The sequence below is a fragment of the Bos indicus x Bos taurus genome, chromosome 16, assembly GCF_003369695.1.
Source record: "Bos indicus x Bos taurus breed Angus x Brahman F1 hybrid chromosome 16, Bos_hybrid_MaternalHap_v2.0, whole genome shotgun sequence".
NCBI classification, from domain to species: domain Eukaryota; kingdom Metazoa; phylum Chordata; class Mammalia; order Artiodactyla; family Bovidae; genus Bos; species Bos indicus x Bos taurus.
In genome coordinates this window covers 50,599,472-50,666,912 of record NC_040091.1, presented here as the reverse complement: position 1 = coordinate 50,666,912, position 67,441 = coordinate 50,599,472, and the positions used below count along the sequence as shown (strand labels likewise).

At 57.7% G+C, this 67,441-nt stretch overlaps 5 protein-coding genes across 8 annotated transcripts; 2 read left to right on the top strand and 3 right to left on the bottom strand.

The window, feature by feature from the left end:
- Positions 1–14,285: 14,285 nt before the first annotated feature.
- On the top strand, positions 14,286–35,486 carry TTLL10 (tubulin tyrosine ligase like 10). 2 transcript variants are annotated; one of them, XM_027565264.1, is made up of 12 exons: positions 14,286–19,083; positions 19,608–19,688; positions 19,768–19,900; positions 20,006–20,124; positions 20,204–20,333; positions 21,463–21,548; positions 21,890–22,061; positions 23,034–23,205; positions 23,746–23,886; positions 32,056–32,172; positions 32,533–32,626; positions 32,890–35,486. In XM_027565264.1, exons 1-12 carry the CDS (start codon positions 18,510–18,512, stop codon positions 33,336–33,338), a joined length of 2,268 nt encoding a protein of 755 aa, XP_027421065.1. In that variant the 5' UTR covers positions 14,286–18,509; the 3' UTR covers positions 33,339–35,486. The 2 variants fall into 2 exon arrangements, with proteins under 2 accessions (XP_027421065.1, XP_027421064.1); XM_027565263.1 differs by having other exon boundaries at positions 32,533–33,306.
- Positions 35,487–38,091: 2,605 nt separating this feature from the next.
- TNFRSF18 (TNF receptor superfamily member 18) lies at positions 38,092–41,525 on the bottom strand. 2 transcript variants are annotated; one of them, XM_027565266.1, is made up of 5 exons: positions 40,959–41,523; positions 39,986–40,108; positions 38,997–39,084; positions 38,622–38,824; positions 38,092–38,555 (listed from the first exon to the last, which is right to left on the bottom strand). In XM_027565266.1, the coding sequence occupies exons 1-5, from the start codon at positions 41,110–41,112 to the stop codon at positions 38,431–38,433; spliced, it is 693 nt and encodes a 230-aa protein (XP_027421067.1). In that variant the 5' UTR covers positions 41,113–41,523; the 3' UTR covers positions 38,092–38,430. The 2 variants fall into 2 exon arrangements, with proteins under 2 accessions (XP_027421067.1, XP_027421066.1); XM_027565265.1 differs by having other exon boundaries at positions 38,092–38,824; positions 40,959–41,525.
- Positions 41,526–45,866: 4,341 nt separating this feature from the next.
- TNFRSF4 (TNF receptor superfamily member 4) lies at positions 45,867–51,469 on the bottom strand. Its single transcript, XM_027565262.1, has 7 exons — positions 48,532–51,469; positions 48,154–48,276; positions 47,628–47,735; positions 47,307–47,373; positions 46,553–46,749; positions 46,255–46,383; positions 45,867–46,162 (listed from the first exon to the last, which is right to left on the bottom strand). Exons 1-7 carry the CDS (start codon positions 48,671–48,673, stop codon positions 46,092–46,094), a joined length of 837 nt encoding a protein of 278 aa, XP_027421063.1. The 5' UTR covers positions 48,674–51,469; the 3' UTR covers positions 45,867–46,091.
- A 95-nt stretch (positions 51,470–51,564) lies between these two features.
- On the bottom strand, positions 51,565–64,287 carry SDF4 (stromal cell derived factor 4). Of its 2 annotated transcripts, none has more exons than XM_027565257.1 (7): positions 64,175–64,287; positions 61,015–61,367; positions 58,955–59,091; positions 58,552–58,665; positions 53,204–53,362; positions 52,828–53,003; positions 51,565–52,104 (listed from the first exon to the last, which is right to left on the bottom strand). In XM_027565257.1, the coding sequence occupies exons 2-7, from the start codon at positions 61,317–61,319 to the stop codon at positions 51,928–51,930; spliced, it is 1,068 nt and encodes a 355-aa protein (XP_027421058.1). In that variant the 5' UTR covers positions 61,320–61,367; positions 64,175–64,287; the 3' UTR covers positions 51,565–51,927. The 2 variants fall into 2 exon arrangements, with proteins under 2 accessions (XP_027421058.1, XP_027421059.1); XM_027565258.1 differs by lacking the exon at positions 64,175–64,287 and adding an exon at positions 63,332–63,459.
- An 87-nt stretch (positions 64,288–64,374) lies between these two features.
- On the top strand, positions 64,375–66,882 carry B3GALT6 (beta-1,3-galactosyltransferase 6). Its single transcript, XM_027565261.1, has one exon. It carries the CDS (start codon positions 64,470–64,472, stop codon positions 65,457–65,459), a length of 990 nt encoding a protein of 329 aa, XP_027421062.1. The 5' UTR covers positions 64,375–64,469; the 3' UTR covers positions 65,460–66,882.
- The last annotated feature ends 559 nt before the right edge of the window (positions 66,883–67,441 follow it).

Sequence of the window (67,441 nt, the reverse complement as noted above, 5' to 3'; positions counted from 1 at the left end):
GTGTGGTGCCCTTGTAACAAGAGGAATACAGAGGGATCACCTCCCTGTTCACACACCAAGGCGAGGCCACCCGCAGACCAGGAAGAGCCTCACCAGACCCAGACCTGCCTGGATCTTGGGCCTCCCAGACCCAGTTCTGTGGGAACAGCGTCTTATCTATGCTGCCCTCGGCTGTAGTGATTTGTTACAGCCGCCCCAGCTGACAGATTCATATTGTCCCTGCCACTCTCCTCTAAGTTTGGATTTATTTCAAAAGAAAAAGGGTGAAAATGCCATGGAGGAAAGGCTCTGAACAAAACAAGGCCCCAAAGAGTGCCGGGCCCTCCCCAGGCTCAGCAGTGCCCGGGGCAGCAGGCAGTAGGGGTGCAGGGACTCCAAGGTCACTCTTGCTCAGAGAAGGCAGCAGGGCCCCTGGCACGAAGCAGGGAGTGGAGAGGCGGCACTGACACCATCTGAGAACTGAGACTGGTGGCCTTGCAGAACGTGATGCTGAGTCTGGGCTACAGGTTCCAGGGCTAGAGATCCAGGGTGGGCGTGACCCAAGGAGGCCCCCAGAAGCCCAAGGGATTGCAGTGGGGGTGGGGGGAGGCCAGGCAGGAGAGGGCCTTGGGGGCTAGATTACCCTGGGCCAGATTACCCTGGACAGGGGCAGTCAGGCTGGCGGTGGCCAGGGGTCTGAGATGCCATATAAAAGAGTAAGGATGTTGATTTGGGGACACAGAGGCCCCATGACTGTGACAAGGCATCTGGCACTCTCCTTTTCTGAGTGCAGATAAGTCCTGGGGCCTGGTCTGAGACCACGAAGGGGACCAGTGAGTGTTGGATGGCTGGCAATAAAGCTGGGGCTGTGGGAGCCTCCCCCGCTCCCCAACCCCCTACTGCACCAGCATCCTGCTCCAGGCCCCACTGAATGGTGGCGAAATGGGGGTTCAGTGGATCTGCCCTGAGTGGGGGAACTGTGGCCCTGTTTCAGAGGATTCCTTCAGGGCTGGCTGGGGAACAAGAGTGGAGGCCTGGGGCTCCCCAGCCAGGCTGGCCTGTGGATCTGAGGTCCCTGTTGCACCCCACAGATGGTTTTTATTTCAGTTAGACCCTGGGGAGGGGCTGAGAGGCAAGGGCTACCCTCCTTTCTTGAGTGCTGGGTTTGGGGCTGATGCTCCTGGAAACAGGCTCTTAGGGAGATGAAGACTTGGAAATCTCTGACTTTGGCCAAAGGTGGAACCAGAGGGGTGGTAGGGCTGAACGTCTGGTCTCCCGGCACAAGGATATGGCCCCAAGCTGGCACCCCACCCGATAGGTCGCCAGTGCAGATCCCCAGATCGCTCCAGCCTCAGCACCAAGGCCCCTGCTGCCCCCAGGATCTTTGTGTCTTCCTGAGGGGCTGCCGAGTTACTGGACCTGCCCCGCCCTGTGAGTGCTGGACCTCAGGACAGGACAGGACAAGTGTGGGCCTTACATGGCAGGGGAGGGTAGGGTGTGACCAGCCAGGTTCCTGGTGTCGGCCTGAACTCTGGCCTGGGGACTCCTGGGGTCCCAAACTGTGGGGCTGTGAGTGAAGGGGTAGATGCCCCTCACCATGTCCTCCAGGGGCTTCAGATGAGGCCCCAGCTCTATGGACAGCTCTCCCAGGACAAAGGGGCCACTGGGACCTGAGGCACTCAGACCCTGAGCCAGTCTTTGCTCAGAGCCTCTGGGCAGGGGGTGCAGGGGAGCCCAGAGGCAGCTGGCCCCATCAGGCCTCAAGTGTCCAGAGTTCCACCAGGAACATTCAGACCAGACCAGACAAGAGGCCTCAGGGACCCCCCGAGTTCTAGGTGCCCCGCCAAGCCCAAGCACAGGACGGGGTGGGGGTGGAGGCCAGAGGGACCTGGGACACAGCCCCCCTCGTGGCCTCAGATGGGAGCCAGAGCCAGAGGCCCCCGCCTCAGCTCCATCAATGCCTCTGTCCTCAGCTTCCCCTGGCGTCTCTGCCCACAACCACCTGCTCTGTCCCCTGATGCCCCCGGGACGTCTGCCAGAGTTATGGTGGGACTCTTGCAGATATACTTAAATGAGCTTTTTCTACTGATAGTTTCAGGCTGCAGAGCCATCGCGAGTTCCTGAGGGCCCACAGCCAGTTTCCCCTGCTTTCGGGCCAGTGATGCCACTACAGCACGTTTCCGTGGGCTCCCATCCCACCTCACCTGGCTTCTTCATTTCCCACCCGGGACCCCACATGACATCCACTGTCATGTATGCCTGGGCTCCTCTGTCTGTGACAGGCCCCAGACCCCCCTTGTTTCTGTGACCTTGGCCTGTGCAGGAGGTCTGGCCAGGTATGTGCCCATTATTTCCATCATGTGCCCCTCTGCTGGGCTTTGTCTAATGTTTTCCTCACACTTAGACTGGGGCAGGGGCTTGGGAGGAGCCACAGGGCTGCTGCCCTGCTCATCACATTGCATTGGGGCACCTGTTCTTACATCACCAGTGGGACCTTTTTAATTTCAAATATTTTGAACTCCACAGTTCTGGGTCCTCCCCAGCTACAGACCCCGACAGGGTTGACCCCTGCCCCTCCATCCCCACAACACCAGAACCCAACCCACAGGCTCTCAGAGACGGGCAGGGCCAGGGTACCTTGGTCTCTGGTAGCCCGGTTGGGCAGAGGCTCTGCAAGCAGAGTGACCAGCTGCCGACATGCTGAGCCCAGGAGCCCAGAGGGCTGACCTTTGGCCCTGGATTTGGTGCCCTACAGGCCACTGGGGGCCTCAATTTGCCTAAGAATGATGGACACAGGGTTTCAGACTTCTGGCCCAGTGTTTTCTGGACACCGTGACCGGGTGTGGCCCTCAGGGAGACAGGCTTGAGACAACATAGGTGCCTCTGGATCTCAGGCACGGGGTCAAGGTCAAGGCTGAGTCAGGCTGCAGGAACACATTGCAGCACTGGCACGGCCTGCGGTGTTGCCACCAGGCCCTGCCTGAACAATGGGGTCTGAGAGCGTGGCCCAGGGCAGGCAGGCAGGGACGAAGCGGTCAGGACTCATCCAGGAGGGCCAGAGAGAAGTCCCAGCACTGGAGTAACCCCAGCCTGCACATGGGCACCAGCAGGCCTTCAGGGCAGCGTGTGGGGCCGTGAGGAACCTGGAGTGATAGTTGCTGAGCTTTCTGGCTTGAACCCTTTGGCCCTGAGCTGGGGACAGCCAACAGGACCTAGGTCCTTGGGCCAGGTGGGAGTACCTGAGGCCAAAAGGAGTGGAAATGTAGATCAAAAGATGGAAGAAAGAGGGTCCCCTCTCAGCACAGCAGTTGATTACGGCAGGGCCCAGCCTCCTGCACTCATCTGTCAGCACGGTGGGAGGAAGCGGCCTCTGCGGGGAACACCTGGCCCCACAGATCAGGGACAGGAAGCCTACGGAGAGCAGATCCAGGGGTGCAGGCACTGCAGCCCCACCTCTACCCTGGAGCACAACGCCCCAGCCTGGCCTTCCTGGGACGGGGTCTCCATGCTTCAGATAGCTCTGGGTGGGAAGAGGTGGCCAAGCCATGCCCCACGGGGAGTCCTGTTCCTGGGCAGAACCTCCAAGTCCAGACCCCAGACACTAGCACCTGCCCTACTGGACCAGCAACTAGACCTTTCTCCCAGTTCCTGGAGCCAAGCTGCCTGTCTTCCAAGGCAGTACCGGTTGCAGTGGCTGAAAGCAAAGTTAGCCACAGCCCCTCCCTAATCCAGGTCAACACCACTGACTTGGTGGAGGGCCAGGGAAGAGTGAGTGACAGAGCTTGCCCCCTCTGTGGGGGTGCTGACCCCAGGGACAGCTGCCCAAGTGGGCCCACACAGGGCTGCTTGGCAGCCCCCAGCATCTACCCACACCTGCCCCAGGTATTTGCTCTGCTGAGGTGAGGAGGTGAGTCAGAGGAGCTTGCAGAGGAGAAATGGCCCGTCCCAGCCGGAAGTGCAGGGACTGGTAAGGCTACTCAGTAAGGTGTCCCCTGGGGAGCCCAGAGCTGGCTAAAAGCTGAGAGAGGTCCTGTTCCCAAGTCCAAGGCTCAGGAGCTCCAGGGCCCTGCCCTTGCCCCAGCACAGTCACAGTGGGAAGGCCATCCCTCGGCACCCAAGGTGGGACCCTCTTGGGCCTGGCTTCCAGGCTGAGGCTGAGCCCTGGTGGGGCACAGGGAGCCTGCAGCCGTCTGTGGCTGGCTGCCATGCAGGAAGTAGCCGCAGCCACAGCACAATGGCCCTTTGTCCTGCCTGCCCCGCCCCATGAGGCCTCAGTCCCACAGAGAGGGCTGAGGGGCTGGGGGCCAGCTCACCACCAGCTCTACCACCAGCCCGATTGTGTCCCCAAGCTCGGGGGGGAGCTTTTGTCACCCCTCCCAGGTCAGGCTTCCCTGTCCCTGAAGAGCCTCTCTTGCTGGCCCCGCCCCCTCCTGCTGCCATGGCAACATCTGCACCCAGCAGGTAGGCTGGGCCAGAACCTTTGTCCGGTGGCCACTGGTTTCTCCAGGGATCCCAGCACCCAGTATAGCTGCTGCCAGCGGGCTGAGACAACATGAGCCTGGTGTGCTATGGGGCGGCACCCTGCTGACCCTTCAGGGCCTGGGCACCTGGCTCTCGCTCTCCCCTTGGAGGATGCCAGAGGCTCTGGGGCCGCCCAGGACCCGCCCACCCTTACTCCCTGGAAACTATCCTGGCCGGCGGGGAAGTGCTGCCCTAGAGGGACAGGGCCTCTGCACAGGGAGGAGCCAACTGCTGCTCCACTAGGAGTGACGACCCCAGCTCAGGCCTCGAGGTGGCCATCAGCAGAGCTCAGAGGTGCCAGAGTGTCCTGGGACCCCCACCTGGGCTGGCTAGGGTTGCCTGCAAACACTGTAGGGGCAGCGGGAACATCTAAACTGAACTTTTGTTGAAAACTGAGGGATGAAATACGTGCAAACCTCCCAAGACCTCCTCGGTCATCTTGCCAGCACAGGGCCCAGTCTCACTCGGGTCATTTTTCCTTCTCAAGACTTAGGCAGAACAGGCAAGGAGAGCAATGAGCAGTCACTGCAAGGTCAAGGGTGGGCAGTCAGCCAGACCAGAATAGCCCTCTTCAAAGTGATGCACTAGGGGATGTTCCAAGTGGCTTTCACCGTGGCAGGGGCGGGCCTGGCTCCTGGGCCACAGGAATAGCTGAGCTGCTTTCTGACCCTGGACTAAAAGCAGGCCTCAGCAGCACCACTGTGGCCAGCTAGGGTAGCCTCCATGGTAGGGGGTTCTCTTGGCCCAGGGCAGCTGCCCAGTAGAGCAGCTTCAGGAAGCCATGTGAGTGTGCCCTGGTGTGTCTCTGAGTCTGCAGGAGCCTCTGAGTTGGCAGGAAAGGGTCCCCACCTGGTGATGACAGGATCAGAGCCTCCAGGCAGGCCAGAAACTAAGAGAAGGTTTACTTCTGCCTCTTCTCAGGCCAAGCAACCAGTCGACCCTCAGATGCTCCCTTCCAGGGGCAGGGACTCCTCCCATGACTGTCCCAAACGCAGACACCTGAGTGGGCATCAGGGTGGGTGGGCATCCTGACAATCCCAAGGAGGGGCTGGAGCCCAAGGCTCGAGGATTAGAGGTCACCGCTGCTCCCAGGACTGCCTTTCAGACTCCCCACACCAGGCCCAGGGGGCCAGACCAGCTCCAGGCTGCTCCCCCTCCAGAGTCAGGGAGTGGGGCGGCCTGGGATGTCCAGGTGGCAGTGAACTCAGAACCACACTCGAGGGGCCCATGGCAGATTTCTGGATCCCCCACCGTGACCCCACGATTGATTCTGGGGGCCGTACCCTCCCCTGCATCCCCCAGGTGTGGGCACAGCACCTCTTGGAGTTATGCAGCTGCCAGGGAGCCCTCTGGGGGTAACCCAGCGCTCTGGCCTCATCCATCCCTGGAGGACAACCTCTGGGCCACAGAGCCCCTCCCGGGGTGGAGTAAGGCCAGGGCCAGCAGCCCAGGGACAGCCCTGTCACATGAGTTTCCAGCACGGCTGCTGGGTTCATTATGGAGAGTAGCTGTGCCTTTGGGATCTCTCTACTGTTGCGCTAATTACTGGAATCACTGTCCTTTCATTACAGGCCTTTCCCTGGGGGCACACAGCAAGCATGAAGTCCAGCTGGACTGGGGCCCTGTCTCTCCTACCCTGTGAACCCCAACACAAAACCTTGCACCCCAGTCTAGGGGTCTAAAATGTAGGCCCCCGGGGCCTGCCAAGGCCTTGGTCCCCAGGCAGACCCCCCACCCTTCTCAGCAGCCTGGCTCCCCTAGCATGTGGGCCAGTATGACACGCGGCCTGATCCAGGCCACCTGACCATAGAGGTGGGCTAGGGGCAAACAGGAGAAGGGTTTTGAGAGACCCACACAAAGCAGACCCTCCACTTCTGCCACAACTGGGGGTGGGGGCCTGGAACAAAGAGGTCAGGTCCAGTCTCTGCCCTTGGTCAGTGGGAGGCCACCACCCCAAGGGTCAGAGGCATCACCGGAGCCACCTGGGGAAAAGCAGGGGTGCGGAGCATGACCCCCCTCCGCTCCCTCCCTGGTTTGGCAAGGAGGCCCCTGCGCCTGGACAGGAGCTGCTGCCCAGCCGTCCTGGCCACCGGATCACACGCTCCAGTGCAGTCCCTGCCGAAGAGCCTTGCCCTGGTTTTTGTTCAACCTGGCCGGCGGGTGAGTTGGGCGAGGCGGGGGCAGGAATGTGTGCAGGCCCCGAGCCCGCCCGGCCGCTGCGTCACTAGCTGCCTCCCTCCCGGCCTATGGGAGCCCGGGGGACACACCTGTCGGCCGCCGGGAGTGGAGATTGGTCGGCCTGGAGCAGGCACCTGCGTGGGGAGGGGGGGGAGGCCCTACATGTAAGGCGAGCCGGGGCCTCGCCGCCTCTTCCCAGCCCTACCCAGCGCCGCCTCCATTGTTCCCAGTCGCTCTCAGAACTTCCCCCAAGGCCCAGCAAGCCATCCACTGCACACGCGTGGACCTCGGGTTCCTTTGTGCGGAGCCTCCACCGAGGGCGGTGGGCCTCAGGTCTGCCCAGGCGGCAGGCAGCTCTCTCGGTCGGGCCGAAGCCAGACCTGGGTGCCGGGGCCACGGACCAGGGGCTGACAGGTACTCGGGGAGACTGGCGCCAAGGCGTCCCTGGCGTCCACGCAGAGGCCTGGTGGGTCCCAGATACCGGGGCCCAGCGAGCCTCAGGCTGTGGGCAGAGGCGGGAGGGGCTCCTACCCTACTCCTCCAGGCCCAGAACCTGTTGGGGCAGGTTGGTACGGGAGGTGGAGAAGCTAGAGGCAGCCACCCTGGGCCGAGAGCCTCCCTCGGGGCCCTCACCAGTGACCTGGGGAGGACAGTGTGATGGTGGCGACAGCCAGTCGGCCACAGAGTCCAGTGGGGCCAGAACTCAGGGAAGGGTGGCCCTTCCTCTCTGAGGAGAAGGTGGGCCTCGGGGGTCGGGAGAGCAGGGTGGGGGGCCTGGAGCTACCCCGCGGCCCAGGGCGGTCAGCGTACACAGGCCACGTCCAGGGCACCAGTACCGGGTGGTGGGGGTCTTCCCTACCAACCAGAGGGCCACGAGACCTTCTGGAAAGCCCTTTGCTGAGTCGGCCACTGAAGTGCCGGTTCTGAGCTGTCTTTTCACCCAGAGCCGGTGCCAAAAAGGCCTGAGACGCCGGCAGCTCTAAGCCGTTTCTGGGTTTCTGGGCTTTGCTCCTGGGCAGGGCTCAGTTTTGCCAGTGGCCACACTGGGCTGGAGCTGGTCTGGCCCGGATTCGCTGCTGTTTCCTACCCGCCCCTGTCTGAGGTGCCAGTAGAGCCGGAACCACCTCAGAGGAGGTGCAGGCCGGCTTGCCAGCGACGCGCTATGGGGTCAGGTCCAAAGTCTGTCCTAAAGATTCTCTACCTAAACTCAAAGTAGCACCCTCGGCTGCACCCCCACAAACACCCTGTCCAGCAGTGAGGCCGTGGTGCCTTGGCCCCACACACTGGCCCTGAGAAAGCTGGCCTGAAAGCCTCCTTCACAGCCCAGGCATTGGCCTTCGTGGGAAGTTTTGAAGTTTAGGAAATGAAACGTTGACGTGACAGAGGTTAACCATCTCCGAGGCATAGTATAGAGTTCGCTGTTCTGACGAATGAAACTTCTAGGGCAGAAGCACAGGCTGTTTAATCCAACGGGAGAACTTTAGGCCCTTTTAGGCTGAGCATCTGTAAAAATAGGTCGGGTTGGTTTCGTTTTCTTTTTTTCCTAGGAACTCAGATGAAATGCTTCAAAGTTAGAGCCATTGGCAGCAGTTTGAATTAGGCAAAGTAAGTTTTGCGTTCATGAGAATGGATGCAGTCTGCTATGCATTTTCAGGCATATTGGTCATCTGCAAATACCTTACTTGCAAAATCTGGTGGATTTAGGTGTAGATAAAATAGCCCACAGAGCTGCTGGCCTCCTCAGGAGCCTGGTCTGTCCTCTGGTGTGGGGAGGGCACCCTAAAGGGCTCAGGGGGGCTGGCAGTCAGGCCTCAGATGCACAGCTCCGGCCATATCTGTGTGCAGATGGGCCAGCTTCGGGCCACCCCCGCCCCAGCCTCCCTGCCCAGCTGGCTGATCCGGCCGCGCAGAGGGGTTGGGTTTCTGTGCTTTGTTCTCTGCGCGGCCTCACCATTGATTAAGGCCCGTCGGGCAGGTTAACCAGCCTGCTGGTTTTTCACGCTGGGATCGTGTTCCCCACCCCACCCTGTCCTGTGCAGGTGGGACCCGCCAGACTGGGCAGGCTGGGTGCCCTCCAGGTGGGCTATTTGCTCTGCAAACAGGAGATGCTCTGGTTCCTAGATGTCCTCAGCTGAGCTGCGTCGGAATGGTGATGGTTAACCAGACCCTGCACCCAGAGACTGCACACTGGCTTCATTCCTACCAACAACTGGCCAAGAAAGCATCACTGGGGGCACTTGGAAGCAGGGAACATTTATTTTCACTTTTCATGTCAGCCAGGAAGACTCACCGGCCTGCACCAAGCCAGGTGTGCAGCAATCCAGGCCCTCGGCCCATATGAGAGCCACACTGAGGCCCAGGCCAGGGCGTCAGTCTTTCCTTGTGGAATTCAGGTTCTAAGTTTAGGAGGAGAGTGAGATTCTGTCCTGGGGCTCAGAAGGGAGCACTCTGCTGCCCACCAGCCCCCGGTCTCTGCCCCCTAGTGAAAATGTAACAGCCAATGTGCTGGTAGGGAGCGGACAACGGGAGTAGCTCATCCATCCTCTCGTAGGTGGGCTGGCCAGGGCCTGTGGGGTCTCCCAGGCCCTCATTGGTCCCCTAGCAGGGTTGGCCATGAGCAGCCGAGGGCACTGGAGGTCAAGCTGGAGAGGCACCTGGAACAAGTGATGGCTGCAAGGAGGGATGCTCGGCCCAGTCCCAGCCCCCATGGCCTGACCACTGGGAGTGGAGCCGAAATTTAACTCAGCTCAGAAGGTGAAGTCTAAACGGCTTCACTTAGCTCAGAAAAAATGGAGCTGACTTTACAGGTCTGAGGGATGGACAATGAAAGGCAAGGTTGGGGCTAGAAGGTTGAAGGCCTAGATCCCGGCCAAGGGCACCACTCTCTGAGCCTGGATACGGTCACCTGGAGGGTCCAGGCACCTGTGAAGCCCCCTCCCTGTGTGTGTCCCCCAAAGCAAAAGAAAGGCAACGTGTTAGTCGCTCAGTTGTGTCCAGCTCTTTGTGACCCCATGGACTGTATCCCACCAGTCTCCTCTGTCCATGGGATTCTCCAGGCAAGAATACTGGAGTGAATAGTCATTCCTTTCTCCAGGGGATCTTCCTGACCCAGGGATCAAACTGGGTCTCCTGCATTGCAGGCGGATTCTTCACTGTCTGAGCCACCAGGAAAGCCCCATGTCCCTCAAGGCCAGGCCTAAGTCTGGTCAGGCCCTCTGAGAAATGCAGCCCTTCTGGAGCATGAAGCCAGAGAACCAGGTGAACCCAGCTGAGGCCGGGGACTAGGTGGACGCAGTCTTTGTTGTGGTCAGCCCAGGGTGGGGGGATCAGCACAGAGCTCACTCCCTCTCCCTGCAAACTCTATAGGTAGAAGGTGCCAGAAAACTTCAGAAGCTGTTCTAGTCAGCTCTCCAGGCCAGTGTGCCGCCTGTGTGGTGACAGGAGAGAGGACAGGACCCTTCAGAGCCTCAGAGCAGTGTGCCAGGGTCTCTCAGCTCCCTGCAGGGGTCCCACGTGCGGACCCTGAGCAGGGTGGGGCCCCAGAGCTGCCCACTTCCTCAACCCCCACCCTGAACAGACATCCTGGGGTGCCTTCAAGATTGGCTCAGTCCCCGCAGGTACCTGGGGGTTGTTGTCCTGTATTCTGTGTTTGTGGGCTACTGTTCCACATGCTCTGGGCACACAGCTACAGTGACTGCCAGGCAATTGGACAGGCTGCCCCTCCTGCACCCCTCCTGCAAGCCTGGCACCACCTCACCCTGGATCTCAGAGCCAGCAGTGGCCAGAACCCCAGGGCCATGCCACATTAGGGCGCTGATGACAGGCTGCTCAGTGAGTAGAGGGACCCCAGGCCCCAGGAACATCTGCTCTGCTCGGTGATGGGGACTGAGGAGGGCCAGGTCTTGGGAGCCACCCTCCATCCTGGCCCCAACCTTCGTCTGCGCTCTTGACAAAGGCAGGGGGAGGGGCAGGGAGATTGTGTTTGGGAGCCTCCGACACACGCTCACCCAGGACCCCCAGGGGCTGGGCCTTTCCCTGGGACCACCCGGAAGGAGGGTCCTGCCCTGCTCCTGCCCCCTGAACTCCCACTGCCTGTGGGCAGGACACCCTGACCCCCTGAGTTGCCCACCCCATGGCCAGAGCTGGTGGTCCCACCTGGCCAGCCAGGGCTGACTGGGCAGGGAGATCGCCCTGTGGTCCTGGGTTCTGGGCACTTCCAGGCACTACAGGCCTGCCTCCACTGGTGGGGCTCCCACAGATGGGACTACCTGGCGCTCTGGCCCCAGGGTATACACTTGCTCCAGCCCTGGCCATCCTGGCCCCTCCCCACCTCAGTGCATTAAGAAACCCTGGTTGTACCTCAGGCTGCTGGGTGCCCTTTCGTCGAGTCTCCTCTTGATCCCAGCTGGGCGGCCCCAAGACCCAATCCGGGGTGGCCATCGCCATCTTACTGGGCAGCATTGGATGGTGTCTGGTCTCTAATACTGCCTGGTAATGATGACGCTGGGGCCCTGCTCGCAGCGACGGGGCCGCCCTCCCACAGCTTGGCCCGCCCTACCCTCTCTGCCCAAGGCCCCACACCGCCACAGCCCCTGACACCCACAGTCAGCTGGCCCATGCAGTCCTGCCCCAGTGGCTTCCAGATGCAGCTCCAAGGCAGAAAGTTGACCTGGGGCAGGCCCCTCTCCCAGGTCCAGACGTGTCTGTGCCCCTTCTGGGTCCCCAGAATCAAAGGCTTCCTGCAGCTGCACCGGGCCCGCCCCCAGTGATTAGCAGTGGGACAGGCGGGTGTCCAGGCCCTGCCCATGGCGCCCAAGCAGCTGCTGCTGCCACCACACCTGGCAGGTGTGGGTGGGACAGAGCACAACAAAGGCTTTGGGGGGTGAAGGCCCAGCTGAGCCCAGCTGAGTGGGCCACCTTGCAGACCAGCAACACCTCCAGCCTTGGCCCCGGGTCCTCACCTCCACACCCAGCTCTGGGAAAGTGAGGGGCAGCAGGCAGGCCTCCCTGCCTCCACTGGGTCCTGCCTGCAGGGGGTTGCGGCACCCCCATCCGTCCCACGTCCTTGGGCCGAGGCGCACCGGGGCCTCTGTGGACATCTTACCGGACAGTGCTGGATTTCTCGGCTCGACTCTAACACTGTCTGGTAACGATGTTCAAAGGTGACCCACCACCCGCCGGGAAGTGGCCCGAGGACACGTGGTCCTGAGCTCCTGGACCCCAGAGCTAGGCCGAGGCCTGGTCAACTGGGGGCAGGCAAACAGCCTGTCTCAACTCTGCAGGCCGGCCCAACCAGGGAGACTGCTGCCAAGTCCAGGTGCAGGGCTGTTCTGCCACACTGGGGCCCTCGGGGCTCCCCAGTAAACCCAGGACACTTGGACCTGGGAAGGGCCACCAACTGCAGGGGGCCCTGGGCAGTCCTGGCCTCTCGCATGCACATAGGCTGTGGCTGAGCCTAGGTTTTTCTCACAGAGCGGCCAGCAGGCACGTCAACGGCCACACAAGGAAATGGCCTTCTGGCTGGTACAGAGCTGGCAGCCCTCGCCTTCCCGTCCTGACCTGGCCCATCTACCACACAGAATCAGATGTCCACTACGGGTGTCCAGGGCCCCCAACACATGGCCACTATCCAGGCCCTGCCCTCAGAGTCCCAGGCAGCTGGGGCTGTGGGCGGTGGCCTCTTGCTCCACAAAGGAGGCCACCCTCCCTCAGGCCACTGGGGCCGCAGGGAGCACAGGTGCACCCGGGCGCTCAGTGCCCTGGACATTCTGTGCTGCTCTCCCCCCCAACCCCCGCAGCCTCGTAGGCGAGACTGGGAACATTGTCCCAAATCGCTGAGGCCAGGATGGCCCTTTATTTTATTGTTCTGATCTGAAGCCAGGACACCCGCCCCAGACCCACTCAGCACAGGTACCGTGGTGGCACTTCTGCCCTGGACCCCAGTGGCTCTCGCAGGGGAGGAGGGTCTGCCCGGCCCTGCTGTTACTCATTAACTGGCTGACAGCCATTCAGGAAGCCGCAGGGTGCCACAGCCACCTTGACCTGGGATCCAGAGCAGGGAAGCCAGACTGCTCCCCAGCTGTGCTCTCAAACATGTGTGCCTGCAGGGCCGCTCTGAAGACAGGTCTTCAGGAAAACTCTCCTCGGGGTGATCCTGGGCTGGGCCACTGGGCCTCCTGGAGCCGCTCCACAGACTAGGAGGCTCCACGGGTCCTGCCATCCAGCTGAACCCTCCTGCTTTCTCAAGGTGCCGCAGGGCCGGTGGTGGGCGAAGCCCAGCCCCTCCCAGAAGGGCCACCGGACGAGACTGCCTGCACCAAAGCCTGCCGATGGGCGTCTTACCAGACACGGTTAGATCTGGTCCTTCTGTCTAATACTGTCTGGTAATGCCGTCCATCCCCGGCCTCATCACCGCCACAGGAGGGCCCTCACCGATGCTGGGTGGAGGGGGCGCCGGGGGCCGTGGGTCCCAGCAGTGCTACCCTCCCGCCCAGGCCAGGCCACACCTGACACCCCAGCCCTGGGACCCCCAGAGGGCTTTCTGTCGCAGACACAATGGACTGTTGGTGTAATGAAGCATAGGGGCTCCTGTTCAGCTCAGGTGCACCGCGATAGGCTTGTGCTGTTGGCACTGCCGCTGGGCCATGAGAGACCTGGGCTGCAGCAGCTACACCCCTGGAGCCCCCCAGGAGCCTCTCCAGGGAGGCACCCTAATTGCTATGCCAGGCAGTGGTGGGGGATGAGGAGTACAGGATAGAAGCAACCCCAACTCCCTGTGCCCCCAGAGACACCCCAGGCTGCCCTCTCCCCCACCCAAGGTGGCACCAGGATCCTGAGGGTGCTGGCCTTCCTCCCCTGGGTCCCCATAGGCCTGACTTGGCTCTTGGGTGGTCGAGGGCCTCTCCAGGTGCCAGGCCATCACGCCCCACACCCAGGTACCGCTGGAAGCCCTGGTGGTCCTGCCTCCTCCCCTCTGCTCCACATCCAGACATCGTCTGTCTACAGTGGATGCCAGTCCCACTCACAGCCTCATGGCTGTGCCCCCAGAGCCTCTTCCTTTCCTGAGAATTCTAAGCAGGCCCTAGGGTCCCAGTCCATGGCTAATGACTCTGACCCAGGTTCTGCGGCCAGAGTCAGGGTAGAAGGGCCCCTCTCTCGGTCCCTCCCTCCCTCCTCAGTGCCTACTCTTTCCTGAGTGCCCTCGGAAAGCCAGTGCAGCTCCAGACACGCTGGGGATGGGGGGAGGAGTGTCCCTGAGAAGGAGCCACAAACAGCGAGAAGGCTCTGGGTAGGACATGTGGTCTGCAGGGCTGCTGGTGCTGCAGCAGCCGGAGCAGTAGAGGGGCTGCAGGGGTGGGCGTGGGGGAGGCGGAAGTGGGGGTACAGCAGGGGCAGGGGGGCAGGGTGGAGGGGCTGCAGGGGTGGGGTGGAGGGACTGCAGGGGTAGGGGTGGGGGAGGCAGAAATGGGGGTATGGCAGGGGCAGGGGGCAAGGTGGAGGGGCTGCAGGGGTGGGGGTGGAGGGGCTGCAGGGGTGGTGGTGGGGGAGGCAGAAGTGGGGGTACAACAGGGGCAGGGTGGAGGGGATGCAGGGGTGGGGTGGGGGTACAGCAGGGCCTCTCTGAGCAGAGGGATCCAGAGGCCAGAGGCTGCATGGGGGCCACTAAGGAGCACTTCCAGCCCTGGCAAAGGTGCCAGTTCCCCGTGGGAGGCCGGGAAGACCCTCAACTACCGCTGCAGGAGGGGCACTGGGCCTTTTCCCAGAGAGGGGCTGACTGTCCCCTACTGCCCTCAGGGTACTCGGCCCAAGCACAGCCAGGCCTGAGGAGAGGGGAGAGGCGTCTGCCCTGCAACGCTAGCTAGTTCACGCTGGGCTGCCTTGCTCCAGGTTGTAGATGTGGCCAATGGCCCAGCTGTGGGCTGTTGTGGGAAAGGCTGCCGCCAGGCTGGCTCCTTCACCAGTTTCAAGTTACAGGCAGTTTTTGAGTCTGAGCTCTTGGTGTCACCACATGGGCAGGGGGCTGCCTCCCGAGAACCCATGAGGAGCCACAAGAGGAGTGGGGAAGTGGGCTGGCCCAGTTCCTAGAGTCTGGGTCTCTAGAAGTGAAGGGAAAGTGAAAGGATGGGGGCATGGGCTCCTGGGGAGGACAGACTTCCAAAAGTCTTTGCTCAGGCCAGTGGGAAGACTGAGCGGACTGCAGGTGACCAGGGGCCCCCCTGCTCACCCAGGGGTGCTTGTCCCCTGAAGGCCCAGGCAGGGGCCCACCGCCCTGAGGTCAGGATGCCCCTCAGACAATAGCTCGGCTGGGGGAGCTCTCCTAACTAACCCTCGGGCAAAGGGATTTCAGACCACAGTCCAGCAGAACTAAGCCCTGAGGCCACCAGCGCCTGGCACAGGCAGCACACAGCTGAGGGCGCATCAGCCTCTGAGAGGAGTCAGGAGGAGGGGCTTAGGGGGCACATCAATTTCCTGGGGTGGCCACAGCAAACTACACAAACTTGGTAGCTTAAAACAACGAAAGTGACTTCTCTCATGGTCCTAGAGGCTGGAAGTCAGAAGTCCAGGTATGAGCAGGGTCCCTCCTGCCTCTTCTGGCCTCTGGGGCTCCAGGTGTCCCCAGGCTTGTGGCCACAGGGCCTGTGGCCCTCTGGCCACTGCCCACCTTCTGCTGGCTTCTCCCCTCTGTGTCTCCTGCTTTCTGCCTCCCTCTCATGAGGACGCTGGTCGCTGGATTTAGGGCCCATCAGATAATCACATCTGCCAAGACCATTTCTCCAAGTGAGGTCACATCCCTAGGTTCTGGGCCTTAGGACGTGGACACATACTGCAGGGGGCCACCGTCCACCCTACAGGAAGCAAGTGAAGGCACTCTAAGGGGAGACGCCCTGGTGACCCATGCAAGGCTCTGCAGGGTGGAGGAAGGGGCCGTGCAGGGCAGCCAGAGGCCCTCCCACTGCCCCTGGACTCCCAGACCTGGCTGTCAGCCCCATCTACCACTGGGGAGGCATGGGTCTGCAGAGCCCCACTTTCCATTTTGTTAAGTGAGGGCTCCACATGCTGAGGCTGTGGTGAGGGGAAGTGAAGGGTAGCAGCTGAAGCACAGTGGGTCAGGCTTGTGGTCTGGGCATGGACCTGGGGGTCTTGAGAAGGCTCAGGAATGACCCTGGAGGATGGAGGACCCGGATTGGGGCTGTGCATGTAATGCCCCTCTTCCAACCTCAGTCATTCCCTGCCCCGCCCCCGGGCCGGCCTCCAGCCCCTCCCCATCCACCTGCTCACCTCTGGGCCACTGGGTTGTGGTTGCTGGGAGACAGTTGCCTGGTCACCACTGTTGTTTCCCGGGCAGAGGGCTCACACCACCTTATGGGGCAGGTAAGAGGGACAGGCAGGCCACAGCGGGGTCCTGGCTGGGCATGAAGGCTGGAGCCAGCTGTGCTGTGGCCCCTACCTGGCCCTGCAGCCCACAAGTGCCCTGTGGGTCCTCTAAGACTCTGTCCAAGAGTATAATGGAGGGGAGAGAGAATAGGGGAGGAGGGGAGAGCTGGGCAGAGCCCCCTATGAAGAGGGCCCAAGCACCCAGGGCCATAGGGTGAGGAGCAGAGATGCCCAGGCCGGGCTGAGCAGGGCAGGCCTCCCAGGGGTGGCAGCCCCTTAGGACCAGCTGCTTTGGTCAAGACCAGATCTGTCTCCCTGGACCAAACTCCAAAAGGATGGCCTCCTAAAATCCACAGGGACCCACATCCCCCCAAACAGCTTAGTCCTGGCCAGAAAGCACCAGCTGGATGAGCAAAGTCAGCACTCCCAAGTGCCCGCGTGGCCAAGCGTATATCTGGGGATGGGCCCAGTAGGACATGGTGGCCTCTCGTTTCTTGGACGTTTCCTTCAGCTTCACCAAGGTCTTCCACTGGTCACACCAGGGTGCCGTTACCTGGCAGTCTTTTTACCTGACCAGGTAAACGGCTTCTTTAAAAGTTCATTATAAAGTTGGGTTTTCACTGACGGTCCCTGCTCTGCTGCAGCCCTCTTGGGAGCCCTGATGCCATCCTGCCTGTGGGACCGTGGCTGCCCAAGCTGCATTGCCAGTGATAACATTCCCTGAACATCTTCCAGCAAAAGCTTTCTATTTAGAATGAGTCCGTCAGAGAGACTCTGAGAAAGGTGATTGTGGGGACATCCCCCAGTGGTCCAGTGGTTATGGTTTCACCTACCAATGCAAGAGTTGTGGGTTTGATCCCTGGTCCGGGAACTAAGATCTCACATGCTGTGCAATAAGGCCAAAACAAACAACAAAAAAAGATCAATTGCTCAACAAAGGCTCTGGGAGCTGTAGCTGTGACCCCCCTGACCCCGCCCACAACCCCACCAGCCATGTCCTGCAGCCCAGGGACACCACAGTCACCACAAGTGTGTATGTCCAGGGGAGGAGTTCTTCTTAATCTTTGTTCATTTGAATGACAAGAAACTGTAATTCACGGCCTGTTTAATTCTTTGCGGAAGTAATAAAATATAGAGTGAAGACAGGCCAGAGGCCCAGGCTTACAAGGCTTGTTCTGAAACCCACGCCCTCACGCCCAATTCCGGGCTCCTGTTTCTGGCAGCGCCCACTGCTGCGTCCAGATGACACCCAGAAGTTAGCCGGTGCTGGGCTGTGGGGCTGGGGGCTCCCTCCACACCCCCATGCTCACACGATAACCCCCAGCAATGCTCCCTGAGGGTGGCCACTGCTGGCAGCAGCCTGGCGTTGCCGTCCTCACTGTCGTCAGGCAGGCCCTCCTGGAACACGTGTGACGAGGCAGGTATCTGCACGTGTCACTTGTAGGAACTGTCTTCACAGCAACCCTCTCAACTCTCTCTCAGGTGGGGAAACCAAGGCACAGAGCAACAGCCCAGAGAGTCCCAGCATCCTGTCCCCAGACCTCCTGCCACACTGGGCTGGCTGCAGAGCCTTACCTCCTGATTTGAGACTTTTCAAGGCTCTTTCCTTGTATTCTTCTTTCCAACCCACGCCCCTGCCTTGAACTTCCCACAAGGTTGTACCGCGTTTTTAATTCCTTCAAGCTGGTCCACCTTGTCTGTCCCCTTGTGCTAACCGCCCAGCCCTCTTCTCGGGTGAGGATGGCAGTCCTACCCTGGCATGTCTCTAGGGCCACGTCCCTGTGCCTTCTGCCTGCCCTCGCCACCCAGCCACCCTCTCCTCTCCTCTGAGCCTGACTGTGCAGCTGCTGTCTCTATGTGTCTATGTGTGACACCTGGGGGGCCTCTGCAAGGTGTCCGTTGACCCAGTAGCTGCTCAGGTGGGAGTGCTGGGGGGTAGTATTACCCGTCATCCTCTCGGGGGCCTCCATCCCCAGAAGGTTTGGGTCTCAGGCAACGTGGAGACACATACACACCACACGCACCCTCCCTGTTCTCAGCAGGCACCACTCCCCACCCGTCATGCTGGGCGGGGTCAGCCCCACTAAGGAGGGTGGGGCAGGGCTGGGAAGGGGGCTCAAGGTCGTCCACACAGCTTGCCCCACTCTTGGCAGAAGGCTGAGACCCTCCCTGCACCCAGCCACCGCCCAGCCCCCGTCACTGGGTTGACAGCTATTCCCAGTTTACCCTCTTCTGTCCTAAATGGGGACAAAGGTCTTGGTCAGCATCTCTAGGGTGACCAGTTGGTTTGTTTGCAAAGCGACTGTCCTCTTTGGAGGAGCCTCTGTGTGCCTGCCCACGCTCCAGGCTGCTGGCCTTTCCACTGCTTGTGGCTCTTCAGTTTCGGCAAACCCTAGCCTCCCGAGCCGCCCCCAAACTGGGAAGGACGTGTCAAGGAATAGCTAAAATTCCCTAAAATGTTCCCAACTCAGCCAGTCAAGAAAGGTGCCCCAGGGAGGCATCGTTCTAGGGGCAGGGCCCACAGCCCCACTGACCCTGGGAGGGGCCCGCTGAAGGCTGTTCCCCCCGAGCCCCACAGGCCTGACAGCAGCCCTCCTTACAGCCGGCCCCGTGGCCGAGTACAGAGACGTCAACCACGGACGAACCGTCCCTGCAGGGAAGGACTCGCCCCGGACAGACAGGATGCAGAGATGGCCCTGCCCCCAAGGGGCACCCGACCCCACAGTCACCACAGAGACCGGAACCAGACCGGAGTCCAGCACTCCAGGCAGCACCCCTCCCCACACAGGGTGGGCCCGACCAGGTGCCCAGTTCCAAGGCTAGGACAACAGGTTGCCCGCAGGGCCCGCAGAGGGGTGGGGGCCATCTCTTCCCAGAGGTACCCCTGCCCAGGAACCCCAGCATCTGTGGCCCGCAGCAGCACCCACTTTCTCCACCGCCGAGGACCACGCCCTCGGACCCAAGTCAGCACAAAGAGAGGCAAGCGGTCAAGGATGGCAGGGATCCGGCGGGGCTGTGCCCGGGCACCAGGTGAATGCAGCCAGGACCTTCCTGGGGACAGGCACCCCATCCCCAAAAAGGCCTTCTCACAGGGGACAACACAGCTCTGTCCTGGGAGAGGGGCTGGGAGGAAGTCAAGGGGCTGGGAGGAAGTCAAGTGTGGGGTATGCAATCCAGGCTGGCCAAGTAGGGCAGAGGCCAGCAGAGTCAGGGTCTGAACAGGCATAAAGAGGGGTCTACCCTGACTGACATGGGTCACCCATGACATCATGATGGACATTGTGACCCCCACCCTCCTGGGCATGTCCCTGCATCACGTGTGCCCCCAGCTCCAGCCTCAACCTCAGCCTCTGCCCCCTGCCCTGTTGGTAAGGAGGGACACTGCCCACACCAGAGCTGGCCCTTGATGATGGTGACTCTCCCCCCTTTCCTGGGAGGCCCTCTGGGCCTGAGATGGGCAGAGATGGGCCGAGATGGCTGGGGGACTGCCTAGGGGCTCCGGCCAGATTCTGAGTGAATGCCCTCCCCTCCATTTGAACCTACCTTGTTCACAGGCTGGGCCCATGAGAGACCCATGGGGAGCCACGGAGAGGAGGGGCTCCTGCATCAGCTAAGCCAGCTGGACCAAGATGCAGGTGGGCTTGGCCAAGGCCCATCAGGGGGCAGGAAAGCTTCCGGGTGGGCCAGAGGCTCTGACTTCCCACCTGCCCACAGAGCTGGACGACTCTGAAGCCATCAGGCCCCAGGCCGCCCTCCTGGAGAAGCACTTTCTGGAGAGGGAGAAGCAGCCACCCAGTACCGGGCAGGGCCCCTTCTTCTACATCGGAGGGACCAACGGGGCCTCCATGTGAGTGGGCCCTCAATCCGGGCCCTGCCCCACTGCCCCCAGGCCCTACCCAGCCGTGCTCCCCAGCTCCACGGCCCCCAGGTAAGCACCGCCCCTCCCCTACAGAATCAGCTCCTACTGCAAGAGCAAGGGCTGGCGGCGTATCCAAGATAGCCGGCGGGAAGACTACAAGCTCAAGTGGTGTGAGGTCAAGTGCAGAGACACCTACTGCAACTTCCGGGAAGGTAGGGGTGGGGCTGGGCTCAGCGGGCAGCCCTCAAACACGGGGTGCCACCGTGTGCTGCCCGGGCTCTGTTCTGCCAGGCAAGCAGCTGCTGTACCAGCTCCCCAACAACAAGCTCCTCACCACCAAGATTGGGCTGCTCAGCGCCCTGAGGGAGCACTCGAGAGTCCTGAGCAAGACCAGCAAGCCAGCCCCCTGCGCACAGACCAAGTGAGCCACCCTGCCCCCCACCCCTGGCACCCACTCACCCAGCTGCAAACCCCCACCCGATGGGTCAGTCGCTGGTCCTGACCACCCTCCACTTAGTCTGTCCGCCCACCTGCTTTCCCACTGACCCAGCTAATCTGTCTCCCCCCAACACCTGCCAGCATCCCACCCACCCACCCCATGGCCTCAGCGGTCCTCACATGCCCGCCACAGAGCCGCCCGCTGGCATCCTGTACTGTCTCCACTGCCCGCCACACCCTGGCTGTCCACCCCACAGCCATTCCTGCCCCTTGGCCTACCCACGCCATGTGCCCACATCGTCACTCATCTGTCCACTCCACACCCACTCACTGCCCAGCCACTAACAAGTCTGCCCACTCATCCAAACAACCAGCCACCATCTGGTCGCCGAGGCCATCTTCACATCCCCATGTCCAGCTGTCCGCCTCCACCATTTCTGTCAGCAGCCCTGGACCATCGCCCTGTAGGCATCTGTCTGTCCACCACACCACACACCACCAGGCTACCCCCACGACATCCCCACCCATTCTCCACACACGGAGCAGCCACTCAGGCCAGGTCCTGTGTCCCCCTGGGGTGCAGATCTGGAAAGGACATGATACCCGCCCTGGAACAGCTCCTGTGGACCAGCTCAGGACATCTGGGGCCATAGAGGTAGACGCACTCAGCCACTCTGCCCTAAACTGAAGGTCGGCCTGGAGGTCCATGTAAGGGCTGAAGGGCATCCCAGGCCGGGGATCTGTGCCGACCACTCACTGCAAGCTGGTCACTGTCCTGGCCTGGAGACCCAGCTCTGAACTGACCACTCCCGAAGGCCTAAGAGCTGGGAGGTGGGAAGGGTCGGAGGCAGGTGAGGCAGACTGCAGAGAAGCCAGGTGTGCCCAAGTTGGCTAGGGAACAGAAGGTGAAAAGATTCTGCAGAGGGAAGAGCTGGGGTGGCAGATACGTGTTAGACGACGCCAGAGGCTGCAGGGGTCCCTGGAGCCCAGCCCCACTGGAAACTCTCCCTCCAACCACCCCCCGACCCCCAGATCAGGCCCCTGGAATGGTCAGCCAAGCTCGGGGGAGGGGACAACCCTCCCAGTGACTTCCCCACCCCCTGCTTCCCCAGAGTCCTGAAAATGGAAGACTTTTTCCCAGAGACCTACCGTCTGGACATCAGGGATGAGAGAGAGGCTTTCTTCACCCTCTTTGATGGTGAGAAGTCACTGGACGCCAGGCCCACTCTGGGGAGACCGGTGCAGGGCTAGACCAAGGCGGGAGTGTGATTAGGGCAGGGCCAAGGTCCTGGCGAGATTGAGGTGGGGGCATGGTCAGGAAGGGGAAGGGTGGAGCCAACCTGGGTGAGGACAGGGCTAGTACTAAGGTGATGCCAAGGAGGTGTCATGGTGGACCTTAGTGGAGGTTAAGGCTTGGCAGGCTCCAAGGCCATGGCTAGAAGGAGTGTAGGCAGGGCTGTGACTGGGAGAGCAGTCAGGGCTGGGAGGGGTGGGGCAGGGCAGGATCTGGCCCGCAGGCTCAGATGGCTCTCTCTGCAGAAACCCAAATGTGGATCTGCAAGCCCACAGCCTCCAACCAGGGCAAAGGCATCTTTCTGCTCCGGAACCAGGAGGAAGTCACCACCCTCCAGGCCAAGACCCAGAGTATCGAGGATGACCCCATCTACCGCAAGATGCCATTCCGGGCGCCCCAGGCGCGGGTCGTGCAGAGGTTTTGCTCATGGGCCCCACGAGGGGCGTTGATTGGGTGGAGCTGACCCCGGGTGGGGCTGACCCGGGCTGACTCGCTGGTGCCTGTGAGGGTCCGTGGGGGTCGCGGGGCCCACAGAGGAGTTCTTCGAAGTGGAAGGTTCAATGCCCCATGCTGGGCCTCTGTGTAGCTAGGAACAGTGGGGTTTCTCCTGCTGTCAGGGCTGGAAGGAAATGTCCTGCACACACCACCCCCCACAACACACACCACAGGCTCCTGTTCAGTGAGGAGCAGGGGGCGCTCGGTCAGCTGTGCCCTGACCTGGGTCCTGCACACTGACCTGCAGTAAGCCCAGCCTCTCCCCCAGCCTCTCCCCCAGCCTCTCCCCCATTTCCCCTCAGCCAGCTGCAGCCTTCAGGCCCTCGGGCAGAGCTGACCCCCCTCCCGGGCTCCCTCTGCCTCTGGATGAGGTCCAGACCCTCAGCCTCACACCAGGGGCACAGTCCAGCCTCAGAAAATTCCCTTTGGACTTCCCTCTCCACCAGCGGGACCTCATTTCTGCCACAACTGCTGTCAGTCACCATAAGCAGCGCTTCCAGCCTCTGGGTCTCCAGACCTCAGTGCGCTCCGCTGGGATATCCCTCCTTGTCGCTCCAAAAGCACCTGCCCTTTAAGGCCCAAGGTCATCGCTGCCTCCTCCTCCAGACAGTCTTCTCTGACCATGGGGGCCAACAAGCTTCTGTCTCCCCAACTCCTAACAAGAGCTGTGCCCTGAGGTACCCCAGTCATACACCGGCAGACTGAGCTCTAGGAGCCAGGCCCTCCTCCTCAGTTCCCTGACCTGTTCAGGCTCAGAAATGTCCCCTGACGAGGGGACATTACACTCAACTGGAATAGGGGACCCAGAGCTCACAGCTGAGGCAGGTGGCAGGGGTGCTGGGGAACTAAGAGGTCCAGGTGGGGGCCTGGGCCAGGCTGACCACACCTCCCCAGGTACATCAAGAACCCGCTGCTGCTGGACGGGAAGAAGTTTGATGTGCGCTCCTACCTGCTCATCGCCTGCGCCATGCCCTACATGGTCTTCTTCGGCCACGGCTATGCTCGCCTCACCCTCGGCCTTTATGATCCCCATTCCAGCGACCTCAGTGGCCATTTAACCAACCAGGTAAATGTGCTGCACAGATGCAGCCTTGGACAAAATCGCTGTTCAAGAATGTAGACAAGAACCCAGCTGTAGACACAGCCCAGGCTTGGAGGTGGCCCTACCTGCAGTCAGCAATGCCTCTCACCTTCAGCCACAGCGGGCACCCTGTGAAAGAACTGAGAGCCGTGCACCAACCCCCACCCCCCACCCCAGCTTGTCTCCCTCTGGGTATGGATCAGGCATCTCTGGGTGTGGATCAGGCACCCTAGGGGTGGGAGCAGAGGATGGGGGTCTTGGTGAGGACCTCAGTGCAGAGATGCTAAGGGCAGCAGTCTCCTAGGAAGGATATCAATGGGATGTGTACGGGCAGCGGCCCCCCAGGGGGATCTGGGGGGGCTTCTCAAGGGTAGGAGTTGCTGGGGGAGGGTCTCAGGTGGCAGGGCCAGCCCAGGGAGTCTAGGAGAAGCAGGCCCCCTGTGGGGGTATGGCAGCATCAGGGTGATGCTCTCCGTCGGGGCCTCCATGGGGGACAGGCCTCCAGGTGCTGCCCTTCCCCCCCAGTTTATGCAGAAGAAGAGTCCCCTGTATGTGCTGCTCAAGGAGGACACGGTGTGGAGCATGGAGCACCTCAACCGTTACATCAATGACAAGTTCCACAAGACCAGGGGCCTCCCCCGAGACTGGGTCTTCACCACCTTCACGGTTTGTGTGTGCCCCGCCCACTCGGCGACGGGAGGGGGATGCGGGTCAGGACTGACTGGGTGGGGGAGTGCTGGGCCACAGGCAGGTCCCTGGGTGGGGCTGTCTCTGGGTGTGCCCACAGCAGTTGGCTCTAGGAGTCCTCTCCTCTCGCTTTCTCAAACGGATCATTCACGCAAAACAAAGGTCACCCTGTGAAACTGCACAGTTCAGTGGTTTCTAGTGTATTCATAGAGTTGAACGATGATCACCACCCTCTGGTTCCAGAACACTGTCATCTCCCACTGCCCTCCCCAGCCCCTGGCAACCACTAGTCCACTCTCTGTCCTCACGCATCTCCCTGTTCTGGACATGTCACATCAATGGGATCACGCAACATGTGGGTTTTCCTGGCTTCTTTCACTGAGCATAACATCTTCAAGATTCATTTCGTTCCTTTTTATGACTGAATAATATTTCATTGTGTAAATGGACCATGATTTGTTTGGATAAACGTTCATCAGTTGACAGACATTTGGGTTGTTTTTACTTTTTGTCAATCATAAGTAATGCTGCTATGAGTATTCACATACATGAACAGGTATTTCAGTGCTCTTGGATACAGGTCTAGGAAGGGAACTGCATGGTCGTTGAGGAACTGCCAACATTTTCCACAGTGGCTGCAATTGCTCCCACCCCCACCAGCAATGTCTGATGGTTCCAGTTTCTCTGTATCCTTGCCCATACTTACTATCTTTTTTTAATAGTTGTCCGGTGGGTATAAAGGAGTATTATCTCATTAAGGGGTTGATTTGCATTTTTCTAATGATAATGATATTGAGCATCTTTTCATGTACTTAGCCATTTCTGTATCTTCTTTAGAAAACTTTCTCTTACCTCCGTTGTCCACTCTTTCTTTGTTAGGCTGTGCACGCATGCTTGCCTAGTCACTTCAGTCGTATCTGACTTTTTGCAACCCTGTGGACTGTAGCCCACCAGGGTCCTCTGTCCATGGGATTCTCCAGGCAAGAATACTGGAGTGGGTTGCTGTGCCCTCCTCCAAGGGATCTTCCTGACTGAGGGATCAAACCCATATCTTTTGCATCTTCTGCATTGGCAGGCAGATTCTTTACCACTAGCACCACCTGGGGAGTCCCTGTTAGGCTGTAGAGCTCTTTATATATTGATTGCTAGACCCTTATCAGGTTGTGATTTGAAAATATTTTCTCCTGTGAGTTCTCTTTTCACTTTCTTGATAATGTCCTTTTTCATTTGTTTCACAACTTGCAGGATCTTAGTTCCCAAACCAAGGGTTGAACCCATGCCCTCTGCAACGGAAGTACAGAATCCCAACCACCAGACCACCAGGGGATTCCTGATAAGGTCCTTTTTTGCACTAAAGTTTTAAATTTTTGTGAAGTGCAATTTATCTATTTTTCTTTGGTTATTCATGCTTTGGTGTCATATTTAAGAATCCACTGCCAAATCCAAGTTGTAAAGATACATCTGTGGCTTCTTCTAAAAGTCCTATGTTTTAACTCTGAGTTAATTATTGTGTATGGTGTGAGGTAAGTGTCCAGCTTCAGTCTCTTGTGTGTAGCTACTCCATTGTCCCAGGACCATCTGTCAGACTGTTCTTGGCAAATTTTTGAAAATCAATTGACCAGATATATATGTGTTTATTTCCAGACTCTTAATTCTATTTTATTGATGTGTATGTCTGTCTTTAAGCCAGCACCATACTGTTTGAGTTGCTGTAGCTTCATTCTCTTTCTCTTTTTTTGAAGGGGGTGGGGTGCTATGCTATGAGGCACAGGGGAATCCTACTTCCCCGACAAAGGATCAAACCCATGCCCCCAGCATTGGAAACTTGGGAGTCTTAACCACTGGACTTCCAGAGAAGTCCCTCATGTGATGACTGAATCATTCTTGCATTTCTGGCATAGATCTCACTCAGACATAGCATACTGTGCTTTACATATGCTCCTGAATTGGGTTTCCGAGTACTTCGTTTAGTATTTGTGTGTACCCTCATAAGCAATATTGGTCCACAGCATTATTGTCGATTTGGTTTTGAACATGTTCCCTTCTATTCTATATTTGTAGTTTATGAAGCCAGCTGTGTTAGTTACTGAGTTGTGTCTGACTCTTTGCAATCCCATGGACTGTAGCCCATCAAGATCCTCTGCCCGTGGAATTCTCCAGGCAAGAATACTGGAGTTAGTAGCCATCCTCTTCTCCAGGAGATATTCCTAACCCAAGGATCAAACCCAGGTCTCTTGCTTTACCGGCAGATTCTTTACCATCTGAGCCACCAGGGAGCCCTTAAATATTTGGAAGAATTCACCAGTGAGGCCACCTTATTGTGGACTTTTTTGTGGGAAGGATTATTTTTATTATTATTACTAACTCAACTTTTATTTGTTAGCGGTAACTAAGATTATCTATTTCTTCTCCGGTCAAGTTTATCAGTTTGTCTTTCTAGGAATTTTTCCATTTCTTCTAAGTTACCTAATTTGTTTGGAATATAGGTCGCTCGTGGTATTTTATGAACAATTATAATCCTTTTCATAATCATTTTCATCTTTATGTAAAGTCTTTCTTTAAAAAAATTTTTTTTCTTTTACTCTTTTGGCCACACCACATGGCATACCGTACCATAGTTCCCTGACATTGAAAGTGAAAGTGTTAGTCACTTACTCATGTCCAGCTCTTCCCAACCCCAAGGACTGTAGCCCACCAGGCTCCTCTGTCCATGGAATTTTCCAGGCAAGAATACTGGAGTAGGTTGCCATTTCTTTCTCCAGGGGATCTTTCCGAGCCAGGGATGAAACCTGGGTCTCCTGCATTGTGGGCAGACTACTGTCTGAGCCACCAGGGCCAGGTATCAAACCCATGCCCCCTGCACTGGCAGCACAGAGTCTTAACCACTGGACCACCAGGAAAGCCCCAAGGTCTTTCTTTCTGGATTTTAGTAATTTAAGTCTTCTTTCCTCTTTTTCTTGGTCAGTTTAGCTAAGGGTTTGTCAGTTTTGTTGATTTTTTCAAAGAGCCAGCTTTTGGTTTCATTGATTTTCTCTATTGCTTTCTATTCTGTAATTCCACTTATATCCACTCTAATTTTTATTATTTTCTTCCTTCTACTTGCTTGGGTTTAGTTTTCTTTTTTTTTCTTAGGGTTGAAGATTGGGTTATTGATTTGATTTGAGATCTTTCTTCCTGTTTAATGTAGGCATTCACAGTCATAAATTTCCCTCTGAGCACTGCTTTTATTGCATCCCAAAAGATTTTGTGCATTCTGCTTTCATTTGTTGCTTAAGAGTGTTATCTTCCACACATTTGTGAATTTTCTAATTTTCTTTCTCTTATTGATTTCTAATTTCATTCCATTGTGGTCAGAAAACATATTTTGCATGATTTCAACCCTTTAAAAAGTATTGAAACTTGTTTCATGTTTTTTGTTTTGGCTGCACTGAGTCTTTGTTGCTGAGTGGGGACTTTCTCTACTTGCAGCGAGTGGGGGCTGCTCTTTGTTGTGATGCACAAGCTTCTCATTGGGGCGGCTTCTCTTGTTGCAGAGTACAGGCTCTAGAGCACAGACTCAGTAGCTGTGGTGTATAGATTTAGTTGCCCCTTGGCATGTGGGATCTTCCTGGTCCGGAGATCAAATCCAAGTCCTCTGCTTTGGCAGATGGATTCTTAACCACTGGACCACCAGTGAAGCCCCTACTTTATGTTTCAACATACTGTCTATCCTAAAAAATATTGCATGCACACTGGAGAAGAACGTGTAGTCTGCTGTTTAGTGGAGTGTTCTATAGATATACTTCAAGGTAGGTGATTTATAGTGTTGCTCAAGTCTTGTATTTACTTATTGATCTTCTGTATAGCTGTTCTATCATTGAAAATGGCATAATGAAGTCTCCAACTATTATTATTGAATTGTCTATTTCTTTCAGTTCTGACAGTTTTTGCTTCATCTATTTTTAGGCTCTGTTGTTAGGTGCATGTATAATTATTACATATTCTTGATTTATCATTAGAAAATATTCTCTTTTTTTTAATGTCTTCAATTTTCATCTTAAACTCTATTTTCTCTGATATTTGTACAGATGTTCCAGCTCTCTTTTGGTTACTTTTTGCCTGATATATCTTTTTTTATTCTTTGACTTTCAACCTATCTTTGTCTTTGAATCTAAAGTGAGTCTCATAGAAAGCATATGGGAGGTGGGGGGGGATGCATTCTGCCAATCTTTGTCTTTTACTGGAGAGCTTAATCCATTTACATTTAATTTAATTACTGATAAGTTAGGATTTGTATCTGCTCTTTTGCTATTTTCTATATATCTTATATCTTTTTGTTGGTTTCTCCATTATTGCCTACTTTTGTGTTAAATATTTTCTAGTGTACCCTTTCTAGTATTTCTTTTACTATACATTTTTGAGTTATTTTCTTATTGCTGCCCTTGGAATTACCATTAACATCTTAATTTAAAACTATCTAGTTTGGATTCAAACCAAGTTAATTTCAATAGTGGTTTTTAAGAAAATTTTTCCTGTATAGCTCTATCTCTTCATTTATGCTGTTACTGTCACAAATTACAACTCCTTAAATTGTGTGTCCATCAGCATAGATTCATAGTTATTGCTTTATGCAATTGTCTTTTAAATAAAACATAAGGAAAAAGGCAATTACCAAAAAATGAATGTATAGTGTCTTTTATATTTAACTATGTAGTTACTTATAAAACAATGGAAACAGTGACAGACTTTATTTTCTCGCGCTCCAAAATCACTGCAGATGGTGACTGCAGCCATGAAATTAAAAGACACTTGCTCCTTGGAAGAAAAGCTATGACCAAACTAGACAGTATGTTAAAGAGGAGAGACATTACTTTGCTGACAAAGGTCCATCTAGTCAAAGCTATGGTTTTGCCAGTAGTGTATGGATGTGAGAGTTGGACCATAAAGAAAGCTGAGCACCACAGAATTGATGCTTTTGAACTGTGGTGTTGGAGAAGACTCTTCAGAGTCCCTTGGACTGCAAGGAGATCCAACTAGTCAATCCTAAAGGAAATCAGTCCTGAATATTCATTGGAAGGACTGAGGCTGAAGCTGCACCTCCAACACTTTGGCCACCTGATGCGAAGAACGGACTCATTGGAAAAGACACTGATGCTGGGAAAGATTGAAGGCAGGAGGAGAAGGGGACAACGGAGGATAAGATGGTTGGATGGCATCACTGACTTGATGGACATGAGTTTGAGCAAGCTCCAGTAGTTGGTGATGGACAGGGAAGCCTGGCACGCTGCGTGCAGTCCATGGAGTTGCAGAGTGGGACACAACTGAGCAACTGAACTGAACTGATGTAATTATTTCATGGATGCTCTTAATTTCTTAACATGAATTCAAATTATTGTCTAGTGTCCTCTCATTTCAGTCTGAAGGACTGTAGAAATGTTCTACTACTGATAATCTGTTCTTTAAATTTGAGAATGTCTTAATTTCTTTTTTATTTCTGAAGGATAATTTTGCTGTATATACAATTCTTGGTTGACAGTTTAATTTTTCTTTCAGTATTTTGAATATGTCAACCCACTGCCTTCTGGACTCCATGGTTTTTAATGGGAAATTGGTTGTTGGTCTTATTGAGAAGCCCTTATGATACGTCACTTCTCTTTGCTGATTTCAACATTCTCTGTTTGTCTTTGTCTTTTAAAAGTTTGGTTACAATATGATTTTTGAGCTTATCCTACCTGGAGCTCATTGGCCTCAAATGTGTAAATTCTTTTTCATCAAATTTGAGAAGTCCTACTACCATTATTTCTTTAAATATTCTTCCTGCCTCTTCCTTTACTCTCTTTCTAGATCTCCTTCCATAGATCTCTGTGACTTCATTTTTCTTCATTCCTTTGACTTTCTGTTCCTTAGACTGGATAATCTCAACTGATCTATCTTTAAACAACTCAAATGTCTTGTTCAATTATTATGCTTTTCAACTCCAGAATTTCTGTTCAGCTCTCATTTATAATTTGTCTCTTCACCGATATTCTCTATTTGGTAAGACATTGTTCCTGTATTTTCCTTTAGTTCAAGTGAGGTCTTCCTAGGAAACATCAGACATCACAACAAATGACTACACTTCTCTGCCAAACAGATTAATCCTGCTATCTCCAGTACCAAGAATGTAGGCTTTTTTCAAGGCATTGAGCTGGGATGCAGGGAATAATACTAGAGCAGGTTAAAATACTACAAATCTTGCTGTTCCTACCAAGATTCAAGATTCTATTTGAATAAACACTCTTCAGGTTGCTGAACGCTTTTGGTTAATTTCCAGCATTCTAAGAAGGTTAATTTTGACAAATTTGGCCCATTTTGGTTGTTTTTATGGAATGGCTTATCTCTGGACCCCTTCTTCTGTCCATTTTGTGATGCTCTCATCTCTCTTGATCCTGCTCAGCAAGGCTTCTCCCTGTTGTCTCACTGAAACGCTCACCAGAGTGACCTCCATGTTGTCAAACTCAGGGGTCAGCCCTGGTCCTCTTCTCCTTGACCTGTCAGCCAACTTCAGACATAGCCCCTCACTCCCCACAGCTTCCAGGACCTTGCTCACTTCCTCTTAGCCCCCATGCGGGTCCCTGGGCTGCCACCACGGCTCTCTGGAGCCCAGCGTCCAGCCTGGCTCTACTCTTTACCTGCTCTTATCTACGCTTTGTCTTTATCAGATACCACCTGACTTTTTTTTTTTTTAACTTCTTATTTTGTATTGGGATAAAGCCAATTAACAAACAATGGTGTGGTAGTTTCCGGTGAATAACAAAGGAATTCAGCTGTATCTCTATATTTATCCATTCTCCCCCAAACTCACCTCCCATCCATGCTGCCACATAATATTGGGCAGAGTTCTTTGTGCTATACAATAGGTCCTTGTTGGTTTTCCATTTTAAATATAACAGAATGTACATGACCATCCCAAACTCCCTAACTATCCCTTCCCCCATCCATTCCACCAGCAACCATAAGTTTGTTCTCTAAGTCTGTGGGTCTCTTTCTGTTTTGTAAGTTCATCTGTATCATTGCTTATATAAGGGATATCATATGACATTTCTCCTTCTCAGACATCCCCTGACTTTAAATTCCATCTATATGCTTAAGATTCTACGTTAAACATGGACCCTGACCACTCCCCTGATCTTGAACCAAAGCCTATCAGCACCCCGTCTGCAAGCTCACAGAGGTCTCAGCCTCCAGGGCCTACTCTCCTTCTCGATTGATGAGGGCTCCATCCTCCCAGAGTCTCAGACCAAACGTCTAGGGACAGCCCTTATTCTTGTTTAACAGCTCACATCCTTTCATCAGTTGCATTGGCTTTACCCCAATATAGACCCAGCATCTATCCCACCACCTCAGCTTCTACAAGCCAGCATATTTCTCACCTAGATCCTTGCAACAGGCCCCTTCAGTCTCTCTCAGCATAGCAGCCAGAGGACCCTGTGAGGGCACAGGTCAGATACGCCCTCCTGTGCACCACCCTCCACAGCTCTGATCTCAGGGTGAAAGACAAGGTCTTCCCATGCCCTGAGAAGTGACTGGTGCCGCTCTGGTCTCATCCTGCTGCTCTCTAGCTTGCTCCAGCCACAGCAGCATCACCCTGGTCCTCTGACACCTTGGGCATGCTCGAACTTACAGCTGTTGCTCCCGCCAGGTGTCCCATCCCCATCCCACAGCTCCCCCCTTTCACCTTCACCTGTTACTCACTCTCTTCTCAATGAGGCCCACCTGGATCATACCCCTTTCCACACCACCCCGAACCCCCCACCTCTCACCCTGCTTTAGCTTCTCCTGTTTAGCATGTGTGGCTTTGTCCACCATACAAAGCGCATAATGATTTACACATCAAGTTTTTTGTGTCTCTCCTATGAGTGAACTGCTCAAGGGCAGAGACTCCTCGGAAGCTCTCTCCACTCTCCTGCCACACCAGTACCTGTCACACAATAGGAGGGCCATACGTTTGTTAGATGAATAAAATGAGAGTGAGGGAGTTTCTGGCTGTGAGCCTGTGACCCTGAAAATGTGACAGTATGGGCACGGTGGGAGCACAGGTGAGGGATGGGCAGTGGCTGCTCAGGCCTGGAGGGTGTAATCAAGGCCCACAGGTGACGTCCTATCCCCCCTACCCCGCCCCACCCACAGAAGCGGATGCAGCAGATCATGGCCCACTGCTTCCTGGCTGTCAAAGCCAAGCTGGAATGCAAGCTGGGCTACTTTGACCTCATCGGCTGTGACTTCTTGATCGATGAAAATTTCAAGGTGCTGCTGAGGCTTTCCGGGACGGGGGGGAGGGGGGGGCTGGCAGGCAGGTGCAGGAGGCAGTGGCCTTCTGTGCACACCTGACCACTCAGGCAGGCCCCTGGGGTGGGCAGTCAGGCACCCTCCCTAGCCCTGGAGGTGATGTGTCCATAATTATGGTTTCACTCCTCCTACAGCTAGGGTGACTCCTAAGGCCAGACTCTCAGACCCTCAAGAGTCTCAGCACCTTGGGCAATTGGGGGAGTGAGGTCATGGAAAAGAAGTGACCTCATGGTCACGTGGCTTAATGGGGACCAGGGTCTCAGCCTTCTCCTGGCCAAGTGGTAGGTGGGGCGGGATGCTGAGCAGTGTTGGGCCCAGGTGTGGCTGCTGGAAATGAACTCCAACCCCGCCCTGCACACCAACTGTGAAGTCCTGAAAGAAGTGATTCCTGGCGTGGTCATGGAGACCCTGGGTGAGCCACCCCCCAGGACCCTCAAACTGCCCCCCTCTGCCTGTACATGCTCTTTGCAAGTTCAGACGCCCACAAACCCAGTTCTCCAGCACCCCGAGGGCTGCGTGGCAACCCCAGCCTCTGCTCATGCCCCCATCTCCCTGCCAGCGTGGTGCCATCCCACCCCTCACCACCCTGTCACCTCCAGACGGGGTGGGAGGTCCCCCTTCCCCCGCACCGCCCTTCCCGGCTCCGCGTCCAGCTCACCCCCGACTCCTCCCCAGACCTGGCGCTGGAGACCTTCCAGAAGAGCCTACGCAGCGAGAAGATGCTACCGCTGCTGTCCCAGCGCCGCTTCGTGCTCCTGCATAACGGGGAGACGGACCTGTGGCCGTGCCTGGGGGGCTCCCGCAACGTCCCCCGCCCGCCGCTGCCCCCACTTCGGCCCACCTGCGACGCCGCGCCCCTCGAGCCACCTCTGCTCCGCGCCACCGACCGGCCGGGCGCGCGCAGGCCCGCGCCACACCGGGGCCTCCGCGGCGCGCCAGTGCGGCCTTCCTCCGCGCAGCGGCGCCCCCGGCCTCCCGTCCCCGCCCCCGACGGCGCCCTGAGTGGAGACCCCGAGGCCCAGGGCGGTGGGCAGCCGCGAGTGGACGACGCGGACCAGGTACGCGAGCTTTCCCCGGGGCCGGCAGAAGAGGAGCGCAAGAACGCGGGCCATCGCGGCTCCTAGCGGGCGGGCTACCGGCGCTCTCCCAGGGACCTATAAAAGCTACTTTGTTACAAGCGCGGCCTCTGCCCCGCACACCCGGCCCCAAGACCCCCGCTGGCAGCCTCCCTGAACCCTTCGAGCCGCTACTTCACTGCTGGGACCCGTTCCTGGGGGAACATGGTGGTGGAGGGATGAGCCGCTGAATCCGAACCCCTGACTTTGCCCATCATGGGCTGCTTCCATCCGGTGACGCTCTCCAGTTTCTGGGCCCCCATGCATCACCTATAGCCTGCCTCCATCAAGACCCTGGGTCCCTGCAGCCTCACGTGTCACCTACCCCTGCTGCCTAGTCTGCGGTCCCTGGGAAAGGCAGCCAGTGTCTCCCAGGCAAGGGTCTGGGTCCCCACAGCCCCCTCCAGATCCCCACAGGAGCGGTTCTTCACACCAGGCCCCACCCTGCCCAGGCTCAGCTCCTTTCTGAGGCTTCAGAGCACCAGGGCCCTGAGCTCCCCAATGGTGCCACGGTGGGAGCTATACAGCAGGCAGAGAGCATTGCGAGGCCCCAAGGACCCAGACTGTGGGCAGCGGGTGCGTGGTCATGCAGGACGGAGCCCTGAGGGGTGTGCCGAGCCATCATGTCCCCATGTTCCTTGTGGCCCCAACCCCGAGGCTACTGGGAGAAACCCGCTACCACCAAGCATCCTGGACCAGCCATAATCCCCTCTCCACACCCACCATCCCACACCGACCCCAGTCCAGACCCACCCCTAGGCCCACTGCAGCTGGCACCCCTCCTCCTGCGCTGCCTTTCACATACCCCACCCTCACCTCTCCCATCAGTCACGTGCCCTCCTCCTGTCCTGCCAACTCTCACTCATGACCCCAGTGGGCTCCACCACAGGTGGAAGGGGCTGCTGGGACCATTGTTCTGATCTGCATTGGAGTGCGGGTGGGACCTAAGGGGCAATGGGGCTTGTCTTCCCCTCCCCCATTGCCCCTCCCCCTCCTTTCCCAGGCGTGCAAGGGCCAGAGCACGCTAGAGGGCAGCGTGGGCCATGGAGCCACCGGCCAGTCCACGGAGATGTGCAGTCAGTCAGGGAGTCAGGGAGAGAAGAGCCAAATGAAACCTGGGGCTCAGAGAGGTAGAGACAGTCCTCCCGGGTCACAGAGCCAGTGGGGGCCCAGGCCAGGACCGACCTGCCCTGTCACTTACAGCTCACCCACGCATCCCCAACACTGCACTCCCTCCTCGTCCTGCTGCTGTGGCCAGGAGTGTAGGGTCACCAGGGCAGAAGCACACTTGTCACCATATGACAAGGATCCAGGAGCCCTGAGTGCACCTCCCCCCCCCACCAGTGTGTCTGGTGGGCTCTCCATGAAGCATCAAGCTCAGCACTGCCACTTCTGCAGCCTGATGGCCAGCTCTGCACCCCGAGGCTGGGGAGAGTGAAAACCAGTCTCCATCAGGGAGAGGTGGCCCCCTGGGTGGGCAGAGCGCACCCACATCAGTGTCTTCAGGGTCTGTACCAGTCTTTCCTTACTGGGGTGAAGGTCACTGCACAGCCATGTCACCTCAGGCTCAGCCCCTGGTCGCCCCTGAGGGGCCTCTACACTCCATGTCTCAGCCTCCAGGCCTCTCCTGCCCCTTCCTCACATCCTGCCCACAGAGCCTTCGCCCACGCTGTCCTGGGGCTCATGACTTGGCCCATGGTAGAACAGTGCTGCCCCTCGATGCTCCAGCTCTCCTCCAGCAAGACTGATCCCCAGCCAGTCAAGGCAGTATCTGCAGAGGTGACCCGACGCTCGAGGGGAAGCTGGTCTGAGGCCTCCATTGTCCCTGGGCCCTGAGTAGGTGCAGTGGCCCCCAGGGACCATGGTGGGGTGAGACATGCACATCCTGACTGGGCCCACATCCCTGGGCAACCCCAAACCCTGGACTGTCCGCAGCTCTTGGGCCCCTGGTACCCGGAGAACCTGGGTAACAATAAATGAGGTAGTCCTGCTGCTCATTCATCCCCAGAGGTGATGGCCGCACGCTTGCCCCCCATCTGGATCCTGCAGTCCCTGGCAGTCAGGAGTCTGTTTCCATTAAAGAGCCCACAGGACTCAGAGGAGCCCCCCTCAAACCCTCTTCCCTGCCACGTGTCTCCAAATAGAGGGGTCAGAACAGCCATGGCCCAAATCAGTGTCTCTGGAAAGACCTCTCCACAGGGCATGGCCACTTCTTATTGGGAAGTGGGGGTTTGGGGCCCTGAAAACCACTGCAGAGCCAGAGCTCAGCCCAGTTGCAGAGAAGTGGCCATGGTGCTGAAACCATGGTGGGGATTGGGGGGAATGATGGCCTGGATTCCTGGTCAGGGCCCTTGAATGGCCAGACTTAGCACCATGGACCTATCTGATTGGTGAGGGGGCAGGCAGGGGCCACCTGCCTTTGGACAGCCCCCTGAGGACTGGGGCCAGGGGAGGGCAGACATCCGGAGCTGTCTAGGAAGAGTTCCCTTCCTATGCCCACTATGGGCGTGTCTGTCCGCTTGGGAGGGTGTCCCACACTGGCTGAGTCCAGATCTCAGTGAAGCCGGGGTCAGGGGCCTTTTCAAGCAAGGCGAGGGTGGGACGCTGCTGTGGCCGGAAGCACTTCTGGGAACAGAGGATGGCCTCTGGGCCCTTATCAGACTGAACACACACCGTGGAGCCTGACGGGGAGGAGGAGGGGGAGGAGCTAAGCAGCTGGAGAGCCTCTCTGGTTGGGGTTGATTTCCCCGGGGGAGCAGCAAGGGGCTGGAGCTGGCCTGGGCAGAATCTCATCTTCGGGTCATTCTTGGGCTTCGTGACCTATACCTGTGCCCATCCCAGCACACTGGGCTGAGCGGGAGAGGGTGGGAACCCCTCAACACACCAGCCCCCTCCATTCCCCACATATCAGCACTCTTGAGTCTCCTGTGCCTCCCACTGCCCTGAGCTCTGCATCCCAGGCCCACCCAGGGCCTCCCTCCTCCCAACTTGGACTTGCTCAGGCTTCCCTTGAGAAAGTGACTGGGCTCTGATTGGTGGGAGCCCGTGCACACCCGGCCCTAGACAACCCACCTGAGCCTCCTGCCTCCTCTCAACCTAGCCCCTCCATGCCCCTTCCTGCTCTGTGGGATTTCAGCTGGGGCGCCTCAGTTCAGCTCAGGTCTAGCTTGCTATCAGCTCCCAGGAGGCTGCCAGGGAGGAACATGAGTCCAGGAGTGGGGAGAACAGGGAGTGAGCAGAGGGAGCTGGGGTGACCAGTAGTGGGCAGGCCTGGTGGGGCAGAGGTGCTCTGCAGGGAGGAGAGGAGCATGGAGGGAGGGCCCGGTCCGGTGGCAGGGGGTCCCTGAGTCGTCCTCACTGCCCACCCCCCCAAAAGCTGGGCCGGGCAAGTCCCCCTGTCCCCTGCCCGCTGCGGAGCAGGAATCCCCCGCTTGCTCCACGTCACCTTACCTGGCGTCACCCCACCGCCCACGGGCTGACTTTCCGGGCACTCCTCCCACACCAGCCGCCTGCGAGGACTTTCCGCACTGAGTCAGCGGAACACGCTCCCCGCCCGCGAGGCTGTCTAGGACCTGACTCCTGGCCTCAGCAGGGGGCTGAGCCAGGGTGGGGACCCCTTCCCCACAGGTTGGGGAGGGGCAGTCAAGGGACCCAGGTGACGGCGATGAGGAGGGCCCTCCTGGAGGCAGGTGGGCGAGGGTTGGCGAGGGACAGGAGATCTGGCTTGGGGGCAGAGGAGGAGCCTAAGGGTGTGGCAGCTGGTTGGCTCCCTGGGCCCCCAGAGCTAGGACCCGAGGGGCAGGCAGAGAGAAGCGGCTGAGGGGGCTGTTCTCCCTGTGTGAATAGTCACGAGCAGGCCACGCCCCTCCTTCCAGGCAGAAGCGGGCTGTGCCCCACAAGGGATGGAATGCAGGGTGCAGAGCCCCTCTCCCCTCCACTTCCTGCTCTGAGCTGGGCCCACCTGCCCCGCTGGAACTAGGTGGGGTTGGGGACCAGTGAATCAAGGGGCTCTCATGGGCAGCATGCAGGTGGGTGGGGAGGGCACAGTGAGCAGGGGAGAGGGGGATGGTGCTAGAACACTTGGGGCCACAGACAGCAGGGGGGCCAGGTGTACTGACAGCTGGAGAGAGCTGCTGCCAAGACCTGTCTCCACTGGCCCGCCAGCCACGCCCTGGGTGCCAAGGAGACCTTATCAGACTCCCCAGGGGTTGTGCTGTCAAGAGGCTGAAAAACACTGCTCTTCTCTATTGGGCAAAACCCCAGGACAGTGCCCCAGGAGCGAGGGCCCTGTGAGGTGGTAGAGGCCAACAGGAGGGCTTGGACAGAGGGCTAGAACCAGGCTACTCTGAGGCTGCCCACATCCACCAGGAAGTGTGGGCGGAAACTTACCTTGCCCCAGATTGGGGCCCAATGACCCAAGGGCAGGTACCCCACAGGGACCAGCAGGACATACAGCCAGCCCAGAACCAGAGTCTGGAGCACTCACGGCACAGAGACCAGACACACACCAAGGACCCGGCTGCCTGAGCAACTGCCTGGCCAACCACCGGAGAATGGGTTTGGACAGGGCAGCCAAGAGGCACAGAGGGCAGGGGTCCAGCAGAACATGCCTCCCCTGTGGTCCCAGCTGAGGGCTTGTGCTGAGGACTGTAATGGTCCCACTTCAGCCCCACCCCCACTCCCACCTCGGCTAGGAAGGGACTATGAGCATTGGTCGGGGGAGAATCCAGAACCGGTCCCTTCTCCCCCAGCACACATCCACTTAGGTCACTGGACAAGCGTTTATTGAGTGCTGCCTGTAGCCAGGTCCTTAGCCTCCGGTCCTGGGAACCAGGGGCCCACAGATGCGGCCCCAGTGGGACAGCAAGAGAGGGAGGCAGCCCCTGTGCGTCTGTGTCTTCCACGGGGTCCAGCCACAGCTGCTGCCTCTTCGACATGATCCAGGGCACTGGTCATGGTCACCATCCCCCACCTGCTTCCACCATTGAGGGGAGCAGGGCCGGGCCCAGAGCTGGGGCCCCACCATGGGGCCCAGAGCCCTTGCTCCTGAGGGCCAGCCTGGGCCAGCTCCAGGGAGGGCCTGGCACGGACCCTTTGCACTTCACACCCACAGGTCCTCCTGGCGGCCCTTGTTCTCTGACAGCCGCTCACCCCGCTCCTCCTCAGGGAACTGGCAACTGCAGGCATCCTCAGGTGGGGGTGGCGGGGCCTCCAGGAGCTGGGTCTCTGCAGAGGGGCTGCAATCAGCAGGCAGGCAGGCAGGGGACCCCCCCTCCCTAAGGCACAACTGACCTGGGGGCCACATTCTTTGCCTCCTCAGCTGCCAGATGTGCAGGCTTAGCTGGGTCACGGTCAGGGCCAGGATGCAGGCAGCCAGAGAGAGGATGACGATGGTCACTGGGCTGGGTGGTTCAGTGGGCGGCAGCCCCAGGCTGCACACAGCATTGTGCGTCTTGTTTCCGGGAAACAGGGTGGGAAACCCAAGCTGGACGCAGCTGGGACACACGGACAGAGCCCTCGGTCAGCCCTCAGCGACCCGAGCACTCCTCCGCACTGCTGCAGTCCTCTGAGCTGTTGGGGGGTCACTGCACCAGAAATGACAGCAGAGGCCCCGCCTTCAAGCCTGCCTGGACCGCCCCGCCACCAGAAGGCCCCACCAGCACTCACTCTGCCCAAGGTTTGCAGCGGCCCTCATGGCCCCTAGAGAAGGTCCCCACGGCACAGTCAACACACTCAAAGCCGAATTTGAAGTTGCCTGGAGACAGACAGACATACAATGGCTGCAGGGGTGGCTGGGGTGGGATCCTGCTGGGGTCCAGGTCCCCAGCAGGACTCCACCACCCTGACCTTATCCATTTGACAGGAACCTCTGGTGCCCACAGGACGTGGGCCTGGGATAAATCAGGTCCCCAGTGTGCCCCTTTCCAGGGCAGGCTGTGACTCAGGGCTGAGTGGAGGGTCCCTGAAGGGATATGGGGGAGGGGAGGGATCTGCTTGCAAATGATGGAGCGGAGCTGGGGGTGGGGTTGAAGCCTGGCAAGAGCCAGGCTGGGCCTTCACTTGCTCCAGGAGGCTGGGGAGCAGGAGGCTGGTGAGGGCCCTGGAGATTGGGGTAAGGCTGTGCCCCAGTCACCCCTAGGCTCCCCTGCCCCCAAAACCTCACACAGGCCCCTGCTGCCCTCACTCCCCAGCCCCCACGTGCTCAGACAGGCCCCGCCCCCCCAGGTAAAGAGCTCCCTAAGAGGATGAGAGGCTCTTTCCAGACAAGGGGCTGAACTCCAGACTGGGCTCCGCCTGGAAGGTCAGGGTGGGTATAGACCTGGACATAGTCTGAGCCAGGGCCTAAGGGCCAGACAGTCCTGGACACCCCTCTGTTCCTCACAACCAGCCCTAAGGGCATCATTTCTGGACAAAGACACCTAGGCCAAGAGAACCACGCACACAGTGGGCGCTGTGCCTCCAGCAAGGGCTGAGATGCCAGAACAAGAGAACTGCCTGCCTGCCAGGGTTTCATAGGACCCCACACTGGTGCCCATCTGCCCAGAGGGTGTCCGAACCCCTACTTGCAAGCTTTCTTCCACACCAGCTGCTACGAGCTCTGGCTGGGCCCTGTTAATGCCCCTGGCCTGCACGGGCCACCCCCACCAACCACTTACCCTCAGGCTGCACTCCCTGGCCAGGTGGACAGGAGTAGTACTTGCAGCTCTTACACTGTGGGTCTCCACAGTGGAACTCGGGCTGGATACACTGGCAGTCCGGCTCAGGACAGGTCCCCTCATCTGGGCAGGGAACAAACAGCTCTCTCAGCAGCTGGGGGGAGCCCCCTCCCCGGGGCACCCCCTCTTAGTCCCCAGGGAAATGGGGGGCAGGGAAGGGCTACCTCAGCTGGGCAGAGTACTGTCTGGGAGGCAGGACCCTGGCTTGGTCCAGCTGTGCCCCGCCTTCCTGGGCACCCAGCTCCTTCACCCACCTGGCCTGGCTGCATCCCCCATTGCCCTGAAGCTGCTCTCACCCAGGGTAACCATGACTCAGTGTGACCCGGAGCCATCCCGACAGACAAAGGGGTCGCCTGGGAGATCTACTCCCTGCCCCCTCTCCATCCTGCATGGCCCTCAGCTGCCAGGACCCTCCAGGCAGCTTGCCCATCCCTCCCCGACTGCTGTCTACAGTGTCCATGACACTGAGACCTAAACTCTAAGAGCCCCTTACCACCCCCCAGATCCTGGCAGGGTGACACCCTGGGTGTTTTCCGGGGGATATTTGTCCCCAAACTGACCCATTCCACTTTTCTCCCACCCAGATATGCAGGTCCGAGGCAGGGAGCTGGCAGAAAGAGGGGTGCAACCCCAAACAGCCTGAGTGATGGCCAAGGGCTCACTACCCACTCAGAAGGAAGAGGGACAGCCCTCCTCTACACTGGGACCCCTGACCTGTCTTGGGGAAGGTTCCCACACCCCCTGCCCCACCTCCCGGCCACCACCCCCCAACCCCTAATCCCCAATCCCCAAGCCACTTCTGCCTCCGCCGGGTTGCGCTGGGATCAGGGCTTTGGACCCAGAAAGCTTGCCCTGAGCACGGGGAGGCTCGCCGCGCTGCCGCCCTCCGCGCACGGGCTCCCGCCTGCCTTACCTGGGGCGCAGCGGCAGCAGCGTGCGTCTGTCCCCGTCCCATGCAGAACTTGGCCAGGGCTGCAGCTCAGATCGCTGAGGGGTCGCTGGCCCAGGCCCAGCGCGCAGAGCAGCGCAACACCGCACAGGGCCACTCGCGCGCCCCTCGCCCCCATGGCGTCCCCCTGGCCGCGCGCCCCGCGGTTTTAGGAAGCAGGGCCCTCCTGGACACGCCCAGATCCCGCCCCGCGGGCCGCTCCGCCTCGGCCACGCCCCAGACAGGCCCCAGGAACTGTTCCCATGCGGGACCCCCGAGACCCTGAGACTCAAAATCCAAGGCGTGGGCGGAGGTTTGGGGCAGTGAGACTGCTCTGGAAACTTCAGCGGCGAGGACGCGACATCACACGTTTGTCCAGAGCACAGGACGAGCCACCGGACGTGAACTACCGGCTCTGGCTTAGGATGAAGTGTCAGTGCAGGTTTGTCTTTTGTAACAAATGCACTGTCCTCAGGGTTATTGAATTTTGCAATAAGGAGTTCATGATCTGAGCCACAGTCAGCTCCCCGTTTTGTTTTTGCTGACTATATACAGCTTGCTCCTTGTTAGAAAAGCTATGACAAACCTAGACAGTCTATTAAAAAGCAGAGACATTACTTTGCCGACAAAGGTCCATCTTAGCCCCCAAAGCTACGGTTTTTCCAGTAGTCACGTATGGATGTGAGAGTTGGACCATAAAGAAAGCTGAGCACTGAAGAATTGATGCTTTTGAACTGTGATGTTGGAGAAGACTCTTTAGAGTCCCTTGGACTGCAAGGAGATCAAACCAGTCCATCCTAAAGGAAATCAACCCTGAATATTCATTGGAAGGACTGATGCTGAAGCTGAAGCTCCAGTACTTTGGCCACCTGATGTGAAGAGCTGATTCATTGGAAAAGACACTAATGCTGGGAAAGACTGACGGAAGGAGAAGGGGATGACAGAGGATGAGATAGTTGGATGGCATCACCAACCATGGACATTAGTTTGAGCAAGCTCCAGGAGTTGGTGATGGATAGGGAAGCCAGGCGTGCTGCAGTCCACGGGGTCACAAAAGTCGGACACAACTGAGCAACTGAAGAGGGGGTATTGATGGGGGGAATGTTCCCCCTCACTTGCTAAGAACCTGAAACTGCTATAAAAAAAAAATATTTTTTTTTAATTCAAGGGATGGGAATTCCCTGGAAGTCCAGTTAATAGGACTCAGTGCTTTCACTGCCTTAGGCAGGGTTAGGGTTAGTGTTCAATCTCTGATCAGGGAATATGATCCCACAAGTTGTGTGCAACCAAAAGAGAAAAAAACAATTCAAGGGGTCCCAAAGGGACCCCAAGAGAGCAGGTCCCATCATAAGCTGCAGAGCAACTGACCACAGAGGACAAGACACCTGGGAGACCCATGTGTGAAGGTGACCTTGGGGGATTCCTAAGTGATCATGCTCTTTGGCCCAGGAATTCTTTTCTGGGAACTAAATGTGACCTAAATGTGTGTGCCTTGTCAGGGGAAACACCACACGTATCCCCAGCCACATCACAAGGAGGGCGGGCGGGGGGTGGTCAGAAATGTTTTCTATGTAAAACCTGAGGCCACCAGGCCTGAAGGAACTGGAGTGTGGGTGGGCACCGGATGCGGGGTGGCAGACAGCACCCTGAGTCATTGGGAGTGGGACAACCCTCAACAAGGACTGCTTCCTCACTGTGCCCCTTGGCTCCTGGCTGACCCCCTCTCTACCTCCAGCTTCCCCAGGGGGGCGCTGTGAGGCCCCTCCAACACCCAGAGCGGGTGGGATGAAATCCCTCATCCTCTGAAGTCTCCAGGCCAGGGACCCCACAACCTCCCAGAAGTCCTGGATTGCCAACACTGAGCAGCCTCAGAACCCATCCAGGGATCAGAACGAGTCCCTGCTTTCTGAGGATTAGAACAAGCCCCCCACTTTGGGAGATTAGGACAAGTCTCCCCCCGCCCCTCAGCTTGGCCAAGTGGGCCTGGCCAGGCTCCAGACATCACACACACTGGAGGCTACAGCTGTGCTGACACCTGAGAGGAGGAGCTAGCAAGGAGAGACCAGTCATTGGCTGAACCCTGCAGAGTTGGGAGGAGGGGCTGTCCAGGCTGCAGCCCTGACTGCCCTGCAGACTTCAACCCAGCTCTCCCGACAGGAATCCCATCAGCCCGTGGGGATGTGCTGGCCCCTGATGGAGCGCTTGAGCTCTTGAGGCTGAGAACTCAGCCTCCAGAAACAGCAAGTCAACCCTGATGTGGGGAGGAGGGGCTGTCCAGGCTGCAGTTCACCGTGAGACTGTCCCTTGTCTCTATGAACCTTAGTTTCTTCACCTTAGTTTCTGGGGCCCTGCCTCCTTCAGGAAGCCTCCCCAGATTGCTTAGCCCTCCAGTGGAAGCTTGATACAGGGGAAATGGGCAGAGATCCCTGGGAATGCTGTAGGGTGGGCAGTGGGGGTCCCAGGAGTGTGATTTTGGTGGCACCCATAGGTATGTTGAGGGCCATGACCTGGTGACCAGGGCAGACCCATGAAACTTGGTTTGAGAATGACAGGATTTGTGACTCAAGTCCCAGGATGTGCAAGGCCCTCCTCAGAGAAACAACTGGGCCCTAAAGAAAAGGGAGGGTCTCTGCGGGGGCTGTGGCTCTGGTTGCTAGAGGGCAAGGTGAGGCCCCTAGGACTGGCCCTCTCTGAGGACCACCAGGTTACAGCTCAGCTCCTAGACTGGAGGAGGGTTTGAGCAATTACTGGACCCCAGGGCAAGGTGCGGAGTGGAGAACTGGGCAGTTCTGGACCTTCTGCCACTGCTCATTTTAAAGGCCTGAACAGTTACGTCTGTACCTAACTGTTGGCGTCACCCCAATTCTGGTAAGAGCCTAAGAAAAAAATGATAAATCCCCGAAAATGATGCTTGTCCAACCAGGTCCTCTCTATTGGCCCTTCTGGAAGCTGACCAGCACAGCACGCACCAGGGGGCAGCTGTCTGTGCAAAGGGGACTGCCACCTGCAGCAGCAGGAAACCAGAGGGAGGGTCGTGTGTGACAAGAGGCAAGACTGATACCGGGGGTGGGGACCTGCGTTGCCCTCTGGTCCCCAAGGCTCCGGAAGGGCCCTCCCACGCAGCCACAAGCTGCGGAGTTTCTGTGACCTGGCACTGCGGGGGAGATCTCTATCTGCCAGCTGTATTTTCCAATACTTTTTGAGCAGCTCATCACATTTTTCATCATTTGTCTCAGCTCACACAAGTGACGCTCATTCATGGGGCAGAGGGTCCCACATGGGGTCCAGGTGTTAATCAGGAGGGCTGAGGGAGGAGGGTGGGGAGCCAGGTGAGGGCCCTGGAGCGGGGAGGGCCCAGTGTGGGCATATCGGGGAGGGGGGTGTCTGTGGGCCCAGGGGGTAGCTCAGCAGGGTTTAGGAGGCTTGTCAGCAGAGACAGGAGTGGAGAGTGTGCTTAGCGGCAGCATCAAAGCAAACTGAAAGTGATCAAGCTCTGTCTGTCCATCTGTCAGCTGTTCAGAGGTGGAGCCACCAGGCAAGGGGTCAGGTGGGGGGCTCGTGGCTGAGGGAGCAGCTGGGAGGTTTGGGGAGGAAGCTCCTTCCCATGACCTTCAACTTCCAGGCCCTAAGGCCCTGGGCTCTCCCTTAGGCCCCTCCGGCTTGCTCTGTAGCCTCTCTGCACAGACTCTGCACTGCCCAGGGACCACAGGCCCCTGACCGGTGGTGCCAACTTGTTGCCCGTTCTAAGGGCACAGGGTGTGTGTGTTCACTGCTGCATCCTGAGAGCCTTCCAAGAACACATGATGGTCCCATGGTCCCTTTTCCCCAGGAGGCCACCAGGGGTCAGAGGTTTGAGAAGAGATGGATGGGCCTCTGGGGCAGCTCTGGGGGGAAAGCCAGGCCAAGAAACTTGGGGCAGGGGGGCAGGACGGCAGCCTGACACATGTGGCAGGAGCATCTTCAGCTGCTGTAGGGCCCTCTTGGTGCAGCGATGCCTGGGTCCTGGCCACCGGGCGGGGAAAGGTGTGAGAGCAAGCCAGGCGCTCATTTGCCAAGTGCACCAGGTGAGGCCTCGGGCTCTTGCCCGGATTTTCTCTGCTCCTCCACACCCCCAACAGCAGCTCAGGAGTCTTTTATTTCGGTTCACTGTAGCTCTGCAATCTGTCTGAACACCTGGGGCACAAATGTCTATCGGCTGCACAGCATTTCCACACTGACCTGTGCTCCCTGAGCTGTTTAACCTGCACACCTCGAGTGAGCCCTTGGCCACTTGCCCCAAGTCCACACCTCTGCCCAAGCCAGGACCGCCCCCAGTGCTGACCAGCAGATCGGTCTGACCATGAGGGCTTTTACAGCCCACAGGTTTCCCACCTGGGAACCTTTTCGCATAATGGTGCCCATTCTGTTCCCGCCCAGGGTGGATGAAGGATCAGCCCTGTCAGAAGCATCCAGTTTCCCTGAGAGCATGGAGTTGGTCTCAGGGGACTCGGGGGGCCTGCAGGTGTTGTGGGGGTCGTAGGGTCACCATACACTTGGGTCTAGCAGGGCATGGGGTTTGAGAAGAAACAGACACTTGTGCCCTCTCCTGGGAGGAGCCCTAGCAACCCGAAGGGTGGTCCTGGATGACCTTTGGGGCCAGGGCCTCAGAGTTCCCATCAGTACTCAGCCCGTGCCAGCCCCTCCCAAGTGGCCCAGGGAAGGTCCCTGGGTTAGGGTCTCACGTGGCTGACAGGTGCAGCACTGACTCCCCAGGGCACTTATTTTGGCTCCCCCACCCCCTACAGGTGCTGGGATGTGCCCAGGGAACAGGACAGCAGCCCTGGGATATGTGAGGGATCCAGGGGAGCCCCTGCCCACCCCCCCAGCCCCAGGTAGCCCAGTCAGAGGCCCACATCTGCCAACGTCATTTATTGGGGGCCCACTCTGGGCAGGGAGTATGCACAGCATACGTAGCAGAGCCCAGGGCCAGCCCAGGAGCACCTAAAACGGCACAGGGCAGGTGTCAGGGCGCCACGCGCAGGGGTGACAGGGGGGCAACCTGCACCTGGGGGCCCCCACTGCCCCTCAGGGGCCCCAGCCTGGGGAGGGGTCACCGGCTCCCACCCCAGCAGATGTTGTTCAGATCTTGGCCAGGCTGGAGTTGGCATCAGTGTGCTCCTCTTGGATAGGGGTCCGGAAGCTGTTTCCCCCTGGGGAGGAGGTACGGGCAAGAGGTGGGAGGTGGGCAGGGGTCCTGCACCTTGGGAGGCCATCTGGTCTGGGGCCCACCACAAGCACTCACCTGGGGGCTTGGGGGTGTTGGTCAGCAGCCTCCAGGCCCTGTGGTGGAGGAGCAGGGCCAGCATGGCAGCCACAGGGGCAAGGAGGCCCAGGCCCAAGCCGAGGCCCAGGACAGCGGACAGCTCAGGGGCTGCAAGGAGGCAGGGCCTGCTGGGTGGGGTCTGCCAGGGGAAGGGACCCACAATAGGGAGGGCCCCACCAAGCCCAGAGGGTGTCTCTACTCCCATCCTCCCCACCCATCCCACTCCCCTTTTGGGTTGAGGGGAGGGCCCTGCTGGGGCAAGGCCAGGTCCCCTTACCCTTGGGGGGCTCTGTGTGGGGCATGGAGGACCCCTGTGAGGCCTTAGACCAGGAGGTGGTGGGCTTGGCAGTAGTGGACTGGACTGGGGGGCCCTGGGTCTCCCACGGTGGTGTGGCCGGGGGGCTCCTGTCCTCACAGATGGCGTCCGAGCTGCTATTGGCCGCCCGCAACGTTCGCTTTCCTAACAAGGTGCAGCTGAGGGCGGGCAAGGGTGTTGATCAGGCCAGAGTCCCCCTTCTCCTCCCCCACCAGTGGGATGGGCCCAGAACTGGGGCAGTACCAGGGAGACGTGGGAAGCAACAGGGGTCCACACTGGTCACTCAGGCAGCATCAGAGTCCAGGCCAAAGGTGGCGAGGAGAGGGGCCGCAGACTCTGCCGGGCCCTCCTGCGCTTAGCCTGCTCCCACCTGCACCTTCCTCTCCCAAACCCGTCTACTCTCTTCCTGCTTGCTCTGGCTCAGCCCAAGGACAGGAACCTTTCCGCTGTGAGTGATTGAGGCTCTCACACTCCTGGGCCTGGGCTGGGGTCTCAGAGGCTCCCTACACTGACCCAGCAGGAAGGCCAGTGGGAGGCGGGGCCAGGGCTGAGCAGGGGTTATGGTGGGAGCAGGGACTATCACGGAGTGGGGCGGGGCAAGGGCTACAGGAATTCAGGCCCAGGAGCTCCCAGCCAGCAGCTTCCTACTCCCAGAACTGACCCCTGGCTCCCAGACCCCAGGCCACCCAAGCCCTCTGGCCACAGGGACACTCACTTGGTCCAGGGCTGGCAGGCCTGGTCATTGCCCGGGGAGAAATGTCCTGGTGGGCACGGGGCGCAGTCTGCAACAGAGTCAGCAGGCTCTGCCCATCTGCCACCCCTGGGGTGCCCAGAGACTCATTCCCCAGGGTCTCCAAGAGCCCCTCCCCACCTGCATGCCACCCGTGGGCCCTGACCTGGGAGACCCCCACCCCCATCTTGGTGTAATCTGCTGGGGAAGGGGCATTCAGCTGGGGCTGGGGTAGGGGCTCTGGGAGGAGCAGTGACAGCGTGTGAGGGACATGCTCCTTCCACATAGCTCCCAAGGCCCCCTCACCAACTCCACGCTTGTAGCCGTAGCTGTCCTGGGGCTGGCTGCCCGGCCTGCAGCCACAGACCGTGTCTCTGGTGGGTGTGCATCTCTGCTTGGGTTCACTCCCACTTCCTGGGGGTTGGGTGGGGTGGGTGCAGTCAGCGGGGAGGCCAGAGCTGCAGAGCAGGCTGAGGATGGGGGTCAAGGGTCCACAGCCACCTTCCCGACCAGCAGCCCCTCACGGCTGGGCGGCTTCTGGTTCTCTCTTACCAAGCACGCCACATCCCTCCTGGTCACACGGCCCCCAGGGTAACCCGCGGCAGCTATGACCACCCTTCTAACACCCTCCAGTCTGCTCAGGACCCTCTGCAGCCCTTGACTCTGGGTCTCACCCTACCCCCACCCCAAAGCCACGTGGTCCTGGCCCCCTAGGAGGGGGAGGTGCCCTGTCGGCCGTTTCAGCTGGCTGTGAGGCCCCAGGGGGCAGGGCAGGGCAGGCCCCCGCCACGGTCGAGTCTTGATGTGGGTGCCAGGCACCCATGGTGCTCACTCTGGCTGCACTGGGTGCAGGGCTTGCAGGGCTCGTAGTTGACGGCTTCGTTGTAGTAGCCGGGCTTACACGGGCTGCACACTGTGTCCTGGTTGTGGTTACAGCGGCTTTCCATCCCATAACCTGCTGAGGGAGGCCGGGGTCAGAGCCGTACACAGCCCGGCGCTCCCCCAGGAGCCCCACCCGGCCTCTGACTGGCCTGTCATCCCAGACATGGCTCCAGATCACCCACTAACCCAACTCCACTTGCCTCACGACACCTGCAGTGCGTGACTCCATCTGCAGGTCCCTGCCGCCCCATCCGTGTCCTCCAACCCTGTCTCCTGGTCCTAGGTCCCTGCAGGCACCCCTCCCCGACTCCATGTCCCGGCCACTCACCTGGCGGGCACTCTTTGCAGCACCTGTTGCCACTAGGGTAGGTGTCCCCAGTACAGTGGGGCTGGGCCGCAGCACCCAGCACGAGCCCGAGGAGCAGGAGGGCTGAGCCCGGCGCCCTGGGCGGCTGGGTCCCCACGCACATTCTCAGCTCCTCTCAGCTCCGAGGCTCTGGGAGTCTGGGGTTTTTCCTTGCAGGATGTGGCTATAAGGGCTGCGGGGGAGGGGTGGGGAGGGCAGGAGGAGGGGACCAGGAGGGGACTAGGAGGGCCCCAGGAAGCGCTGGAAGGCAGCTAGTCTGGGAAGCCCACTCCCAGCCTTCTCTTCTGGCCCTGGGCCCAGGGGCCCCGACCCCACGACAATGCCCCAGGCCTCAGCTCAGCCAAGCCGGCAGCTGTGGTATGTAGACCCAGGGCCCGAGGGGGGACCCGCAGCTCCCCCAGCCCTACTAGGGCCAGGCCAGTTCTCCAGCCCAGCTGGTCTGCACCCACCACAAGACGCTCCCATTCCTGTCTCACGGAGCCCCTTCAGCCAAGCATCTTGGCTGCCCCCCTGCCCGGCCTGGCCTAGCCAAGCTGCCAGGAACAGAATGGTCTTGGGATGCCTTCACCTGGCTCACTGCTTCTAGACTCCCACTCTCTCTGCAGGGCCGAACCCTCAGGAGAAATGGGGGGGCCGCACTGATGCCAATCCTTACCCTCCGCTCCGCCAAAGGGTGCCCAGAGTCCGTGGGTAAGCCAGGGCAGCACACGGGGTCAGGCATCCACTATGGGGGAGGGGAGGTGGTATTGGGGGCTCTGGAGCATGGTCACTGGCCCAAGTGTACAAAAGTAGCCCAGACCAATGCCAGCAGTTCTGGTGGATCAGGCACCTCCTGACCAGTGCCCACAGTGAGCGCCAGCCTGGGCATGTGTGTGCAGGCGTGTGCAGGTGTGAGAAAGCAGCTGCATGTCCCTGAGCACAGCAGGAGGCGCCAGGGGCTGAATTCATATTAGTGCCACAGCCCGCACGTGGAAGCCCAACCCTCGTGCAGCTTTGCTGGAAGAAGGGGCCTCTTAGGGGGCAATGATGGTGGGGTGGGGTCACAGGTGGGCCTGATCCCGTGTGGCTTGTGTCCACGTAAGAGGAGGTCAGGGCACAGACATGCACAGAGGCCGACCACATGAGGACCCAGAGAAAACAGCTGTCTACACGGCAACACCGGCCATGGCCACACCTAGGTCTCCGATGTCCAGCCTCCAGGACTGGAAGAGGATAAGCCGCCCACGCAGACCCAACATATGCTGCTGGTCAAGCACTGACAGGTGTCCTGGGTGTGATGTGTGCCTGGGAGCGTGTGTCAGCCACATGTGTGGCACGCATGTGTGGTGCTAGCCCCACGTGCCCGGACGTGTGTGTGCTGTCCTCGTGAAGCCCTGGGCTTGTGTCTAGAAGGGGTGGCCCATGAGGACAGACCCTCGCTCTGCCCCCTGGCTGGATGAGCGCAGCCTCTGCCAACACTCTGGAGGCTGTGCCAGGCTCTCCCTGACCCCACAGCCACCCGGGTTCGGGGGGGACAGGAAAGACAAGCCCTGGGGGCCCTCGGGACAGTGGGACGGCCGGTTTGCCGGCACTGTGGGGAGAGGGGAGGCGAGCACAGGCACGCATGCACACACGTGCACGCGCTTCCTCCCACACAGCTCTCATCCTGCTGCCCCAAGGCAGAGGCTGTTCTGTGTCTTCGGTGCCTTTAAAATCTGAACCAAGAGACAGGATTCTCTGCTTAACGGTTAACCTGAAGCTTCAGGCGGGGAGCCTCCCGCAGGGGCTGGAAATCCCCCTCCTCCTGGTGGTGACGGGCACAGGTAAGAAGTGGGGCTCCCTCCCCACCTGCAGGAAATTCCACCAGTCGGCTCTGCCCGCAGGCCTCTGCCCCAGCCTCCAGAGAGGGAGGGTCCCCAGGGGAGGGATAGAGCCCCCAGGCAGTCTGCTATACACGCGTGTGCGTGCAAGTATTGTACCCCTCTCCCACTGAAGGTGAGAAAAATATTTTTAAGACAAACTATAGCTTCTGAGATGGCAGTAACTCAGGGCCTGGCAGCACCCTACTCCTTACAGGACCACACCGCCCTCTGCCCGAGGCCCTAACACCTGCCACACACGGGGTCCACACGTGGCAGCCCATGGACCTGGCTGATTGACATCTCTGTCCCAGCTAAGTTACACCTGCTGGCAGCTGCCCGCCCACACGCTCAGCCCCAGCCACCGCCACGGCCCCGCATTCTGTCTCAGTTCTGAAAACATTCTTTCCTCTTGTTTGTCTGGAAACCAGCTCTGTTGCCGCGCCCTGCTCCTCTGGGGCAGCCCCTCCCCACAATGCTCGGAAGCAGGTCACGTGGGCAGCTCAGGCTGGCCCTGATGCCCACTCGGCCAGAGCCCCCACCCCAGCCGAGGCCCACATACACCATCTGGCCAGGTGAGCCATCCACTGAGGCCCTGTGGGCTTAGGCCTCCAACGGTGCCTGGCAGGGGCCAGCTAGGAGGCAGCGAGCTTGGTGAGTGACCCTCCCTCAGTCATCTGACCCCCAGTGTGTCCTCTCCTCCACCCCACACGCCAGCCACGCACCAGGCATGGCAGACCCTGGGAAGGAGCCAGTAGAGGACCTGTCACCTCATCTCCCCCACTGCAGGCTCCCAGCTCCCCAGCCTCACCACAGCCCCCCGGGCTACTCCTCCCCGTCTCTGGCAGGGAGCCCCAGGCCAGGATTCCTGTGCTTTCAAAACTCTGTGAGTGCCCCTAGTTCTCTACCCCCATCCCTGGGAGCTCTCATCCTCAGAGACCCCTCCGTCCTAAAGTCCCATTTCCTCCTGGTCCCTCCCAGGTAGCCTCACCCAGGCCTGGACTCTGGCTCCTGACTTTAAATTGGCAGCTGAGGCGCTATGAAGCCTCGGGTTCTAACCAAACCGCCCACCGCAAAGCTTCAAGGGGAAGCTGCCTGGCCACAAACATCCCAAGTAATTGTCTACGTGGTTTTGTTTCCCATCAAAAAATGAAGCTGAGAGAAAAAGGCAACTATATTTTGAAGTAAATTAATGTGATTCCTGTCACCAATATTCATGCTCCTCAGAGACTGAAGGCCATGGGCCGGCGGCTCTCACAGCCCCACCCAGCACCCCGCCCCACCCCGGCCACTGGCTGCCGGTTTCCAGCAAAGCTTCACCTTTCAGTTTTCGAGGGAACGGCAGGAACTTTGTCGTTTCCCACGGTGGGGGAGCCTGCCGCCCTGATGTGGTCAGTGCCTCCGGCAGCGGGGCTCTGAGTTCTCAGAAGTGAGATGCAGCGATTACACTGGAATCAGGGTGCGGGCAGCCCGCGGGGTGCTGCGGGGGCAGGAAGGGGGCGGGGGGCGCGGTGGTGGCTCAGAACTCCTCGTGCACGCTGCGGGCATAGTCCACCAGCTTGCTGCCTGTGAAGAACTCACTGTACTTGAGCACCTCCTCGGGCTCCAGGTAGTGATTCTGGTTCTCATCAGCGATAGCGATCATCTGCTTGGCCTCATTGAGGGCGCTGAATTCGTTCATGGGGTCCATGTAGTCCTGCAAGGGCAGCGGCTCAGCCCCGACGCACCCCAAACCCCTCCGGGCCAGGGGCATCTCTTCATGTTCAGGCCACACCCAGCCAAGTCCCCCCTGAGGACACCCTGCACTCATGGGGCACCTGCGCCTTGGCTACAGTAGGCAGAGCCTGGTCTGTAATACCCATTGGCTGGTAGGACGGAAGCTGCAGAGCAAGGAGGTGGGCCTGTTCTGGAAGGCGGGCACCAGGTTGGAAGTGGCTCAGGGCCAGGTAGCCTCCACCTGTGTGGGAACCTCCCTGCCCATATCAGGGTGTCCAGCCACAGAAAGGCAGGGGAAAGGGAAGCCCCGGAGCAGGGCACATGCACAACAACCGCCAGGACAGGAGTGCTGATGGGCAGGAGTTCCCAAACCAGACATCCTGCCAGCTATGAGCAGGGGTGAGGGGATTCTGGAATAAAATGCAATGACTCATCCAGCCACGGGAGGAAACAAGCCCATGCAGCACCTACACACGACACCAGCAAAGACACTGATGGGCAGGCAGTGGGTCCAGCCTGTGCACAGCCCTCCTGCTCCAGAGTCTGGCCAGACTCCCCACGGGGGACAGCACACCCGGGCCCAAGAAGGGAAGCCCATGACATCGGCTGCACAGCCCAGCTCAGAGGCTCCAGTTCCCCTGACCAGTGCCCAGCCACAGCCAGACCAACTCTGCCTCCCAGCACAGGATGGCCCTGCACACACCTCCAGCTCCGCCATGGTCACAATCCCATCGTGGTTGGCGTCAATCAGCTCCTCGAACTCTCTCTTCCTATCCCGCACCCAGCTGTCGTCAACATCTTGGCCCTGCTGGTTCTCCACGGTGCCCACGGGCAGAGAGATGAACTCAGACAGCGAGAGCTTCTTGTCACCATCCTGGTCTGTGGGACAGGAGGGCAGATGTCAGACTCCAGTGGGCACAGGACACCAAGGCCACTCGGGAGAAACTCAACGAATGGGGCTTTGCCACCAGGTTTTCAGTCTGTGTGGTCTCCCGCGTGACCGAGAACAGCGAGCACACAGTCCCCCAGGCCACCCAGTCTAGGACCGGCCCAGGCTGACCTCCGCGGCCAGGCCTCACCCAGGTCCCGGATGATCTCCTTGACCATGAACTGCAGCATGCCGCGGCTGTGCTCAGGGTGCAGGAACGACAGGAACTCGCTCTCCGTCAGCAGCAGGTCCGGGGGCGGATTGTCCGCCTGATACCAGCGGTCTTTGAGGTTCTCCAGGACTTCCTGTGCTGAGAGAGGTGTGTCCGTGAGGACCCAGGCACACAGGACCACTGCGGACATCTGGAAAGTTCTGAGATACACAGCCCAAGAGAAGGGGGCAGCTCAGGACACAGAGGTGCTAGGACAAGGACTTGGCCCTCAGACAGGAACTCAGCCCCCAGAGAACAGATGCCCAGGCCTCCAAGACGCAGACGCAAACTCTCAACTGAACAGGCCCCCCAACCCGGACATAGACCCCTTCAGACACAGACCCCCCCCACCCCAACGCAGCCCCACCCCTACTCGCTCCTGGGCAATAGAAAAACTGCAGTGGGCCGCCAGCTCTGCAGGAACAAAGGCACAGCTTGATTCCCTTCCGTTTCCTCCTGTTCACTGGGCAGTGCTCTGAAGGAAAACCCAGTCTCCAGAGATGAGTCATGTGTCCCACAAGCGAACTCACTCCCCCTGCCATGAGAAGGCCCAATGCAGGGAGCGGGGACCTTGGGGGCCAGTGGTTGGCAATGATCTGCGTGTCCAGCGGGGGAGGGGGAAAAGCAAGCACAGCACACCCAAAGCCTGCAAACGAGACCTGATTTGGAAAGAAGGTCTTTGCCGACATAATTGGTGAAGGTCTTAAGGTGAGACCACTGGGATTCAGGTGGGCCCTCAGCTCAGGTGTCCTCGTGCAGGAGGAGACAGAGACTGGAGAGCAGTGGCCAGGAGCAGGGACCTGGCAGCACCGGCTGGAGGCCTGGAAGGAGCCCGTCTGGGTGCACTGGGACAGCAGCCTTGGGGACCCACAGGGGCTCACCACTCAGCCCTCCCCCGACGCACTCTAGGGCCTCCGGGCACCCCGACTCTGCTCTTCACTTCTGATCCCCAGATCTGCACACCCCCGCCTAGACACACGAGCACAGGGGAGTCAGCTGAGGGCTGTGCAGACAGAGACTCCACAACTTCTAGATCCAGGAAGGACACATCCCGACCCACACACACCTCAGGAAAGGGTGCTGAGGACAACCAGGCAGAGATGACTGGCAGCTGCCTGAGAAGCCAGCGCCAAATCTCCAATGCTAGCAGGAGGACCAGGCCCCCAGTCACCTCTAAAGGACACCTTTCAGGGGACTGTCTGAACCACAGGAAAACAATGGAAACACAAAATGGAGACATATAAAAATAGGAAAAAATAAGGTTTAAAAAAAACAGCAGAGCCAAAAATCCTGGGTGGCATCACCTGCACAGGAAGCGGGCATCTATTCCGCCCAGGAACAGGCTGAAACGCTCTCAACTTGTACTCTGTTAAGTTAAACGGGTGTCATCCGTATGAGCAGGAAAAAGTAAAGCTATAAGATACAAACCCCTGCCCACAACAAGCAGCCCTCATGGGCACACCTGCAAAGCCGGGCACCCCCTTCACACCTGTCAGGCAGCCATATGGGGTCATATGACTGCTGAAAAAAGGAAAGCGAGGTCTCTAAACCCCACATCAGCAGACGGAAAGATGAAAGGGAAAAAAAAGAAATAGAAACAGTAATGAGCTTATCTCATGTATTACAAAGACAGACTGGCTCACAAAATAAAGCTAAACTTCATGTAGCCCATGAAAAAATAAAATGCTTTGGAGAGACCAAGCCTCAAGGGCAGTTCACAGGTGAGTTCTCCAAAAGATGTGAGGAGGAAGCCACAGCAATCTCCACAACCTCTTCCAAGAGAGAGCAGAGGGAACACTGCTTGACTCACTCTATGAGGTCCTAACAACAAACGTAGAAAGCACACAACAAGAAAAGAAATCTACAGACCAGATTTCACATGAATACAAACGCAAAACACTCAACAAAATATTAGCAGATCAAACCCAACAATGCACACAAAGATTACAATCCAAGTCAGATTTATTCCAGGTAGGCAAGGTTGGTTCAACATCTGAAACTCAATTGATATTCACATCAACAGGCTAATGAAGAAAAATCACATGATCCTATCAATGCTGCTGCTGCTGCTGCTAAGCCGCTTCAGTCGTGTCTGACTCTGTGCGACCCCATAGATGGCAGCCCACCAGGCTCCCCCGTCCCTGGGATTCTCCAGGCAAGAACACTGGAGTGGGTTGCCATTTCCTTCTCCAATGCATGAAAGTGAAAAGTGAAAAGTGAAGTCGCTCAGTCGTATCCGACTCCTAGCAACCCCATGGACTGCAGCCCACCAGGCTCCTCTGCCCATGGGATTTTCCAGGCAAGAGTACTGGAGTGGGGTGCTACTGCCTTCTCCAATCCTATCAATAGATGCCAGCAAATTTGGAAAACTCAGCAGTGCCCACAGGACTAGAAAAGGTCAATCCCAACAAAGGGCAATGCCAAAGAATGTTCAAACTACCGCACAATTACACTCATTTCACACGCTAGCAAGGTAATGCTCACAATCCTTCAGGCTAGGCTTCAACAGTATGTGAACCAAGAACTTCCAGGTGTACAAGCTAAATTTTAAAAAGGCAGAAGAACCAGAAATCAAATTGCCAACAGCCACTGGATCATAGAAAAAGCAAAAGAATTCCAGAGAAATATCTACTTCTGCTTCATTGACTACACCAAAGCCTTTGACTATGTGGATCACAATAGACTGGAAAATTCTTATAAAGATGGGAATACCAGACCACCTTACCTGACTGCTGAGAAACCTGTACACATATCAAGAAGCAACAGTTAGAACCAGACATGGACCAACAGACTGGTTCAAAATTGGGAAAGGAGTATGTCAAGGCTGTATATTGTCACCCTGCTTATTTAACTTCTATGCAAGATACATCATGAGAAATGCCAGGCTGGATGAATCACAAGCTGGAATCAAGATTGCCAAAAGAAATATCAACAACCTCCGATATGCAGATGATACCACTCTAAGGGCAGAAAGTAAAAAGGAACTGAAGAGCCCCTTGATGAGAGTGAAAGAGGAGAGTGAAAAAGATGGCTTAAAACTCAACATTCAAAAAACTAAGATCCTGGCATCCAGTCCCATCACTTCATGGAAAATAGCTGGGGAAACAGTGGAAACAGTGGCAGATTTTGTTTTTCCTGGACTCCAAAATCACTGTGGACAGTGACTGTAGCCACAAAATTAAAAGACACTTGCTCCTTGGAAGAAAAACTATGACAAACCTAGACAGCATATTAAAAAGCAGAAACATTACTTTCCCAACAAAGGTCCATGTAGTCAAAGCTATGGTTTTTCCAATAGTTGTGTATGGATGTGAGAGTTGGACCAAAAAGAAGGCTGAGCGCCGAAGAATTGATGCTTTTGAATTATGGTGTTGGAGAAGACTCTTGAGAGTCCCTTGGACAGCAAGCAGATCAAACCAGTCAATCCTAAAGGAAATCGACCCTGAAAATTCATTGGAAGGACTGATGCCAAAGCACCAATACTTTGGCCACTTGATGCAAAGAGCTGACACATTGGGAAAGACTCTGATGCTGGGAAAAACTGAGGGCAAGAGAAGGAGGGTGACAGAGGATGAGTTGGTTGGACGGCATCATGGACTCTATGGACATGAGTTTAAGTACGCTCCAGGAGACAGTGAAGCACAGGGAAGCCTGGTGTGCACCAATCTATGGGTCGCAAAGAGTCAGACACGACTTAGCAACTGAACAACAATGACAATGCAAAAAGCATATGACAAAATCCATTCATGAACACTCTCAGTAGACTAGGAACAGAGGGGACTCATCACCTTCATAAAGAACATCCACAAAAACTCTACAGCTAAGATCATACTAATAATTAATGGTGAGAAACTCAAAGCTTTCCCACTAACATCAGATTTAAGGCAAGGATGGTCCTTCTCACCACTGCTTTTCAACACTGAACTGGAAGTCCTGATGCATTAGGACAAGAAAAGGAATAAAAGGGACAATGAATGGCAAAGAGGAAATACACTACCTTTGTGCAACAATGTCACATCTGCCTATGAAGAAAACCTCAAAAAATAGACAAGAAACTCCTGGAACCACTGAGCAAGTACAGCAAGGCTGCAGGATGGAAGGCAGACAGAGAAGCCAGTCACTTTCCTACACATCAGCAAGAACAAGTGGAACTGGGAATTAGAAACTAAAGAGGAACTTCCCTGGTCCAGTGGCTACAACTCTGTGCTCCCAATGCAGGGGGCCTGGGATTGATCTCTGGAGGGGGAACCAGATCCCAGATGCTACAACAAAAGATCTTGCAAGTCACAGCAAAGATCAAAGATCCCCATGTGCTGCAACCAAGACCCGGCACAGCCAAGTAAGTATTTTAAAATAATAACAATAAACCTTAAAAAAAAAAAAAAAAAGAGCAAGTGCAAACAGAAAGAAGGCATGGATCACACACTCAGTGGCAAAGAAGGGAGTCCAGTCCTAGAAACACCAACCCTGACGAAGAACAGTGGTGCCCACAGTGCGAATACAAATACAGAACACAGCAACAGTGGCCCTCATGAAGCAGAGGCCGGCAGGGCCACAGACACCTGCAGGAGGCCATGATACACTCAACCCCGACGGCCAGGTGGGTACAAGACAAACAGGGAACATCTCAGCAACACGCCAGAGAAAGTCCATCAAGAGAAGACAACACACTGGATGACAACGGCGGGGATGACGTGCCGAGGAAAGACCGAATAGGAGACCACAGGTGGCGCGCCACGCTCTGATAATGCCCATCGAGCTGAACCCGACACCTGGCTGCGAACAAACCCCCAGGGAGGGATGGGAGGGCAGCGCTGAACACAGCAACCGCTAAACGTCCTAAGAATGCTTCAGTGCTGCTTCAGAACTCAGCTAACAGGCATCAAATTGTGTTATCAGTGAGACAGGTTTTTAGAGGAACTTCTCTGAAAAGCTAAGGGGAGAGTTACATCTGTCACCACACTCAGTACCACAGTCGCCAGGCACCATGGGCAAGCACCCCCACAACCTCACCGACTCTCGGGGTCAGACCTCGTCCAGGGTTGAGGACTAGTCCTGGCCAAGACCTGCTTCCCAGTGCTCTGGTACCTCTGCCACCTCCTCCCCAGAGCTCAAGCCACTAGAGGCTGCCGTCTGTCCCTGCGCCTCCCCTGCACCATGCCTGAGGGTCCTGGAGGCTCTGCCTAAAGGCCCTGCAGGAACACGGGCTGTGGCCACGTCTCACCCACGCCCCACCCGGCACCTGCACTGTCTCGGCGCTACGCCAGCTGTGGGAGCCGAGCACTCACTCTCCTCATCGATGTTCAGGTCCCACTTATTCTTTATCTTTTCAGCAACTTCTCTTTCATTGTGGCCTTTGGTCGCCAAAAACTTCACCTTGTACTCATCCCAAGATACGTGGCCTGAAAGAGCAGACCAACCTGTTAGGAGCTTTAACAAGGAACCTTTTTTAAAAAGAGAATTTTAGTTATTTTAAGCCATTGGTCAAAAATCCTTGTGTCACGGGCAGCTATAGAGGCAGAAGCAGCAAAGCACCAGCTTCAAGTTTCATCCCTGAGCCCAGCTGTGGGATCCTCATCTGCACAGCCAGTGGCCACCCCCCACCTCATCCTGGAGCCCCACCCCTGCCCATGAGCTGTCCTCTGCCAGCAGCCTCAGGCCCCTCAGGGTCAGGCCATGGGCTGCCCATACCGTCACCATCGGGGTCCACAGCTCGGAAGTGCGCCCTGCTCTCAGCAACAGCCTCCTGGAAGTGCTCAGCCGTCTTCTGCATGATCCACTTCTGCATCTCCTTGGCACTGATCCTCCTGTCGGTGTTCAAATCCACCCTGCGGGCCCACAGGCTGTGTCAGACGAGGCCTCCAGGACCCCGACAGACAGAAGGACGGCCAGAGGGGCTCCACAGATAGAATGAAACCACCACCAACAGTAACACACCCCACCCGACGGGCACACAGGAAAAGCTGAGTAGATTTGGGGGAATTAGGGAGCATGCTGGGCAGTGTGCCTGGCCCTACACCATCAGTCTTGGGACCACCTTGCTACAGGATGGGGAGACTTATCAACCCAGTTCTTCGGACCACACACTTGGGACGCAAGCCCGATGAGCCCCAGTAACAGGACTGGATTTCAGACACCAGAAGAAAGTCAAGTTGACACACAGATACAGCCAGGAAGACAAAGAAACAGCTGTAGATGCAGGTGTGTCAAGAGGTGTGCAGATGTGAGTGTGTACATGGCTAATGCACACCCATGGACGTGGGTCAGAACACACACGTGTGAGTTGGTGCACACAAATGTACACACAGGTTAGCATGCACAGATATGTTATCAAGTCCATGGAGAGGACTACAAGCAATGACACCCCAGCAGCAATGCCCACACCCATTTAGAGATGGTTCCTCATCTCTAAATCCCACTCTCCAAAGAAATAAACTAGCGCTCCTTGGAGAACTGCGGCAGGAACATTACATGAGGAAGTGAAGCTCTAGTGGCTGGCAGTGTGAGGAAGGGAGGAAGTGCTCAAAACAAGGAGCTGGGGGTTGATGACGTCCTGGTGGCCAAGGCTGGAACGGATGAGCAGCCAAGGCTGGAACAGGGAAGTAGCCAGACAAACAGCACGGAGCTGGGTCCCCTCCAGAGTGCAGACACACACCCACAAGTCCGTCCTCCTCATGGAATTCCAGACCACATGGTGGGTCTTCCCTGAGCTTAGCTCCCACCCCCAGCAGGGTAGGCTTCCTCTCCCTGAGTGGCTGCCAAAGAGACCGCAGACTGCAACTCTCCTTGGCAGACACCACCTGAGCCAGGTGACCAGGCATACAGCCCCCAAGATGTCGTTCAAACGTCAGGTGCCCTGATGTGATGTGACAAGAGAGCCACCTCATTTCTGCGATCTTCTTTCCAAAAACCCACAACCCCTGTCCAACCAGGAGAAAACACAGCAGACAAACCCCAAATCAGGGACATGCAACAAACACTTGAGGAGTCCTCCTCATAGCTGTCAAGGCCACGAAAAGGTAGGATCCTGGATGGGATCCAGGGCAGAAGGAGGACCCTGGAGCAGCATGCGACCTGAAGCCTGGAGTATCGGGAACAGTAACGGAGTGCTATCGTGTTTTAGTTTCCACAAATGTGCCTCAGTTTGCAACTTTTCTGTAAATCTAAAACTGCTCCCAAAATAAAAACCTTGCTTAAGAAGTGCTGTGGCAACATTACTTCTGCTTGCTCAAAACTAGGTCCTGAGACTTCTTGTTTGCTCTGGTCTGGGCGGGGACAGGCGAGGAGACAGCAGTTGACATGTGCCAAAAACACGGGGCCCCACATGGGAGACATGGGTGTGTGGGGAGTCTGAGCAAGAAGGTAAATGCAGGCTAGACACCCCCCGCCCCACAACAACCCCGCCAGACACAGGATGTATAACAAAAATGTACAGTGTGGACGGACGGGGCTAGAGCACATCTGGTCAGCCCCAGGACACTCAGTCCCTTAGAGGCCAGTTTCTGCATTTCCCCACAACCTGGGGGGTTCCCCATGACCTGAACCCCACTCCCACCCCTGGGTGGGCACAGTGCACAGCTCAGGGCTGCACATCCATGGTTCAAATGCTGCCAACTTCCCAAGAGCACGTGTTAGGGCTGTACCTCCACAACACAGCACCAAGTGGGGACTTGGTGCAAAACTAGGGGGGTCCAACAGAGGGGCTGAGGCCAGCCACTCCCATGCTCCCCGCAGCTCCCGCTGACACCTACTTGGAGAAGATGACCATCAGCTTCCTCCGGCTCTTTCGAGGCTCTGCGTCCTCCTCAAAGTCATCCATGTCCTTGCCCAGGAAGACCTCCTGGTGGAAATCTTTGTTGAGGTGCCCATCCATCTCCAGCTTCACCCCATTCAGGTGGTCCGGGGGCAGGATCTCATTTTCCTCCCTATTGCCTGCTCTCTCTCGAGCAGACGAGTGGTTGGCAGGCCGGGCGGACGCATTCATCAGAAGGACAACACCCAGGAGCCAGAGGCAGCAAGGAGCCAGGCCACAGAGGGGAGCTTGCCTGGAGGCCATGGCCGCCGGGGTCTGTGCTGCGGGACAGGCTGCAAGCGTGGCCAGGAGCTGCGGAGAGAGAGGGGGTAGGTAAGGAAGCGGGGAGGTGGTGACCACAGCCACCCACCACCTCAGGCACTGCAGGAGGCTCTGCGGCTCGTCCAGCACAGCTGCCCGCGGAGAAGAGCCTGAGGCGGCCGGGCCCCGACTAGCCCTTCAAGGTTTACAGGAGGATCCAGAGCCCGTACCAGCAAATGCTTGGCTAAAGAGGTGCTTACTTGGTAACACGAAATACAAGTCCTCAGTTTCCAGGGCCCGTGCTGGACGTCCTGTTTTCCCTTTTCTTCAGTTCCTACTCCCTTCTCGAGGTACACCCTGCATCACTAGCCCTGTCCCCCCTCAGGCCCACAGCCCAGTGCCTAGCACAGTCAGTCTCAACTTGCTGGCAAAGAAGCTGACCCCAGAGTCACAACTCACACTCCAGATGCCAGCTCAGCACTCAAGCCCCGGGACCAGAACTAAGGCACCAGAGCTCCTCAGCCTCAGGCTCCTGCCCCAAGGCTCTGTGACACCTGGGGCCAGCAGAATCCAAACCACCAGGCAGGGAGCCACCCCTCCCACTCGCCATCTCCGTGTACACACACGTTCATATACACATGCGCACACATATACATACATACCTACACACATACACCCACATGTGCTCACACGCACACATAATACACACACGTCCTTGCTCCAGGGTCCCTCCCACCGCAGGACTCCGTGCCCTTCGACGTGTTCCTCTTGGAGCCTGTCCACCAGGCAAACACCTTCTGGCCCTTCCAGGTGCCTCAGAGGCCCCCTCCAGCAGGCTTGCAAGGGAGCAGCAGAGGGAAGCTCCCCAAGCCAGAGTGCCGCTGGCAGCCAAGTTGAGGCACAAAGGGTTCCTGAACCACAGTGCCCATCACCAGATCAAGGAGACCCCTGTGCTGGCCTCAGCATGACGGAGGCCAGGGCCACGGGCTCTCCCTGGCCGGCAGACACTTGTTTCTCTGATGCCTCTTTTCTGTCCTATGTGCTCCTGGCTAACAGCTCCCCTGGCAGGGGGACACCTCTGCACGTCACCCTGACGAGGGCAGAATAAAGAGACAAAGCAGGTAATTAAATAGTTAATCCCACTAAGGTATCATAAGTAAACGAAAAAGTATGGGAGACCCCTGTAAGTTAATGATTACTCAAGAGAACAGGTCTGCCTAACCACAAAACCAAGCAGTCTTGCTCAGCAACAAAACCGTGCAACAGAAGCACAAGACAAGCCCCAAAGCAATAAAACAATGGTGGAATAAGACCCACATCCTGCCTGGCAAGGTCAAGAAGTTAATGATTCCTAGGACAAGCTCCTCTGTGCTCACTATAAACAAAAATATAAGAGAAAGGTCACATTATACTGAAACTTGAGATGATTTACCATACTTAAGTTACCCCCTTTTTACTCAGTCCCACTGCACCAGGACAGCTCCAGTTTGACCATGCAGGTTCAGGGCAGCGTGACCACAGGGGACAGGGCAGCTTAACCACGCAGGGATAGGACAGTTTGACCAGCTAGGAACAAGAAGGTCCCTGCCCAACATGGAGGAGGAGCTGATGATGAAGGAGTGGCGTCTACTCAAGAATGAGGAAAAAGATGGTCTTCTCTCCCTCCCCACTGTCCTTTGGCTATAAAAATGTAGTAGCTTAATTCTCGGGGCAGAGTCCCCTTGCCTACCTGCTTGTATCTCTCATAAACGTCTTACACTATAAACTCTTTCCTCACCTGTCACCCTGGGGATCACTGAATTCTTTCTGCCCCAGAAAGAACCTCCACTTACTAAAGACGTGTCTGTTGGTTTCATGTTCTCTGGGCCCAGGTGCTACCTGGACCCCTGGACAAGATCCTGCTCTCCTGGCTCAGCTGGCTCATTCCTTGGAGGGGAAACTGTCTCACGGACGGGCAGCCTTACGTCCCTCTTTCCATGTTTGAGAGGACCTGAACCCTCCTCACCAGAACCCACCAGCTGTGCACTCTGTGCTGCCACTGTGCCCTCAACCGTGTCTTCTGGAATTGCAGTTTGTCCCCCTCTGAGAGCACTGTCCACGCAGCAGGCCTTTCCACTCCTCCACCATCTGTACGTTTCCGGAATTCCTGAGCAAACCAAGACAACTTCCTGCTGACCTAAACACCGCCCTCGTGACTCAGGGCCATAAACACACAGGTGTCCTGTCCAAACAGACTGGACTTCACTTCTGGAAAGAACGTCAATCCCAGACTCTGCTTTATCTTGATGGTCGTACACGGGGTGTTATTTACTTGATATTTTGCATTTACAAAGCGTAAATGACCAGGTAGGTATCAGGAGATTCCGTAGACGTCCTCCTCTTGGTTCACAACACCTTGTTTTGCACCTTGTTGAGCACAGGAGTCAGTCGCTCACTTCTCTCCCGCCCCAGGTGAAGGGATTTCAGAGCAGGGGCTGCCCTACAGACTGGGGGACCCACCCTGGGCTCCTGAACACCCCTGGGGCCCACTCTGTTTAACAGCTAAGACCATTGTCGTTAAAACGCAAACGATTTTTTTTAATAGATCCGTCCCAGGCTTCAGGAGTCGCACACGGTGTTGGCAACGACTGGCCCAGGCCGAGCCGGGTGTCCCAGGCTTCAGGCGGATAGGATGCTCCCTACCCCCAGCACGGCGGGGCCGCGACCCCTGACCCCGCTCCACCGACCCCCGACCCAGGCATCCGAGGGGCCCGGTCGGCGGTAGCTACGGGCCGTCCGAGGCCCAGTCGGCCTGCGCGTCCCCTTCCCGCCGCCCCGGGGCCGGGCGGGGGCTGTCATGCCCTGCGGCCCTCACTCACCGGCCTCCCTCCCCTCACCCAGGATCCGCGAGCGCGGCCTGAGCGCCCGCTACGCCTCCAACGGGCCTCCGCTTAGGCCGCAGCCATCTTTCTTCCGGGAAGAGGCGGGTCGGGTGGGGGGCGGTGCGAGCGGCGCGACCTCCCCACGCCGACGCCCGCGCAGCCATCTTTTCCCTGGGCGGAAGCGGCCTCACAGCTTTCCGGGGCGGCCAATGAAAACAGCGCGGGGATCCACGTAGCCCGGCGGCGCGGCGCGGCCCCACGCGCGGCCTCGGTCCGCGACGCTCCCCGAGCAATGAAGCTGCTGCGGCGCGCGTGGCGGCACCGGACGGCGCTGGGCCTGGGCGGCCTGGCAATGGGCGGTGTCGCGCTGCTCTACCTGGCGCGCTGCGCCGCGCCTCCCGACTCCGCGCTCTCCGGCCCCGCCGCACCGGCGCCCGTCGGCCCGGCGCGCGCCGCCGCCTTCCTGGCCGTACTGGTGGCCAGCGCGCCGCGGGCGGCCGAGCGGCGCAGCGTGGTCCGCAGCACGTGGCTGGCAGCGCGGCGCGGCGGCCCCGGGGACGTGTGGGCGCGCTTCGCCGTGGGCACCAGCGGGCTGGGCGACGAGGAACGGCGTGCCCTGGAGCGGGAGCAGGCTCAGCACGGCGACCTACTGCTGCTGCCTGGGCTGCGTGATGCGTACGAGAACCTCACGGCCAAGGTGCTGGCCATGCTGGCCTGGCTAGACGAGCACGTGGCCTTCGAGTTCGTGCTCAAGGCGGACGATGACTCGTTCGCGCGCCTGGACGCGGTACTGGCCGAACTGCGCGCTCGCGACCCTGCCCGCCGCCGCCGCCTCTACTGGGGCTTCTTCTCGGGCCGTGGCCGTGTCCGGCCCGGGGGCCGCTGGCGTGAGGCCGCCTGGCAGCTGTGCGACTACTACCTACCCTACGCGCTTGGCGGCGGCTACGTTCTGTCTGCCGACCTGGTGCGCTACCTGCGCCTCAGCCGCGAGTACCTGCGTGCCTGGCACAGCGAAGACGTGTCGTTGGGCGCCTGGCTAGCGCCAGTGGACGTGCAGCGAGAGCACGACCCGCGCTTTGACACCGAGTACAAGTCCCGTGGCTGCAACAACCAGTACCTGGTGACGCACAAGCAGAGCCTGGAGGACATGCTGGAGAAACACCGGACGCTGACGCACGAGGGCCGCCTGTGCAAGCGCGAGGTGCAGCTGCGCCTGTCCTACGTCTATGACTGGTCGGCACCGCCCTCACAGTGCTGTCAGAGGAAAGAGGGCATCCCCTGACGGCCGAGTCGGCCCGCGCACCCACAGGATGCCAGGGTCTCAACCGCGCTAGGCGGTGTTGCAAGGCCTTCCGTCGGCCTTCCACTGGCAAAGCTGGCAGCTTCTGCATGGTCCTTAGCATGAGGCTGGCCCTCGAGAGGACCCGGTTTACCTGGTGACAACGGGATTCCGAGCAGGTGCCTCGCCGAGGTGGATGACTCCTAAGCCCAGGAACCAGTCCATGCCCACCCGAGAGCATCTTGTTCTAGGTCTGGAACCAGCATCGTGTCCAAGCAGAAATGTCCTGTTTCTCGATTCAAGTATTTGATCAGACGAGGGCATCCTCAGCAGGCAGCCCCAAGGGGCCTATTCACTTACCTTCCTCTCCCAGGCTGGGGCCAAGGAGCCAGAGGGTGGACCTGGCAGAACTTGCAGGACCTGACTCCGAAGAAAAATTCCCAAACCCGTTGGGGCAGTGGACAGTGTTATGTCCTGAAGCCACTGTACTGACCGTCCACCTGCACCAAGGGCCAAGACCGCATAAACTGGGCCCTGGCACTTGGAGACCCAAGGTGTGATGCAACCCAACAGTTTTTACCGAAGTTACTTCACCTTGTGCAGTTAGGTCATCGCTTGCATCTCCTGCTGGTATCGTCTGTCACGTATCATCTAGTATTTAAGTCAGTTGCGTGTGAATCAGCTTGCATGGTATTTTGGTCTGTGTCAAGTGAATTCGTGGTACGTGTAATGCAGAGCTTGCCTGTGATTTATTTATAAATTTTGTAACTTTTGAATAGTTTTAAGTTGGGAGTGTATGGGTGTCTGTATGTTTTAAGTTATTTAAGAGAAGACTTTTCTATCAGAACTTGGAATTTATGGATTAATCTATTTTTCCAGCTTGAGTTGTAGACCCATTGCTGCTCGAGTGTTGAAACATGGAAGAATTCGAAGTATCTATCTCTCTTCCGTTTTCATGGAAGGCGACCCTACTGCCTCTCTCTAAAAACACTTCTCTTTCAGTCTTCCTCATGACTGCACAGGGCAGGTGTTTCTGGAAGTACTGACAAGGTTTTCCAAAGTCAGTCTTGACACAGCCCTGCTGGGGTACATCCCCTTGGGGGCAGCAGGTGTTCACAGCACCTTTGCACATACCCGAAGGTGGTTTTGCAGTTGCCCAGTTGTATCTGACTTTGCGACCCCGTGGACTGCTGCACGCCAGGCTTCCATGTCCATCACCAACTCCCAAAGCTTGCTCAAACCCATGTCCATCATCAAGTCGGTGATGCCATCCAACCATCTCATCCTCTGTCATCCCCTTCTCCCGCCTTCAATCTTTCCCAGCATCAGGGTCTTTTCCAATGAGTCAGCACTGTTCCTCCTTAAATATGGAGAGAGCTCTATAGTCATGGCCAAAGTCAAATAAAGTGGCGATGGAGGCCCCTCCCCAGCTGGCTGGATTCTGCATTTTCTGTCTGTTAACCAGACCCTGCTGCCCCCTGCCTGCAACTTACTCTGGGGCACTGGGAACTGGACGGAGGGCACACGCCTCTGACCCGCCCCTTGGCTGCGATTCTCAGGCTGTGGATTTTAAGAACGGGTGTCTTGGCCCAGGCAGCTCACACAGTGTGGGTGGCTGTCTCATGGCTCTGAAGGCTGGGATTCTGCAATCGGGTGCCAGCATGGTCAGGTTCTGGTGATGCTTTCTTGCTGCTCTGCCGATGGCCACTTTGCCACCTCACTATGGCGGAGGAGCCAGGATGAGCTCTCTACTGTCACCCTATTGCGGGGCCCTGCCTCACCCTGAGCCAGGGGGTTGGGGCCTGCATCTGGTCTGGGGCACAGTCAGCCTTTAGCAGCAGGTTTGGTTATTCTCGTCTAAAGGTAGAAGAGTATCCAGAACTCAGGGTCTCAGGCCAGAAGGAAGGGTGGTCTGGCGGTTGGTGACCTGAATGCACTTCTCCTGCCTTCACAGGGGCCCCACTCGCCGACCCGGCTCTGGTTAC

Coding starts and splice junctions, on each gene's coding strand:
- TNFRSF4 (XM_027565262.1), bottom strand. CDS start 48,673: ATGTGCGTGGGGACCCAGCCGCCCAGGGCGCCGGGCTCAGCCCTCCTG. Junction 46,750..47,306: donor GCCTGCCAGCCCTGGACCAA/GTGAGTGTCCCT, acceptor GCCCGCCCTCAG/CTGCACCTTGTTAGGAAAGC. Junction 46,163..46,254: donor CAACACCCCCAAGCCCCCAG/GTGAGTGCTTGT, acceptor CCTCCTCCCCAG/GGGGAAACAGCTTCCGGACC.
- B3GALT6 (XM_027565261.1), top strand. CDS start 64,470: ATGAAGCTGCTGCGGCGCGCGTGGCGGCACCGGACGGCGCTGGGCCTG.
- TNFRSF18 (XM_027565265.1), bottom strand. CDS start 41,112: ATGGGGGCGAGGGGCGCGCGAGTGGCCCTGTGCGGTGTTGCGCTGCTC. Junction 40,109..40,958: donor CTGCTGCCGCTGCGCCCCAG/GTAAGGCAGGCG, acceptor TTCCCTGCCCAG/ATGAGGGGACCTGTCCTGAG. Junction 38,825..38,996: donor CGCTGCAAACCTTGGGCAGA/GTGAGTGCTGGT, acceptor CGTGTGTCCCAG/CTGCGTCCAGCTTGGGTTTC.
- TTLL10 (XM_027565263.1), top strand. CDS start 18,510: ATGTTCCCAACTCAGCCAGTCAAGAAAGGTGCCCCAGGGAGGCATCGT. Junction 19,689..19,767: donor CCAGCTGGACCAAGATGCAG/GTGGGCTTGGCC, acceptor ACCTGCCCACAG/AGCTGGACGACTCTGAAGCC. Junction 19,901..20,005: donor GGGACCAACGGGGCCTCCAT/GTGAGTGGGCCC, acceptor CCTCCCCTACAG/AATCAGCTCCTACTGCAAGA.
- SDF4 (XM_027565257.1), bottom strand. CDS start 61,319: ATGGCCTCCAGGCAAGCTCCCCTCTGTGGCCTGGCTCCTTGCTGCCTC. Junction 58,666..58,954: donor TGTGGACCCCGATGGTGACG/GTATGGGCAGCC, acceptor CTGCTCTTTCAG/GCCACGTATCTTGGGATGAG. Junction 53,363..58,551: donor CCTGAACATCGATGAGGAGA/GTGAGTGCTCGG, acceptor CACCTCTCTCAG/CACAGGAAGTCCTGGAGAAC.